This window comes from Perissodus microlepis, chromosome 18 (assembly GCF_051167445.1).
Source record: "Perissodus microlepis isolate ML-2025 ecotype Zambia chromosome 18, ASM5116744v1, whole genome shotgun sequence".
Classification (NCBI taxonomy): Eukaryota; Metazoa; Chordata; class Actinopteri; order Cichliformes; family Cichlidae; genus Perissodus; species Perissodus microlepis.
Window position 1 is genome coordinate 34,813,482 of NC_140478.1, and position 69,976 is coordinate 34,883,457.

The 69,976-nt window shown below is 41.1% G+C and overlaps 6 protein-coding genes across 6 annotated transcripts; 4 read left to right on the forward strand and 2 right to left on the reverse strand.

Annotated features, from left to right (window-relative positions):
• Window positions 1-5,311: 5,311 nt before the first annotated feature.
• On the forward strand, window positions 5,312-12,886 carry LOC146368777 (STARD3 N-terminal-like protein). Its single transcript, XM_084913170.1, has 8 exons — window positions 5,312-5,511; window positions 9,010-9,087; window positions 9,227-9,304; window positions 9,634-9,687; window positions 10,197-10,314; window positions 10,884-10,979; window positions 11,849-11,916; window positions 11,997-12,886. The coding sequence occupies exons 1-7, from the start codon at window positions 5,359-5,361 to the stop codon at window positions 11,911-11,913; spliced, it is 642 nt and encodes a 213-aa protein (XP_084769296.1). The 5' UTR covers window positions 5,312-5,358; the 3' UTR covers window positions 11,914-11,916; window positions 11,997-12,886.
• A 14,902-nt stretch (window positions 12,887-27,788) lies between these two features.
• On the forward strand, window positions 27,789-29,892 carry LOC146368778 (tripartite motif-containing protein 16-like). Its single transcript, XM_084911678.1, has one exon. The coding sequence runs from the start codon at window positions 27,813-27,815 to the stop codon at window positions 29,478-29,480; it is 1,668 nt and encodes a 555-aa protein (XP_084767804.1). The 5' UTR covers window positions 27,789-27,812; the 3' UTR covers window positions 29,481-29,892.
• Window positions 29,893-32,479: 2,587 nt separating this feature from the next.
• On the reverse strand, window positions 32,480-34,657 carry LOC146368779 (uncharacterized). Its single transcript, XM_084911686.1, has 4 exons — window positions 34,104-34,657; window positions 33,746-33,834; window positions 33,123-33,210; window positions 32,480-33,022 (listed from the first exon to the last, which is right to left on the reverse strand). Exons 1-4 carry the CDS (start codon window positions 34,567-34,569, stop codon window positions 32,892-32,894), a joined length of 774 nt encoding a protein of 257 aa, XP_084767812.1. The 5' UTR covers window positions 34,570-34,657; the 3' UTR covers window positions 32,480-32,891.
• LOC146368780 (serine/threonine-protein kinase pim-2-like) lies at window positions 34,594-40,005 on the forward strand. The gene is made up of 11 exons (XM_084911682.1): window positions 34,594-34,684; window positions 35,280-35,354; window positions 35,840-37,335; window positions 37,723-37,959; window positions 38,085-38,210; window positions 38,334-38,428; window positions 38,567-38,614; window positions 38,699-38,917; window positions 39,007-39,187; window positions 39,274-39,444; window positions 39,534-40,005. The coding sequence occupies exons 3-11, from the start codon at window positions 37,275-37,277 to the stop codon at window positions 39,623-39,625; spliced, it is 1,230 nt and encodes a 409-aa protein (XP_084767808.1). The 5' UTR covers window positions 34,594-34,684; window positions 35,280-35,354; window positions 35,840-37,274; the 3' UTR covers window positions 39,626-40,005.
• A 1,362-nt stretch (window positions 40,006-41,367) lies between these two features.
• On the reverse strand, window positions 41,368-44,851 carry LOC146368781 (uncharacterized). Its single transcript, XM_084911681.1, has 4 exons — window positions 44,593-44,851; window positions 44,272-44,470; window positions 44,082-44,172; window positions 41,368-41,887 (listed from the first exon to the last, which is right to left on the reverse strand). Exons 1-4 carry the CDS (start codon window positions 44,745-44,747, stop codon window positions 41,685-41,687), a joined length of 648 nt encoding a protein of 215 aa, XP_084767807.1. The 5' UTR covers window positions 44,748-44,851; the 3' UTR covers window positions 41,368-41,684.
• A 10,133-nt stretch (window positions 44,852-54,984) lies between these two features.
• Window positions 54,985-57,290, forward strand: LOC146368782 (tripartite motif-containing protein 16-like). Its single transcript, XM_084911669.1, has one exon. It carries the CDS (start codon window positions 55,206-55,208, stop codon window positions 56,874-56,876), a length of 1,671 nt encoding a protein of 556 aa, XP_084767795.1. The 5' UTR covers window positions 54,985-55,205; the 3' UTR covers window positions 56,877-57,290.
• The last annotated feature ends 12,686 nt before the right edge of the window (window positions 57,291-69,976 follow it).

Below are 69,976 nucleotides of genomic sequence, written 5' to 3' on the forward strand. Positions count from 1 at the left end.
GATCTGCTCTGCTGTCAAAGTGCGCACAACAGATGTGACAGAAAAACCGCCCAGGGCTCTCAGCGCATTCTTTATTTATACTCCAAGTGAGCTTTCAAGGAAGTAGGAGTGGTATGTTCAGTATACAAAAACGTTTCCATAATAGGAGAAACCTTTAGCTTGTCTGTTGAAATAGGAGATAGCTTGGTATGTATAGAAACTTAAACATTTCCTTAAAAGGAGAGTGAGAGAGGGGGGTGACCGTTAACTCAGGATGTAGTATGTATGTCACCGCATTCCTCTACACATCTGGTTCCACTTTCCTTTCCTGTGGTGGTTCCAACTCACAAGCTCTCCTATCTTAAATGAAGCTACAACTAAACAATAATCACAAAACTAAAAAATCTCTTATCAACTTCCCTTTTTTCTTTGCTTGGTGGAACTTGAAACTTTAAAGCTGCTTCCAGATTGTGAGTCTTGGATGTTGCCAAACACTGGATCTTATGCTACTTTCACCTGTTTTATTATGAAGGCAACCAGATCAGTGAACACTGCTCTGTGACCATTTTGTTCCTGCAGTTCATAGGCAACAACTCTCCATTTTTCCCTCAATTTCTATGGAAGTTTCATAACAATCATTCTCATATTTGAGGGCAAATCCAACTCCTTCATATAAACAACTTGCTGTGTTAGATTCGAACATCCTTGAAGAAAAAGAGAGAATGACTGTAGACCTTTCACATCCTCACTTTTAATAGGTGCCCAACTCACAATCCTCTCCATATATGCAGAGGCAATTTTATTTCCGTTCCCAAAATGTTCTTCAAGAAGATATTTGGCTGTGGAATAGCCCTGCTCAGGAGGTAAATGCTGACAACTATGCACCAAGTCTTTAGGCTGCCCCCTAGTGAACTGCTCTAAAAAATGCAAACAGTCGCTCCAGTTATCAGTTTTAGCTTCCACTCCATTTTCAAAGGCATTCATAAATGATCTGTACTGTAAAGGGTCTCCATCAAACATAGGGATGTTTCTAGCTGGAAGGACAGAAGATAAGTTTTGTTTTACAAGCAAAGTAGTGATGTCATTTTGTTTTTGCATAATATTGACAATCTCCTTCGTGCAATTCTCAGTCAAAGTAGGAGACTGAGGCTGTGTTTGCTGCGTCACTTGAGCTGAATCATCAACTTTTACCATCACCTCATCCACCTGATGTTGGTTTTGACTTTGTCTAGGTATGATTACTTGTGATTCAGATGCAGAATTTGTACCAGAGTAATCTCTTTCTGCCGGAACAAATGTATCAGCACAAGGATTTAAATTAGGCGCTTCTTGTACGTGCCCTCTTTCAAAATAAGAGTTCATTCCATCAGAACGCTCAGAGCTACAAACTCAGTTTATTTTTAAGACACGAAGTTTTGCCTTAGTTGCTGCCAACTCTGTTTCCAAGGATAATTTCTCCTTTTCTTTTCTCAGTTTTTCCTCTTGCGCTTCAATAGAATGTTTTTCTTTAATGCAGCGAGTCGCTCCATGAGCGCTGCCTTGTCAGCCGCAGCTTTAATGCGTGCTGAAGATGTTGATGAAATTCGACTTTGCTGTGACAATGTTTTCCAAGGTGGCTTTACACTTGAGATATTAGAGACACTGTCTTCAGGATTTATTTCATCCAAACTTTCAACAGCTTGATCATTAAGAGCAGTATTGCTTTGTTCAGTATACGGCTCGCCTGCTTGCTGCAACCAAACCTTTACTTTGTCCATAAAAACAGAGAATGCTGTCACCTTAGACTGAAAATGTGCGCTTTGCCTTTTCACTTCATCTTCTGGCAGTGGCAAACTTAAAAAGGATTCTTGCAAAGCGTTTGCATCTTGATAGCATTTAATAAACTTCCCAAATTCCGAAGACACTTCCTTAACCTTCTCATGTGAGGTCATTAAATTTTCGCCATGTACTTAGATGCTTGCTTACACATTGAACTCCGCTTTTCTTGGCATGTCTTTATATACAAATCCAAACCTTTTGGCGTAAATTTGATGCTTCTTTTCTCTGCTTGCATCTGAGTGTCATCCTCTTGTTTACTCTCTTGTTTACTCTTAATATCCGACATTTTTATTGTCCTCTTGGATTATTTCAAACATTATAAAGATGCACAGCACACTGAGAATCCATAGCATAAAGCGCAAACATGATTGCAGTGAACAAACATTTCCACAGAGGGCGTTGGCATGTTCCACTGTCCACTGTCCAAACTTTAAAGTTGCGTTTTTATGGTTTATTTTATCCAGTTTGGCAAGCAATAACAAGATCCATTTTTAGTTACTTCCTGCTGCTTCTCCTGCTCTAGTAAAAAACCATAGGCTCACCCCAGTGCATGCTGGTCCTACACCAGTCTCTTTATTTATAGAAACAAAATGGCCCTACAGCTTTTACTGACTAATTTAACAAGGTAACATCAAACAAACAAAACATTGAAAGAAATATTAACCTACAAATAAACTTGTAAATAAACCCCAAAATATAAGTAAACTAACAACAAACTTTAACTAATTTCAAAATAATAAAAAATAAGAACAAATAGCTCCAACAGAAGTTATTGCTGCAGACTGAAGGTTCTGTAAACTACTCAGTCATAGAATGATTACGATATTGAACTAAAACAAATGCCTGAATCCTAAATTATGGATATCCTATTGTGGTGATCTGAAATGTAACACTAAATGTGATTAAAACACTAAAACTCTGGACTCCGGGGCTGAACGACCGCGGGGATCACCAGCCCGAGGAAAACACAAAATACACATGACTCCGTGAGAAAGACAATTCATTCTTGAATGAAGACGTTGATCAGACACATTTAAAATGTAGCCAATTGTGTTTATTATTAAATTATTAAGGAAATAGAAAAGCGGGGGAATAGAAAAGGGGGGAGGGGTGGGGGGTAAAGAAGAGGGTAAAGGAAAGGGATAGAAAGGAGGAAAGAGATAGAGGAGAGAGAACCCCAACTATGCCCTCTGAGCAAGCACTGGGTGCGACAGTGGATAGGAACAACTCCCTTTAAAGGAAGAAACCTATGACAGAACCAGGCTCTAGAGGGGGCAGTCAACTGTCGGGACTGGTTGGGGGGTGAGGGTGAAAGAGAAAGGGGGGGTGGGGGGGGGATGGGACAGGTGTTAGGAGTTAAGGTGAAAATTACGATGCAACGGTGGAGGAGGAAGACGGGGTGACATCAGCAGAAGGAAAAGTAGAAAAAGTAGAAAAAGCAGGAGTGCTCTTTCTCCAGAAGAAGCGGAAGCGTTTTTTCTTCTTTTCCATCATCTTTTCCACGAGCACTTTTTTCTCTAGGATGAGGGTTCGTAACTCATCAATTGTTTGTGTATTTTCCTTCTCGAGTTTCCTGCATGTTGTCTCCACTTCTTCTAATTTGGCTTGTTTTTCTTCGAGCCTTTCTTTCAGTTCTTTACATTTGGCCTCCTGCATAAGCTTTGCCTCGTGCATCTCTGTATAACTGTGTTGTAATTTGTTGTGTGCGTCTTGTAGCTGCTGACTTCTCTCGAGTTCTTGAAGTGTACACTGCAGGTCTTTTCTTGTTTTCTCTAGTTGCTGCTTTAACATCTGCACCTCAGTGTTTTTGCACTTCAAGTTGTTGGAAAGTTTCTCCAGTTCTGTGTTTTTAATTATTCTTTTTGAATCATAATCAGGTTACCACAAATTGTTTTTTAATTTAGTAGAACTTGAAATGTTTGTCAGTGGGTAAACAATTCATAATGCAAAGTCAGAAACATCAAGTTATTCTTAGTACTGCATACTTGCAATACATAAGTTGTCCTAACAGTCATGTAGGGCATCCGTAGTTCAGGGGGTCGGGAAGCTCATCTTGTAACTGGATGTAATATTAGCAGACAGAGGGTTTGATGTTGCAGAATCTTTGGAGTTGTACCATGCTGAATTGAAGAGCCCAACTTTCACCAAAGGAAAGAACTAACTGGCCCCTAGATTGCCCAATCAAATCTCTTAATGCCACCAGCCCTCCCCTACCTTCACTGTGTGCTCAGCTTGTAGAAAAGAGTTGAGTGTGGAAGAAATGGCAAAAATGTGGAGCTGAAAAGCTAAGAGAGAAAAAGAAATTATATATAAACCAACGTGTCAAATTAATGGACATGTTAGTTATTGGAGTTCTGGCTGCATTTTATATATCTATATTGTGTCCTTTTTATAATAAATAATAAAAAACATTATTTATCCTCACTGTATGAACATTGTTGGAGTCCTTGAAGTCTCGTCATGTTGAAGTTACTCATGTGATGTGATGTTGTTATAATGATCCAGCTGGTGTGCAGCCATCATATTAGAGTTCTCTTTCTTCTTCTGATTTTATACAATTTTTCTGTGATGGTGTCACATTTACAGTGGTTGCAACAATTGCACCTACAGGACCCTGAAAAACTGGTGCACAGACTTCAGAGTCTAATAAGTGTCACCACTGTAACCACTGCATAATGCAAACCATGACACGAGTTTAGTCTTGGTGTGAAACTCATTTTGGTTCATAGACACCAATCTGACCTTAAGTGGAACAGACCCATAAAACTAATGCGTAATAAATCTGTTAATAAATAAATCCAAATTCTCCCATCATCATTCTTTGGTAGGAAGTCATAAATAGGAGTTAAATTCAGACTCGCACAGGCTCACCTCTGCACGACTGGCTTCTCCTGTAACCCTGCATGTTTCTAAGGTTTGTTTTCTTTCTTTTTTTGTTGTTGTTCTTGTGCTTTTTGTCCTCGGGTGAGGTTTGAAGTGTCTGTGTGGTGCAGCTGGTCTGGTCTGTCCAGGCTGCACCACACAGACACTTCCAATCACCACACATCAAAGTACAAAGCGTATGACGTCATCACATTCTGTGTTAGGAAGTCATATTTAGGAGTTAAATTCATTGTTCATCATACTCAAGAAATCTTTCTGTTATCTTGATTAACTTATCCCAACATTGTCAATCAGACTAAGTGATCACATGACGCTAGTTATCAACTCTATAAGGTAAACCAGGGTTTCCCATTTTAGCTACTAGCCTGTTTACATGAAAGGGGTGGCGTTGGGGGCATCTGACCAATCACATACAGAGCAGCAGAACAGCTGACTTTACAAAGAAAGATAAAACTATAAACATGAGCATCCAATCATGATCCAGGTGACAGTGAACCGCCATCGAGCTCATCCACTGATCAAAGCCTCTCCATTTCAGCTCAAAAGAACACAGAGCTCAGGCTGTACCCAAGACTCGGGTACAGAGGCTCTCTTTTTTTTTTTTTGCCCCCACCACCAAATAACAGGAATGCATATAAGAGCAGCGGTAGCTACTCACAGATCCCTGTCAGAACAGGCATGGGGTCTGTCAACTCCCCGGCCGTTTCTGTGAGATTGGAGGCGTACGACATCGGAGAGAAGAAATGCATCTCGGATGTGAGGAGGACTTTCTGCCTCTTTGTCACCTTTGACCTCTTGTTCATCACCATGCTCTGGATCATAGAACTCAATGTAAGTCTGTGTTTGTAGTGGCTGTGACAGCAGTTTTGTTTTTTTATTAGATATCTGTAGTAATAAAGTTTTTACAGCAATGTAAAACCACACGAGATTAAGATATATCACCAGACAGTGAGCCTTTTTGACTGAGTCAGCCTACTCGGGAGAAATTTATTGGATGCATCTGCTGTCTTCTATGTATTTTGCTCAAGAAAAAACTAAAACTGAAGATGATTTTATTATTTCCCAGAGATTAAAGGGTTATTTAAAAGTAAAGTTAAACAAAGTCAGGAAAGATAAAACGCTAGTATTGAAGTTTTTAAAAAACTCCAAAGTAAGTGAAGCCGTTAAAAGGCCAGGCTCAGAGCCTTTGGTTTTGCTTTTTTGTGGAAAAACATTTATTGTTCTTTTAGAGCATTTCGAGTTGTTTCTTTCAGCTTGTGGTGGACTTTCGGATTGACAGCATCATTCCTATCTGCTTTTACTTTTGTGCCTGATCGGTACGATTAACAGCAGTCAGCTTGACGCACAAGTTCAATTTCAAGTTGGCTTTTATTGTCACTTCAACCATATACATTTAGTTCACAGTGAAACGAAACAACGTTCCTCCAGGACCAGCCGATCGGCCACAATGCTGGTGGCTTTGCGAATACAGCGTGTAGTGTAGATGTCCTCAATAGAGGGGAGAGAGACCCCGATGATCTTCTCTGCTGTTCCCACTATCCGCTGTAGGGTCTTGCGGTCCGATATGGCACAGATGAACTGAATAACAAAAATAAACACACCGTAGATTTCTGATGCACTAAATCACTTTGGAGGAAAAATGAGTTTCCTCTGCTGACTGACAGTTATTGTTTGTTGAGCTCAGTTGTATGAAAGTTCAGAGGAACTCATGAGTAGCCACCGATTTGTACACAACTGATAGCAAAGTGTGGACTATGGCATTACATGTGAACAAAGGTTTAAAGCTGGTGAAGAATGCACGTTCCTTATCTGTACAGACTTTTTCTTAACTAAACTATCAAGTGGTTTAGTTGGTATCGTGGTTTACAGTGGTTCGCCTACCAGGTGAAAGATCCCAGAAGGAGACGCTTATCCCATTGGGTTTGGTTCAGGAAAGGCATCTACCTGCTGTGGTGACTTCTTGTGACAAGGGAGAAGTAATACCATTACTTCTTCCTGTTCACAATTTTTATCTTTGTAACAACAAATCATTGAGTAATAAAACCAGCTGCCTTTTCAGTGAGTATCTCATCCAGTGGTGGTTGAGCTCCAAATCCACCGTCTTACACATCAGTTTGCGGCAGCTATCCTCGTTCTGCTCTTGGTGAGCTTCATATAGAGGTACAGAAGCCAGTTCTTGACATGGTGCAGGTTCTGCAGATGGACTCTGTTGAGGGCTTCAGTCCAGTTAGGTGGAGTCAGACAGCTGGATGAGAGACTCTCTGGAGAAGCAACTACAGAACTCCCAGAATAGCATCATAACCAGAGAGCCGGCTGGTAGTGATGACAGAATAAAGGTAGAGCAGATAGACACTGAACTTTCAAAATAAGAGCCACAGGATTGTCCATAAGTAAATCAGTCGCAGATGGCAACGTCCTTTAAGATGGATTAAAAAGGTATACCCGTTGATATACCTGATTAGATCTGTGCGCTGTCATACAACGCAGCGGCCAGATTGCACCAGACTGTCCTCCTCCACAGTTATTTAAATGGATTATAAAAAATATGCAATAAGATTAATGCTACAGGTTATTTTAACCAAACCAAACTATTTGTGCTTTCTCAGCACTGCCCCACCACTAACATCTGGATGAGTGTTAGAAAGCTAACTAACTTTATCAAATTACATCCAGGCTTTGTTTTAAAAGGAAAGAATTTCTTGTCTTTAACAAACGGCAGTGTTGTTAACCCATCCAGATAAAAACAAAAGACATACATCTGTTTGTTTCTATTCTTTTACCATGGTGGCAGTTTAGGAGGAGCTCTTGCAGGAACTTTTCTGGTTTTTAGTTACTGAAATGCTGCAGTATGTGCAGGGTGCCGATCTTTGTTTTTTCTGCTTTGAACCGTGATCTCAGGGTCTGCTGATTTAAACTAATGGAGAATTTACAGGCTCGTGCTGCAGTATTGAAGTGTCCAGCATGTTGGAACAGTGTTTGTGTCCTCCAGGACTCTGAACTGTTTACAGTATTTGACTGAAAGTTTTAATTTATTCTGCACATGTTTATCTTCTTAGATGACAGCAATCATTAATTAAGCCGAGTGGACTCTGTCTCTCTCCTTTTTGAAGATGTTACTCAGCGTTGTTGCTTTTTCTGTAAATGTCACATCTGAAAAAAGCCGGAAGGAACATTTAGTAAAAAATGTTACTAAAATGCCATCACGATAAGAGATGGATAAAGTCAGCAGAATTATCAAACGTATTCCTGTAAGGGTGCATTTAGATACCACAAACAAACAGAGTTTATGAACTACAGAAAAAAAAAGTTTTTTAATCTTGTGCATACATTAATACGGTTCCTGCTCAGTTTGCCTGTTTACATGTTTTACTATTTTATCTTATTTGACTTGTTAAAAACAGGTCTGTTAACCATTAATCGGGAGGAAGCCGTTACATTATTGTCAGTCGTCCTCATCGTTTCAAATTGTACGCTATCGTTTGTTTCGTGGTTTCCAAAATAAGCTGTTTACGGCAACGTTTTTCCATCGGGGCGCAGAGAATACCAGCATGGCCAGTGAATATGAGGCAGAACCAGGTAGCTCCAAACAGAAGGACTAGTCGAAACAAAACGAGGACCTTATTCCTAATGAGGGCCGGCCCCTGTAGCATGGACATGATTTGGTTATGAAAAGTCTGACACGGACCAGAAAACTCTACTATGCAAATTATGCCACAAACCGGTTCCCACCACAGACTCAAACACGACAAACCTCTTCTACCACCTACGCAAGAATCACGTGAAAGGTTGTTGACAGAGTTTACAGATGAGAAGCAAAAAAGAGCCGTCAGGTGCTCAAAATAAACCTTAGACTCAAACGTTAGAACAGGCTTTTCCTCGCAGCACGCCGTGTAATAAATACAAAGAACATGGTGGCCGTTACATATAGTTTCATGCACCGGTCAAAACACTCGGCTCCAGGTACACGACACCCAGCTGAAAACACTTCACACAAGTCGGGTTGCCCAAGATTCATAGAGTTTACATAAAAAGCCCTTTTTTGTCATATACATCGTTATCAGGATGAGAAATGTCTTACATGAGGATATGAGATTTTGGTCATCGCACAGCCCTAACCCCAAATGTTTACTTGAATCCTACAACTTCTCATGTTTTTTGTGTTGTATTAAAACTTATGATTATTATTTTAGATGGAATAAACTTACAAAAAATATTCCTCTAGTAACAAAAAATATAACTGCCTCACTCAGGTCATTTTAGCCTCAGTTGTGTCAGGGTTAACTTTAACATTCAGAGTATTTGTCATGATGAGCTGTTTGTGTTTGTCAGGTGAACGGCGGCATTCAGAATCGGCTGGAACAAGAAGTCCTGCACTACGACTACCACGCCTCCTTCTTCGACATCTTTGTAAGGTTCTTTCTTTTGCTTTAAATTATCAACTTTATATCATTTATTTTATGTGGGGTTTTTTTTTTCACTATTTTTTTCCTTCCTTTTTGTTTCTCTCCTCCTTCTGTGCCACCTTCACCTTCCTCCCCTCCCTCAGCTGCTGGCAGTTTTCAGGTTTGCCGTCCTCATCCTGGCCTACGCTGTCTGCAAGCTTCGTCACTGGTGGGCCATCGCGGTAGGTTTTAAGGCTGTACGCCACAACAGTGTTTCTGTAATTGCGCCAGCAGAGGGCGCTGCCCAGCAAGAGCTCACATTGTTGGGTGCACAGTGAAGTGTCTGGCAGGAGGATGCACTAATTCTTGTTTCTGTGCATTAAATATGTCTTCAGGGGGCATCAGTGTTTGTTACAGGGTGATTCTGTGATTTTTCCATTTCACTTCATTATATTCAGTATATTTAGAGAGTTAAAGACCATTAACATGAGGATGTTTTCAGGTAAAAGGGGTTCTGTTTAAAATATTAGCAAAAATAAGAGCATTTCTGATGTTTTCTGTCTTTGTGCAGATCACCACTGCAGTCAGCTGTGCTTTCCTGATTGCTAAAGTCATTTTGTCGAAGGTAAGAAAAAGCTTTACAATTCCTAACTGTCTGCACTCCTGGGTGCACTCCTACACACACACACACACACACACACACACCTTAACAGCACCTCAGAAAACAGGGTGGTACTTAAAGCTTTGATCTAAGAAACCTGACAACATCTAATATTTTCATTATTTGTAACAAAAATGTTGCACTGACTTTAGTTTTTTACTTCTAATAATATCTTTATTTATTTTAGTATTGGTGTCAATGTCCACACACAAAAACCTCTTAGAGGACAGTTTGTTGTTGGAGTTAATTTTCCTCTGCAGTCTTTGCTCCATATTCCCCGATGGCGATGCATACATGAGGATTTAAGGAAGTGAAGCAAACTATCTCCTTCCTGTACAGGAAAACCTGTAATTGCTGCTGCTTAACAATAATAAATATTTGTTTTTGCACCTTCTAAATTTTAAATGGTCAGATTTTGTATGCTTTGTGTAGAATTACGTATTCATATTGGGACGTGTGTGTTTCTTGTGTAGCTGCTGAGTCAGGGGGCCTTTGGGTACCTGCTGCCCATCATCTCCTTCGTTCTGGCCTGGATAGAAACGTGGCTGCTCGACTTCAAGGTCCTGCCTCAGGAGATCGAAGACGAAAACAGTGAGTCTCAATTGAGCTAATAATAAAAAAGGCACCTTCATTACTGTTGCAGTACTGCTGCTGTCGCTGCTGTGATCTCTGTCAACAGATCGTTTACCTTACAGGTTCCTTTTAAAACCTTCCTTTAAGTTAGCAAAAGAATGTGAAAAAACAAGTACTATGACTCAAGAGCCTCTGAGTGGAGAATGAAAAAGAAACAAGAAAACGATAAAGAGCAGCAGCAGACGCTCTGGTGAAACACTGCCACCTGTTGGTGAACATTCAAAGCTACATACTGAGTAATTTTATTCAGTTGTTTTATTTCAAATAAAAGATCATGGGATAAGAAGTTAATATTATAATTATTTATTATAATGTTAGAGTAAAAAGTGTAATGCATCAGCTTCCTGTTGCTATTTCACAGGTAGTTTACCTGTAATTATTAATAATTATATGCCATGAACAACATCTGCAAATGTGTTTACTCACCTGATAAATGAAAGTTATTTCACCACTGTTATGTTATTTTAACCTCATTGATGTCCTGCTGATGCAGTTATTCCTGCTTCCTTCATCCTTCTGTGTTTCAGAACATCGGTCCATCATAGATACAAGTAGGGCTCCTCTCCTGGGTCCAGGTCCTTTATCTGATGGGCAGTTCTACTCTCCGCCAGAGTCTTTGGCAGGTCTGTTTCCTCCCACTGACATCAGACAAACCCAAACACACCCGACACACTCGCTTCAGCTGTCGCTCCTTCAGACTGCTCAGTCTGATGATTCTGACTCTTCATTCCCATTTAAATGAGCGTACAGACACAAAATATGAAGATATACAGTTCATTTTATTGTCATTATTATTATTAGAGTTTTTAGATTTCCAGCTTTGCACTTCACACCCAGAAATGAGTGGTGTAGCTCCTTCAGTATTTGTTTCACTGCACAGTGAAAGGAGCTTTTTCATCTGCAGACATCTTATTGCCTAGAAAATAATTCAATTACTCAGCTGCCTCTGCAGTGAGCCTTCCATACAATGGGTGGGCCCATCCTTTGCAGACACAGACACTCTCCAGAGCAGAAGCAGAGCTGCAGTCGATAACACAAAATACAAAAATAATTCCCGTTTCTGTAAAATGTGAAGAATTAAAAGTGAAGGTTTATTCTCACACCAGACTCCTGCAGCTGCTTTGAACCTGCAGCCTCCTGCAGACGGATTAAGACAAGCGCGCCTCAGATGTTTCACACAGGTCAATAAACAAGAAAATTTAAAAATGATGAAACCTGACAAGACAGGAATTGTCAGGCTGGTTATCAGTGGCTGAATTTTCAAAATAAGAGCGAAGGGCATCATCTGCCATTAAGCAGTTGTAGATGCCATTAATGTCTTTAAGGATAATAAATTTAGTTGGCATGAATACCTGAGCCGTCCGGGTTCAGAGGGGTCGTCTTCTAATCTGAAGGTTGGCAGTTAAAATCCTGGCTCCACCGTTCTTTTATCATCCTAAATTTTCTGTGGTGTTTCTATAAAAACGCTGACCGATTTCCCTTTCGTGCTCAGACTCTGACGAGGAGCTGGATGATAAACACGAACCTGAAAAAGGGCTCATTACACAAGTGACTTAACAGGTAAGAATACGTAATGACAGACGTCAGTCAGGATTCGTATCCACAGTATTAGTCTGATGTGCTGTTTTATTTCTCCACAGGATCGCCGATCCTGAACATGGAGGGATTTTTGGGTCCTCCAGCGTTGTGCTACTGAGGGGAAAACTTCTGCCTTACACCTTCAGCCATTTTAGTTTGTATTTGTTCATATCCACAAATGCAGCTCACGTTCTGATATCAGCCTTCTGCACGTACACCGCGACCGGGAAAGTGCCACTTAAAAGTTTCAGTGTCATGAACTCTGGTTACTGTATGAGTTTTGTTTCTCCACCTTTAAGGAACTCGAGACCTTACAAGAGATTTATCAGAAATAAATCATTACATCCTTATCAGTATCCATCCATAATTCAAAACATTACATTCATTTTAAAACTTAAAAAAATATATATACACTTTCAATTAAAAAACAGAGTGTTAATGTCTTATTTCCAGCATAATGTTTACTTATAATTCTGTGATCATTTTCTTATGCTTCGGTTGTGTCACTGCAAAGGAAAATAAGCTCATGGATGCCACAGAAAGGATTGTTCAGCCAGTATTGAGCCTGCAGACCAGACTGTAGCAGAAAGAGAAAGTCAAACTCTTAGAGATGTTTATGATTACTTCAATGTCTTAAAAATGTGCATGAAAGAATATTAAGGTAACATATAGAGATGTGAACGATACTGTTTGTTTTGAAACGAGTGAAGGATTGTGTGTTAAAGAAAACGAGCCATAAACGTGCAGCATGTACACTCGGAGATTTGGGTTTAGTGCACTGAACAGAAGGGACGCTGCTCTCGAAAGCTGCTGTGACGGGCGGGGAAACGTTCTAATGGAAATGTACATATCTTCATGCATGCTTTGCAAGCTCAGTGGATGTTTATTCTTTTTTTTCTTTTTTAAAGAAAAGCCCGTCTGTATAACAGAATCATTAAAATGTTAAAGGTTATGTGGTTTTGTTTAATTGTTTATGTCAAACGTCGACCTTAAAGAGATCAACAGAATAAGAACTTAGACATAAATTAGCCTTGTGAATAAATAAAATGTGAAAATATCAGTTTGTTTCAGGTAATGTCAGCTGTTTATTAAAAAAAATATTCCTTTAAAAAAACTTTTTCATCTCTATTTTTCTTAAGCCAAATTACTAGTCTTAATTAAGGTGAACAGACTCTGAATGGGGGACTTTTATTTTAATTGTGTGTAATATATTAATTACATTTATTGAATTAAATAAAGATTAACCCTTATTTTTTAAAGAAGACATGCTACTGAATACATGGACTGTAGATAAAAGATGGAGGTGACCTTTTACTAGAGTTATTAGTTTCGAATTTTCTAGTTTTTATTTTTCATTCCATTTTGACTTTTTAAGGTCAGTTTAGTGTCAGTTAGTCTCCAGAGTGAATTTTCTTCTTTCAGTTTAGTTTTTAGTAGTTTCAGTTTCTTTTAGGCTTTTAAATTATTATTGTTATATGGAGGCCAAATGTCAGAGGGAACATTTATGAAAATCAGTAGAGAGATCACTAAAAATAAAGATTTACCCCCTATTTTTAGTTTAGTTTTCCAAGTTCAATGTCTTGAAATGTTTTATTTTTATCTCAGTTTGGGTTTAGATTAGATTAAATTTTTGGGGGTTTTGTTTGTTTGTTTTTTGCTAAGCAAGCATTGTCAACATGCTCCATCCATAAAATACAGCTCAACCTTTGTTTAATTTAATGCATTTTTTATTCATTAAATAAGATCAAACTAATTTTTGGGGGGACTTTTTATTTAGTAATTTTTGTGGCAATAACCAAAAAAACAAGCAACATATTAACATTCTCTGATATAAGACCATTTAAGAGAGAGGGAAAAAAACAGACCATGATTAATATAATGACATGTCGTAGGGGAGATTTATAGCTTTATATTACAATGTTCCAAAGTTCGTGTTCATTCACCCAAGTATCTGGCCACACATCCATCTCTGGTGGAAGATCTCCACCTTCAGTTGCAGGCTTGCTGTCATTCTTTCCATTGTATGAACTCTTTTCAGTCTCTGTTTCCATTGAGTTATGGATGGTGAGTTTGTTTGTTTTCCTTTTCTTAGCTATCAGTAAGAGTATCTGCAGAATATATTTTTCATCTATGGTATACCTCTCTCTAGGTATAACTCCCAAGAGAAATATGGTGGGGTTCAGTGCAGTATTTACTTGTAGGATTTTCTCTGTTTCTTCTTTGATTCTTATCCAGAAACCTTGAATTATTGGACAGTCCCAAAAGATATGTGAATCGTCTCCTATTCCCCCACATTTTCTCCAACATAGTTCTGCATTGGGTTCCTTACAATATGAGGAGATAACAAGAGGTGTATTAAAAAAAAATCTAATTTTAAATTTCCAGTCAAACTCTCCATAATTGACTACTTATTCCCTTGTGACAAGTTTGACACATCTCTTCCCATACATTATCAGTGATAATAATATTTAGTTCTAGTTTCCATTTCTCTGTAATATGGCCTGTATTTTAAGATCAAACTAATTTTAATATTAGATAAGAATAACCCAAGTAAGTAAAAAAGTGTTTTATAAATGATGATTTCGTTAGAAATCCAGAAATCACTCAAACAGAACCTGTCTGTCAAAGTGAAGCAGGCTAAAAGCTCAGAAAAACAAACATCACACCACGATTTAAAGACGCTCAAGAAAACTTGTGAGAAAAATTACAAACAAAGTTATTGGCATCTATTAGTCTGCAAATGTTTGTAAGGCTTTGGGGCTCCAGTGAACAACAGAGAGGTGAACTTTCCAAGAAGCTACCAGTGACTCATCCAGGTCACATAAGAACCCAGAATAACATCTAAAGAACTGCAAACCACAGAAATCTAATATATAAAAAATGTATAAAACCACATGTGCTCAATGGGTTGTTTTTAATTGTTATTCTTCTGTTTCAATTCCTGTTAAGATAAACCAGCTGGAGGGAACGTGGCAGATAAACGACTGCAGACAGAAGAAGAAACACAAAGCAGCAGTTTCTGTAATTCTCTTTTATTAATTTTTTTCTTCACATTTTTATTGACAGAAGTCAAGTAACCAAGGCATCTGTAAACAGTGCATCCACAAATCTACATGTTGCCTCTCATCAGTGCGATCGTTCAGTCATTCAAAAACACTGTTTGGAAATAAATACAATACTGATTGGTTTTTTTTTCTTTAAAAAAAAGAAGAAGAAGAAGAAGGTAAAACCTACATCTGCCTGAAGGAGCTCGTAAAGATTCAGTCTTTGTCTGTAGTCACAGTCTGGAAATGATGCCACATATGAAGCAACACACGGAGGTAAACGACTCAATGTGGTAAAATCCTGAAGCCGGAGGATGAAATACTGACACCACCTGCACGGCTGGTTATGTGAGGTTTGAGTTTTCAGAGGGAAAAACAAACACAGATGTGTAACGAGCTGTAAACAGAGAGCCAAGAGGAAAGAAGCTCCGACACTGATCTAAATTTATATTTCTGTTCCTAAAGCTCAGAAATGCCCTCACCGTTTCTAGACTGAGGAGAAAAGTTTTGGCCTGCAGCCACAGTGGAAGCAAATCCTCATCAAACTGTTTATATACAAAACACAAACATGGCTTACATGGTGGTACAGGTTCAAAAATATTTCCTTTGTAAATGTAATCTCTGGATTTAAAAGAATCCAAAAAATTTGGAGCAAAATTATTTTCGCGATCAAAAAAAGAAGTTTGTCCCATCACTGTGCGCACTGACAGTGTCCGACAAATGTTATTAATTTACTTTTACTAATACTATTCATTTATTGATTTATTGCAAAACTATTAAAACATTTTAGGAATTAAACTTGTTACTTTTTGAGCTTTCATCACTGTTAAGTAGCACTTCAGTTCCACAGTTTGTTTAGTGTAAAGTAGAATTAAAAACATAAAAGTCATGGTGTTTATTTGCTTCCACTGGGCTGCTAAATCAAAAATTTAACTACTTTAACCACTAACTAATTTTAAAACAAGCTTTAAATATGGCTTAATTGTTACCTTTAAAATCAAAACAAACAAGAAAAAAAAAGGTCTAAATTTTCTGTTATTGGGTTGTGTTTTCTTCAGATTGGTCATTTTTACTTATTTTTGTTGAGACTTCTTGTTGAAAACTTTCCAAATACGGGGACTGCTTGCTTTTCAGTGCATTTAGTAGCAGTTGTGCAACTTTCCCTTCACAGAACACGATCAGAACACGTCTACCAAAAAACGACTCTGCTTCTTCTTTGTGTAAGAGCTCAGTGAATACTCTCCTTTTGAGTTTAATATTATATTTTTTAAATGTCATAATAAATGGAGCAAAATTTATTCTGACCTTTAACGACTAAATCTGTTACACCAAACTGCCAAAAGAAAAAACAACGTCTGAGGTTCAAACTGGTGCTTCACGTCTTTTAAAGTCGAGCTGTTATCCTTACTTGCCGTTAAATGTCTGCTGTTTTAATGGTGAATATTTAAGTGAGTGAGCTGGGAAGTCCCTACTATTGTCATCTCAGGCAACACCACTCTGGGTGTGAGACCAAAGCCCCACCCCCTCCTGCTCAAACCTACTGTTTGTGAGGGGCAGCCAACCAGAAGAAAGCAGGTTTAAAGTGGTACTTTTTTTCCTATGCTCTTGCATTGACTCTAGATCAAGACCCTACGTTTGTTGTTAGTAATTGATAAAAGATGGTTTAGTGACGGGCAGTGGCGGTCCTAGCCTGTCACTAAACACTCCCTATGCCCCCCCCCCCCCCCCCCCCCCACCTACACACACACACACACACACATTATGGATTGTACATTAACATAAAACTTGTTGGAACCATACTGAATTTCACCAGAGAAACACACACATACATGAAGAGAGAGAGAGTATGCATACTATGCAAACGGCTACCAAACAGCCATCGTAGTTCGCCATACAATGAGAACAGGACAAATAAAGAATTGACAATGACTAATTAATATTGTGCTGAACACACGCTCTTTTCTGGAATATTCTCACTAATTTTCTTGATATTTATTTATAATCACCTCTGTTAATCCTTGATATTTATAACTGAGTGATCTGTATATATTAGTGCTATTTCTTAAATGTGTAAAATCTGTCACATAAGGTATTGTTTGGAGTTTAGTCTGTTACTGTTACTATTTTTACCATTTCTTCTTGGAGCAACTGTAACCCACATAATTTCCTTAGGGATTAATAAAGTATTCTGATTCTGATTGTTTCAGGATGACCTGCCATTATCCAATGACACATCTGCTTACCTGTATCTTTTGCTCGTTTCTCCTCCTCTTGTTTTCTCTTTTTTCTAAACTGAGGACCTGATGGCTTTTTTTCTTGTCCATCTTGGTTTTAATTTTGCGCTCCAGTATGAACACCCATCCCCCAACCCGAGGATCACCACAACATGATCTAACAGACCTACTCCTTAGTTCACAGATTCACTTTGTCTAAGGTTTATTTCTGGGATTTTGTACAACCCAGGGTTCAAATCATGAATACATAATGGGCTTGGATTTACAACATTATGAATGAAATCTGCTCTGTTTGGAAGCAGCAGGGCCCACCGCCCCTTTCGACGGGTTGTGTGTGAGATTTTAAATCATCAAACTGTAAATTTTAATAACAATAACAGTTGTTATTGATCCCTATACCCCGAGTCCTAAAGTGTATATTTATTTTCTTACTCTTCTTATATATATTGTTTGTTTACTTGCACTGCTGTAACTGGAGCCTCGTCTCTCTATATACTGGACTGTACGTAGCGGAGATAACAATAAAGTTTACTTTGACTTCAGCAGCGAGCAGGCGCACCGAGGGGTTTCGCGCTCACTTTTCGTGTATAGAATTTTGAAAGAACATCGGTGCAAATGATAAGTCTGTATCATAATGTCTGGTGTTTTCATGTTTGTTGGTTTGTTTTAATTTTGTTTTATTTTGCGAGTTGGTTATTAGATGCTGCTCCAGCCAGCCAGAGAATCACCCGCCGCCCCGCCCTCTCCTCCCTGTGCCGCAAGCAGCAGGCCCCAGCAAACCCAATCGGTGCCTACGACATTCCCGATATGCGCTGGCATGATGTCGGGGCAGCATGAGTACGAGTAGTTTTTTTTTTTTGCCTGTTGAGATATTCATTGTGTGTACTCATGTTGTACAGTGTTTTGGTTGTCACCACGGGGAGGCGCTGTTTCATTGTGGGAGCGCGGATGCTGCGTCATCACGCCCCTGGGAAGAAGAAAGGTGTACCACAACGAAAATGGCACCCGTGAGGAAAGTTTTGCCATGTGTAATAAAGTTCCCAAAATATTAAGAACATTTTTGCCTCCGTCGTCATTTTTCCTTCGAGTTGATCGCTGTCGATGCTGCAATACTCAACAGGTTATGGGCCCAGGGCCGACTCGAAGAAGAGTTTTTTCCTCATGAAGATCCGGAGCCGCAACGGATAGCGGGCTAACGGCTAAATAGCAACATGGATCAACGAGGAGCAAGCAGGCTGCCTCGACTCACGTTTGACGGAGATGAGACCAGGTATGAACTTTGGGAAACTAAGGTGCTAGGATATTTGCACTTGTTGGGATTAAAAGACACTGTTCTGAAGGAACCGAACAGTGAGGCTGAAGTAGCAGCAGACGGTAAGAAGAACGCTGACGCTTACGCCGAGTTAATCCAATTTTTGGACGATAAAAGCCTCTCACTGATTATGAGAGATGCCCCTGATAATGGGAGAAGAGCATTAGAAATATTGAGGGACTACTACGCTGGAAAGGGGAAGCCCCGAATCATCAACCTGTACACCACGCTGACATCGCTTCAGAAAAAGAGGGAAGAGACTGTCACAGACTATGTGATCAGAGCAGAGGCCGCCATTACAGCACTGCGGGTGAGACTTTAGGTGATGGATTATTGATTGCTATGGTTTTAAAAGGACTACCTGAAAGTTTTAAGCCATTTGCAATACACGTTACCCACGATAAAGACGATATGACATTTGCTGAGTTCAAAACAAAGCTACGGAGTTTCGAAGACACTGAAAAGTCAAGCGCATTGGAGTGTAGAGACAACGTAATGAAAACAGGAGGAAGAACCGGGCGTGAGCACACGAGATCCAGCGCACAATGCAGACACAAGAGCGATGTGGACATTGTGTGTTTCAAGTGTGGACTAAAAGGCCACCGAGCAAAAGTGTGCAGACGGAGGACGTGGGGCAGTCATTGCAAAAGCAGCACACACAGTGATACCACATGTAGACATAAAGACAAACAAGATGGCGCGCGGAAGGTCGCAGATGAGAGCGGCAACGGATCCAAAGCAGAAACGCCGGATTATGCCTTCAGGATTAAGGGCGTAGACATCAAAGTCCAGCAGTCAGCATACAGCATTGAGGAGAAAGGCCTGTTGGTGGACACTGGGGCTACCTCACACATCATTAACAGCATCGCCAAGTTCAAGAGCTTCGACAACGCGTTCAGACCGGAGTCACACAGCGTAGAACTGGCAGACGGTACCCAGTGCAGAGGCGTCGCCCAACAGAGGGGGGACGCAGAGGTGTTCCTGATTGACAATACAGGCCAGCAACGCAAAGCAACGCTGAAAGATGCGCTGTTTATTCCATCATACCCCCAGAACATATTCTCTGTAAAGTCAGCCACTGCATTAGGAGCAACAGTCACCTTTAAACAAGGGCAGGACATGTTGACCCACAAAGACGGTACTAACTTTAACATTCATGTGTATGGCAAGTTGTACTATTTGCAGACTGAAGTTGAGGGTAATGATAAGTGTAACACCTGTCATGACATACAGGCATGGCATGAGATATTAGGTCATTGCAACTATGAAGATGTAGTAAGATTGCAAGGTGTGGTTAACAGTATGCAGATTAAGGGGAGAACCGATAGACCTGACCAGGAATGTGAAGTGTGTATCCAGGGAAAGTTTGCACAAACCCGAAACAGAGATCCTGATACAAGAGCAAAGGCTCCTTTACAAATGGTACACACAGATTTAGCAGGTCCGATAGCCACTGAATCTATTGATGGGTACAAATATGTGCAGTCATTCACTGATGATTATTCAAACTCAGTGTTTCTATATTTCCTGAAGACGAAAACTGATACAGTGCAGGCAACAGAGAAATTTCTAGCGGATGTTGCACCATATGGCAATGTAAAATGCATTAGATCAGACAATGGGACAGAGTTCACATGCAGAGATTTCCAAACCCTGTTAAGAAAAAATGGCATTAAGCATGAGACATCAGCCCCGTACTCACCCCATCAGAACGGTACAGCCGAGAGGGGGTGGCGTACTCTTTTCGAGATGGGCAAGTGCATGCTAATTGAGAGTCAGCTACCGAAATGCCTATGGAACTATGCCATTCAAACTGCTGCTGTAACACGGAACAGATGCTTTAATAAGCGAACAGGGAGAAAACCCTACCAAATGCTGACAGGTAAAAAGCCAGACTTGTCAAAGATGCAGAAATTTGGGTCTGTGTGCTATGCATACAAACAGGACAAGGGGAAACTTGATTCAAAATGTGTCCAAGGTTTCTTTGTAGGTTATGATAAGAACAGTCCCGCCTACTTAGTTTACCACCCCGAAACTGAGAAAGTTCAGAAACATAGACTTGTTAAGTTTGTGAGCAAAGTAAATGTAGAAAGACAAACACAGACAGATGAGGGAGAACTAAATGATGACTGTAGCAGAGTAAGACAGCCTATGGCTAACAGACCTTCAGAGAAAGGTGACAAGGACAATGAGGAGGTTCCAGAACCTATTGTGACAGACAAAAGTCCACAAAGTGGTATACCTGATGAGCGTGAACGAAAAGGGACAAGTGTGACAAGTGATGGATTTGTCAACAAAAGGTATCCTATTAGGGAGAGAAGAAAACCAGGACATTTAAATGACTTTGTAGCTGCCAACAGTGGCAGCGATGAGATCCACACTACCATAGACTACTGCTACAGGGCAGTGTGTGGTGTCCCAAACACATTTAAGGAAGCCATAGAATCAGCTAACTCAAAGAACTGGATCAAAGCCATGGATGAAGAAATTCACTCGTTACGGGAAAATGACACTTTCACCCTAACCACTTTGCCAAAGAGAAAGAAAACAGTGGGGGGGAAGTGGGTTTATTCCGTTAAGAGTGACATTGAGGGAAACGACAGATACAAGGCAAGGTTCGTAGCCAAGGGTTACAGCCAACAGTTGGGGATAGATTATGGAGAGACATTCTCACCAACAGCCAATTTAACCAGCATAAGAGTTTTGTTACAGAAAGCAGCACAGGAGAACCTGTTACTCCATCAAATGGATGTGAAGACAGCGTATTTACACGCTCCCATTGATTATGAAATCTACATTGATCAGCCAGACGGTTATGAAGAGGGAGAAGGGCTAGTCTGTAGATTACAAAAATCCTTGTATGGGTTAAAGCAATCTGGTCGTAACTGGAATAGGATCTTGCATGAATACCTAACAGCGAACAGTTTCAGGCAAAACCCAGCAGACCACTGTGTTTATACCAAAGAGACAAAAAATGGCATGGTGATTATGATCATCTGGGTGGACGACCTGATAATTGCTGCTGGCAATGAAAAGGTAATGAAGGATGTGAAAGAAATGCTTTCAGTCAAATTTAAGATGAAAGACTTGGGCAGACTTAAGCATTTTCTGGGTATTGATTTCACTCAGTCTGATGGATGTGTAACAATGTCACAAGAAACATATGTCAACAAGATACTGATGAGGTTTAACATGCAGAACTGTAAACCCAGAGAAACTCCCTGTGATCAGAAGTTGTGTTACACAGAAGGTGCTACTAAGATAAGAGATGTGAGGATGTATAGAGAGGCTGTAGGCAGTCTTATATACCTCGCATCAGGTACCCGTCCTGACCTGAGTTTTGTGGTAAGCAAGTTATCGCAACATTTCCATGAGCCTACGGAAGAACAGTGGGGAACTGTGAAACATGTGTTGAGATATCTCAAAGGGTCCAAAGATAAGAAGTTGTGTTTTAGAAGAAACACAGATGAAAATTTGGGTCTAGTGGCCTACAGTGATGCTGACTGGGCAGGTGACACTGCCGACAGACGCAGCACTACTGGTTACTGTGTACATCTATGTAACAACAGTTCTTTAGTTTCATGGAAGACCAAGAAACAGCCCACTGTGGCGCTCTCTACCTGTGAAGCAGAGTATATGGCTCTGGCTTCCACAATGCAAGAGTGTATATATTTAGAACAGCTTTTGAAAGGTATAGATGACTACAGATACACTCAAACAATAGTGTACGAGGACAACCAGGGAACAATTGCCCTGGCTAAAAACCCTGTGAGCCGACAGAGGTGCAAACATGTGGACATTAAATATCATTTTGTAAGGTCCATTGTAAATGAAGGGAAAATGTGTCTGTTATATTGCACCACTGAAGAAATGGTTGCAGATGTTATGACCAAACCTGTTTCTAAGCTAAAACTTGCTAAGTTTGCTGACATTATGTTTGGTGCTTAAAAAGAAGAAGAAAAAAAAAAGAGAGAAAAAGAAAAAAGGAAGTGTGGTAGAGATTGTACAACTGTTTATCGTTTATTGTACAACTTTTCTTGGATTCCAGCAACCTGAGTACAAGAGGGGGTGTTGAGATATTCATTGTGTGTACTCATGTTGTACAGTGTTTTGGTTGTCACCACGGGGAGGCGCTGTTTCATTGTGGGAGCGCGGATGCTGCGTCATCACGCCCCTGGGAAGAAGAAAGGTGTACCACAACGAAAATGGCACCCGTGAGGAAAGTTTTGCCATGTGTAATAAAGTTCCCAAAATATTAAGAACATTTTTGCCTCCGTCGTCATTTTTCCTTCGAGTTGATCGCTGTCGATGCTGCAATACTCAACATTGCCGATGCCCGTGAATCTGCCCCCCACCACGATGCCGCCCCGGGCAACCGCCCGTGTCGCCCGTATCAAAAACCGCTACTATATAGCAGTGGAACAGAAGCTGTTGTGGTCTTCTTGTCCTGAGACATGAATGTTTGTAAACAACTTTATTTTTTTGAATGTGTTCATATTTCGACAGTGCACATCTGTATGCTGAAACTGTAATGAGGAACCTGAGGTGATGGACAACAGAAGTAAATATATATAAATATGAAAACATATTGAAGTAATGTCTTTACCCTGTGCAGCGTGTGGACGCTGTGCACACAATCACCTTATTCACTGTAGTAAACGTGCACCGCTACCTCACGTGACTGACTCTGTCTCCATGGTTACATGTATATTATTAGCTGTGTAAACAGCTTCCAAAGATACCGCCATAGCTCTCTGCAGCCGTAACACCTTCACACTTTGCAAATCATTTCACGTTTTTGATAGTTATGAAGACAGAATGTGTTTTTAAGCTCATGCTAGGTGGTTGCTATGGTGGTTGCCGTGGACTAGGGTGGACCGCGCGTCCGATTCCTGTTATTAGCTGTCCGCCGTAGGAAGGCTGCGTTCCATTTAGAAGTAGCGACAGTCTCGTAACTTGAACTCAAACCCCGTTTTGTTCTTGTGGGTGGGCGGGTATTAACATCTTCGCTGGGACCAAAACTTGGTAGTTTACTATACTCGTGGGGACAAACAGGCCTCACAGGGACCAAGATCCCAGTCCCCACGTGTTTGAAGGCATTTTTGAGACTCAAAATTTGGTTTTAGTGTCAGGGTTACAATTAGGTTATGGATAGGTTTAGGGTAAGGGTCAGGGTTAGGCATTCATTTTTGATGGTTAGGGTAAGCAGCTAGCTTGTGTGTGTGCCTTTCCTGCCTTTACTCCATGTGCACCTAGAAGCAGTTGAGTCTTCCAGCCAAGTGGTTCACAAAACGTTCATTTCTCAAGGCTTCACACAGCGTGTGTGTGTGTGTGTGTGTGTGTGTGTGTGTGTGTGTGTGTGTGTGAGGGTATAATGAAGGTCGCCTTCATTACTTAACCATATAAACACACATGGGTGATTTTAATATTGATATTTAACTCAAACAAAAGTTTGTTATGTTTTATTGAATGTTTGTTTATAATCCTCAGATTTACCCGTTCTTATATTTTGCTTGTTCTTATGTTATTATATTGTATTTTTCTTGCAGACAAGAATTTTGGATACGATTGTCTTACCTGTGATTTCTCTTGATTGTGTGTGAAATGTGTGTGTAGCCTCGTTCAGTATGTAACCCCAGATAGTGGTTTGGCTTCAGGGTAAATTAGCAGCAGTCTATAAAGGGCTGCCAGTTAACATCAGACGGCCTCTGATGTCCAAATGAAGCTTTCTGAAGCTTGGATTGAAAAACGGTTCATTACTCGAAGCTTTTCAACACAGTCCTGTTTGGTGACATCTGGTGGACAAAACTATGAAGCGCAGTTGAATCTACAGCTTATAATGAACTGCTTCATTATGATTGCCCACTCTGCAGAGATGAACTGACAGCTTCTCTTTAATGTCACGTGACAGTTGTGTCTGATATCGGGCTGATATGGTGCTTTGAACATGTATTTGTTTTACGTGAAAAAAATTCTGTTACGTCGATTTTAATAATAAATAATTTAGATGAATAAAACGTTCTTGTGTAAACATGTGCCATGGTGTGTTCTCCTGTTGCTTGTGACTTCTTGTAGTTTGTTAGTAATAAAAAATACACTATATATATCAATGTAAAGCACAATATTATAATAGGTTGTGAGTATGCTTGTGCTGTGAGGTCACTGCCTCCACCTGATTATGTAATTAACCAGCAGACTGGTACATTTATATATAATATACTATAAGTTATATCATTATAATTATGTGTACATCATATTTCTTATGTACATTTTAGACCTGGGAGCAGAATTGCTGATGAACTGGTTTTTATTCAGGAACAGGCAGAGCGTCCTCTCTTCCTGGCTCCATGTCTATAATTATGTCACACACTGATTCGCTCCCACAAAATCACCAAAACACAGCACAAATCCCACCAATGATTCAATTCCTTATAAATCATTGAATCAGGTACTGAAGCAGTGACGTGCTGAATGAAGCTTCAGGCGTCATTGATCACGTGACTCTGTTCAGACAAACCAAGCCTCAGCACAGCGTTTCTGAAGCAGTGTGTTGATTTTTTGACACATGTGCCGGAGCTTCAGCTTCAAACGGGCCGTCACCATCAGAGTTGCTGGAACAATGTCCCACTACTGGCTACTCTGTTTTATTCTGTGTTAAGTTTCTGAATGTGAATTTTCTGTGTTAAGAATAACAAAGAAAATGTAATGAAGTGATTTTAAAGTTTAAACTTTGTGTTAAATCTTGTAAATCAGACAGAGAGAGAGTTGAGGTGTGGGTGGATTTCAGATGATCAAATGTCAACAACCTGATTGGTGTGAAGATGTGATGTCCAGTGAGGGAAGGGGGGAGAAAGGGTGAGCAGGTATAAAAGTGAGGTGAAGAAGAGATTCGGGGTTCTTCCCTTTTGTCCTCTGTGAGATGAGCAGTTCAGAAGTTTGGATCTAAGAGGTTCACAGTTCAAATTCCAGCAGAGACGCTAAAAGGAGAACCACAGTCCAACCTGTGAATGTTTTTAACCCTTTGTGAAACAACAAAGGCATAAATATGATCATATAAATATTATCTACTGGGTCAGACTCATAGGATCAGGGATTAGAACTCCTTTTATCAGAGAGATGAAATCTACTTCCTGTACAGGGTTTTTTTGTGGGCCTACCGATCGACAGAAACTAGAGTCAATAAAAAAACTGGACATTGGCTCAATGTGTGTGTGGCACAGGGAAACAAGGACTGAGCGCTGTGTAGTCCCACATAAAGTCAGACACCTGGTCACCCTAGGTGGACCATGGCATGGTCTATATGGAGGATACAGACACTGCTGAAAACATGACTCTGTCTGGTTTAGATGATAAAATGTCTTTACTTTAGGAGGCTGTGGCTCAGAGTACATTCACATAATGCCTTTGAATAAATGTAAAAAGCTTGTTTTGCTCCTGCTTTGATTTCTTTGTCCAGGTAGAAATTCTGCTTTTTGCCTCTAAAATCTGAAACAGTTTGAAACAAAGTTTGGCGCTCTAATCCTCTCTGTGTTTGTCCTTTGGTCAGATGGTGATATTGAATGAAATATTCCAGTATTCAGTAGCTCAGCAGCTTTGTAACATGTGGTTTTGCACACTGTTCAAACCTCAGATGTTTGTGTAAACAAGTGTGGAGGACACAAACTCACGGGGGGAGGAACGACATTTACTGTTGATGTGTCTGACATTTAGTCTCCATGAGTTCTCATAAGACTGAAGAACTCTGTGATCTCTAACATGCAGCTGTATGTTTTGAAATTATGTGTCTCATTCTCTGGACTTTACTAGACAACGAGTGAAGAACATGTAACGAATATCATCTTTAAAGTGATGAATAATAACTCTGCCTCTGTGTCTTCATAAAAAGATCGTACTTCTGAAAGGTCAGAGGGCAGCATCCACTCTGGGTTTACACAGTTTTGCAGGTTTAGCTCTTCTGAAGTTCAGCACCTACTTTTTCAACCAATCAGAAGCCAGTATTGTAGAGAGTTCATATTTCTTTTCATGCAATTGAATAATTTTGAATGTTTAGGTGAATTTTTATATTTAGAGTATTTTCTCGATCAGTGTCTTCAGTCCTGACCCTGAGTGCGTACATTTAAAAATAAAGTGATATAACTTCTTTTACATTACTGTGAACTTCTTGTACAGTTTGACAGCTGATTGTTGTCGTGTTTGTTGTCATATGAAGATCGTTTCCTAAAGAGGACTGAACAGTCATTCAGCCTCTGGCTCCATCCATGAATCTGATGTTTGCTGTATAATCTGTGCTGTTAATAGTGTAATGGAACATATAATTTGTACATATAATTTCATATGTAATTATGATGATCTTTACCCATTAAGATTTTAAATGAACGATAAACAAAGGCCAAGAAAACTGAGTTAAACTCCTGAGTCTACTATATATTTGCACCATGAAGAAATGAGTTGTTTGCACCAGTAATAAATAATCAAATACATCAAATTATCATCAAAATACAATTGAATGAATTACTGACATGGACACTTTGTGAAAAATTACTAAACAGTTCAGGCAAAATTTTACTAAAACCTTTAATTAAACTTGAAAGTTTGCATTTCAAGCACATCTTGATGTTTTCATTGAAAATCCACAGTGACTGTGTACACAGGAAAGACTACAAAATAATGTTTGTTTGTTTGTTTGTTTGTTTTTTTAAACACTGTGGACCGATCTGCATTTGTTATTGCTAAATTTAAATATTTGTTACTATTTAATGATCATAATCTCATTTGAACATAGGTTTGATTTAGTGGAGTCAGTTGTTCCCATGCATCATTCTGTAAGTGTGAGAATGAACTAAGATTAGAAAATGTCAAAATATAAAGTGTCATTTATTTTTATTCATCACAGCATCCTAAACTTTGGCGAACTTTCTAAAATATAAAATGAACTCGCTGAGTGTTGACTGTCACATTTCAAAGGACCAAGAAAAGATAAACTATTAAACTTTAACTGGGTCAGACTTGTTACTGCATGTTGTAACCAAACATACCACACCCTGCATCATGTGATTGGCTCTTGGTCGCTCTGTAAGAATATTTCTTTAGTGCCTCCCTTCACAGATGTGTCTGTATCAGGATGGGTCTAAACAACATGGTGTAAATGCAGTTGCTGGTGAGCCTCATTTCCTGTAGGAGGTGAACAAGAGCAGAGATCTGTTTCCCTTCAGAGCACAGAGGTTGTTTCTGTTCAGAGGAAGTGAAACTGTCTGACAGTCACTGAGAGACGGTGAAACGGCACAGCACATGAATCAAATGGATCAAACAAAATTCTGCTGTTCAGTCTGTTTGGATCTACTGAAGGATCCGGTGACTATTCCCTGTGGACACAGCTACTGCATGAACTGTATTAAAAGCTTCTGGGATGAAGAGGAAAAGAAGAAAATCTACAGCTGCCCTCAGTGCAGACAGACTTTCACAGCGAGGCCTGTCCTGGTGAAAAACATATTAGTGGAAGATTTAGTGGAGGAGCTGAAGAAGACTGGACTCCAAGCTGCTCCTGCTGATCACTGCTATGCTGGACCTGAAGATGTGGCCTGTGATGTCTGCACTGGGAGAAAAATGAAAGCCTTCAAGTCCTGTTTAGTCTGTCTGGCATCTTACTGTGAGAAACACCTTCAGACTCATTATGATTCACCTACATTCAAGAAACACAAGCTGGTTAAACCCTCCAAGAAGCTCCAGGAGAACATCTGCTCTCGTCATGATGAGGTGATGAAGATGTTCTGCCGTACTGATCAGCAGAGTATCTGTTATCTCTGCTCTGTGGATGAACATAAAGGCCACGACACAGTCTCAGCTGCAGCAGAAAGGACTGAGAGGCAGAGAGAGCTGGAGGTGAGTCGACAAAACATCCAGCAGAGAATCCAGGACAGAGAGAAAGATGTGAAGCTGCTTCAACAGGAGGTGGAGGCCATCAATCAGTCTGCTGATCAAACAGTGGAGCACAGTGAGAAGATCTTCACTGAGCTGATCCATCTCATCCAGAAAAGAAGCTCTGATGTGAAGCAGCAGATCAGATCCCAGCAGGAAACTGAAGTGAGTCGAGTCAAAGAGCTTCAGGAGAAGCTGGAGCAGGAGATCACTGAGCTGAAGAGGAAAGATGCTGAGCTGAAGCAGCTCTCACACACAGAGGATCACATCCAGTTTCTACACAACTACCCCTCACTGTCAGCACTCAGTGAGTCTACAGACTCATCCAGCATCAATATCCGTCCTCTGAGCTACTTTGAGGATGTGACAGCAGCTGTGTCAGAGGTGAGAGATAAATTACAGGACATTCTGAGAGAGGAATGGACAAACATCTCACTGACAGTCACTGAAGTGGATGTTTTACTGTCAGATCCACAAGCAGAGCCAAAGACCAGAGCTGGATTCTTAAAATATTCATGTGAAATCACACTGGATCCAAACACAGCACAAAAAAAGCTGTTATTATCAGAGGGGAACAGAAAAGCAACATTAATGAATCAACAACAGTCTTATTCTGATCATCCAGACAGATTCACTGACTGGTTTCAGGTCCTGAGTAGAGAGAGTCTGACTGGACGTTGCTACTGGGAGGTGGAGTGGAGAGGGGGAGGAGTTTATGTAGCAGTCGCATACAAGAATATCAGCAGAAAAGGAGGGGGTAATGAATGTGGATTTGGACATAATGACAAATCTTGGTCATTAGATTGTGACAACAACATTTATACATTTTGGTACAACAACATTAAAACTCCTGTCTCAGGTCCTCGTTCCTCCAGAGTAGGAGTGTACCTGGATCACAGAGCAGGTATTTTGTCCTTCTACAGCGTCTCTGAAACCATGACTCTCCTCCACAGAGTCCAGACCACATTCACTCAGCCGCTCTATGCTGGACTGAGGATTTACAAATATGGAGCCACTGCTGAGTTGATTAAGCTCAAATAGTCTGAAGTCTTTCATATTGTGGGTTTAAATCTGTATTTTAGTTTCATTTTATTTTCTCTCCATCATTTCTGCACAGAGATCAGCTGTCAGTCAAACATTATGGGTGGTACCTCCACATCTTCTAGTTGTTCTCTTGATGTTTCTGAGTTTTTAAAGGAGATCTTTCCTGTGACTGTTTATGGAGGCTATCACTGCTCATCATCATTTTGATTTACTAAAATATTTCTCCACATGAAAATGTAAACTTCTCTATCCTCTAAATGTTTCTGGAATATTTGTATTGAAAAATGTCGACATTTCTCTTTATGAGTATGGCAGACCATGTGTGTGTGTTTGTGTTTGTTTTTGTCAAAATCATCAAACAAATGAGGAAAAACTGTGATTTTAATGAATGAGTTCATATATTGTGTTGATGTTTTATTGTGTGAATAAACTGGAAGGTTTGACTATAAATCAAACTTTGAACAAAGTCTTTTCTTCTGTCTTCATTCCAGGATCTCACTCAAATCTGATGCAGAAAATATGAAACGAATCTGAGAGAATAACTGAAGCAGTTTTCCTCCTGAAGCATCACAAAGTTCAGAGTTCATGTTTAGAGCAGAAGATTCAGCAGTCGCTCTGTGACCTTTCAACTTTCTTCACTAAAACAGCTTCATTACAGAGAAACAAGTCACATTTTCTTCATGTTCTTAAGTCCTTTAAAATGTTTTTAATGGTCCTTGAATGCAGCATCAGTGTGGCAGGTTTAAAAGGTCACTTTCTGTTGTGTTCAAAGATTTCCTTCAGATATGGTCTTTAATCAGTAAAGCCAGTGATACAGCAGTGTCATTAGCTGTGTTATTGGCACCAGGCTGTGTTTATGTATGTGTTTAATTCTGTCTGAGGATGTCTTCAGCATGAAATGATCATTTGCTCAGCTGCTGTGTCTCATCTCTTATCAGACATTGGTTGGAACAGAGTTTTGTTGCTGACCATCTGACAAGAGGGTGAAGAAAAGCTTCAGGCTTCATTTGGACACTACGTTGGACAGAAGTCTCCACAAAAATGACTCAGAAACACAAATATTATTAATGAAAGTCCAAATGTCAAAAAGGGGTCATACATGATCCTGAGAAATGTCCTTGAACATTTGAACATGAGTCAGAGGGTTGTCAGGTTTCTACACTGCATCGTGGCATCAAGCCTGAGATGTCTGTGTAAACAAGTATGGAGGACACAAATGCACAGACGCAGTCGAGCTGTTTACTGCTGATGAGGAAGGAAAATAGTCTGTTGGATATTAAAGCAGCATTTATTAGAGTAAGAACAGATACTTGTGTCCTTCATTTGATCCCCGTCAATTTACAGAAGACTTAAGGACCCTTTGACTTCTAACATACAGCTGCATGTTTACAATTTTATTATTTATTTATTGATTTCTAGCAAAGCGAGACTTTACTGATTAAAGACATATAATCAGACATATTACTGTTACTCTCTGAAAAAGACTCACATAAAGCAGATTTATCGCAAGCAAACATCAAGACACATCCTTCATGGCTTAAAGTTGCAGTGGGACTCTTTCGCCATCTGGTGGTTGTAACAGTTATGACAACTGTTCCTGCATATATGTCCCTCCTCAGTGTGAAGAAGACTGGACTCCAAGCTGCTCCTGCTGATCACTGCATGTTCCTCCTGTGTCTAAAATCTATTTCCATTATGAATCAGGAAACTGTTTGCACCAATCATAAAGGCAATAAAATACGTCACACACTAAGAAATAACAAAAAGGAATTGTGGATTTCAAGGAGATTTTTCCCTCGTTTTTTGAAATCATAAGAATACAAACTAATGCAAGACTGTCATGTTTTCATAAGTTTGTAGAGACACTGTTCTGTTGTATTCTAGGACATCAGTCACTTTTTAAATGCATGCTCCTCCTCATCATCATCATCATCATCATCAGCACCCATGACCTCCTTTTAGTCTTTGTTTTGTTATTTTTCAGAGTTCAGGAGACGTTCTTATGGGATTTCCACAGTGTACAAGTACTGTTTAGACCCTTTACCTAAAAGAAAAGAGTAAAGTACAAAGTAGATTTACTCACTGCAGGAAAATAATGCCTCACTCTGATATATTGTCTTATATGACAAACTGAAAGTGATGCATCAAAGTGTAAGCAGCATTTTCCTGTTACAGCTGGTCTAGATGGAACTGATCTGATCTCCTTTATGTACAGGTAGATATCCAGTGGGTTTGCTAAGGGTCACAGATGAGGGGCTGTGTGAGATGTTTAATGGGAAAGGAAATAAAACCATTGTTCCAGACCTGCAGCTAAGATACTCGAGTATCTTCAAATATGAAGCTGAGTATTACTTCCATACTTTCCTCCACTGCTGATGACCTTGTTACCTGCTGCTCCCTGTTAATGATCAGCCTCAGTTCTGATAGTAAACTGTTGGCTCTCGTTCTGTCAGGTTGTTGCTCAGTGACGTCTTGTTTTCATTTTCCTTCTTCTTCAAATGTGTCTTCCTTTAACTCTTTGCTTTTGTTTCTGCTTCAAACACCAAATGATACACGTGCTGCACCTCTGATGGTTTGTCAGAGAGCAGAACAATTTACATTACAGAGAATATTTTACAGTTGAACATAAACTTTCACTTTTTTCCTCTAAAGTGTGCTCACTGGTTTTTCCAGCTGCTGTGAGATGTTTATGCCTGACTGTAAAGATGGAAATAAACACAGATGGAAACACTGAGTCAGAGTGTTGCTGCTGGTTAGTCAGTATATAGGGAGTGCAGAATTATTAGGCAAGTTGTATTTTTGAGGAATAATTTTATTATTGAACAACAACCATGTTCTCAATGAACCCAAAAAACTCATTAATATCAAAGCTGAATGTTTTTGGAAGTAGTTTTTAGTTTGTTTTTAGTTTTAGCTATTTTAGGGGGATATCTGTGTGTGCAGGTGACTATTACTGTGCATAATTACTGTGCAACTTAACAAAAAACAAATATATACCCATTTCAATGATTTATTTTTACCAGTGAAACCAATATAACATCTCCACATTCACAAATATACATTTCTGACATTCAAAAACAAAAACAAATCAGCGACCAATATAGCCACCTTTCTTTGCAAGGACACTCAAAAGCCTGCCATCCATGGATTCTGTCAGTGTTTTGATCTGTTCACCATCAACATTGCGTGCAGCAGCAACCACAGCCTCCCAGACACTGTTCAGAGAGGTGTACTGTTTTCCCTCCTTGTAAATCTCACATTTGATGATGGACCACAGGTTCTCAGTGGGGTTCAGATCAGGTGAACAAGGAGGCCATGTCATTAGTTTTTCTTCTTTTATACCCTTTCTTGCCAGCCACGCTGTGGAGTACTTGGACGCGTGTGATGGAGCATTGTCCTGCATGAAAATCATGTTTTTCTTGAAGGATGCAGACTTCTTCCTGTACCACTGCTTGAAGAAGGTGTCTTCCAGAAACTGGCAGTAGGACTGGGAGTTGAGTCCAGTCCCAGTAGGACTGGGAGTTGAGCTGCATTTACTCCTTATGCAGCATAAGGAGTAAATACAGAATATTAACCAAAGTTGTGATTAAAACACCTTTTACAAATGCACAAAAAAACCCAAAAAAGAAATCTTTCTACCTTCTGCAAAGTTCATCGCCCCAGAAAAGACAAGAGCAGCAAATTCTCCGACACTGAAACCTGCAGCAGCGACACACATCTCAATGGCCTGTGTACAGCAGGAAACAAGTCAAAAAAAATAAAAATAAAAATGTAACAGCCTCCCGATTATGACCGATATATCATTTATGTCACTGATACATCCGTAACTGAAATTAACTCAGAACAATTTGTTTATTTTTTTAAATGGTCATTCAGAATCAGAAGATTATTTACGGTGATGTTTTTGGTGGGAGTGAAACAACAATCTACTGATAAAAACAATAAAAACAAGATGTGATAATAAGAAATAACCACTGTTGGAAGCCTTATTTACTCTATCGCCTTAATCAGGTGCAGTAATTAAAGTTGAAATGAGAAACTTTGCATTTGAAAGATGCTCTTCTACTGGGCGCTCAAAATGCTTTCTTACAACAAGCATCATTCATCCACACCTTCATACATAATGTGCGCACATTTTAAATATAAATTAATATTACTGTAGCAGTATTTTTTTTTTTTTATTAAAAAGATAAAATGGCCACATTTAACAAGGCAGGACCTGCAGTTATTGTCCTTTTTCCAGACATTTATCTGGCACTTACTTTGGGGTTTTCTTGGTTGAGTCTCTCCACAGCAGCCAGGGAGGTGACAAACACCGCCGGCTGACAGTGAACCGTTTTCTGCAGCTCAAATTCAAATTCAAATTTTATTTGTCACGTACACAGTCACACACAGTACGACATGCAGTGAAATGCTTAGACAACTGCTCGTGACCTAAAGAAAAAAAGAAAAGGCTATGAATAAGATAGGAAATAAATATGAAAATTAAAAAGGGGTAAATTTAACTGGGAAAGAATAAGATAAAATATATAAATTAAAGTTAAAAAAATAAAATAACTGTACAACAAAATACACAATACACAGTATAGAAATATATAAGAATGTATGAAGAAAGCTCGTCCTCGGGGCCCTCCAGACACAGAGACAGCAGGTCGTAACCCAGGATCTTCTGGGCTACGGTGAACATTTCTTTAACGTTGGGGTATTTCAAAAGTCCTCTGCCCATGCCCACAAACTGGCTGCCCTGACCGGGGAAGAGGAGCACGGAGCAGCCGCTGGGGTCTTTTTTGGGTCTCCGCTGAGGCGCCGCGGCTGGCTCGCTGTTCGGGGGAGAAGCGGGGGCTTCAGCCGGAGGAGGGTAATCTCCAGCCGTGGAACCGGGCTTGTTGGTGGACAGCGTCCTGCTCAGAGAGACCAGCGACCTGACCTTCCCTCTGGAAGATGCTGCCATCCTGACTGCCACTGATGCCAACATGAGCTGTTCCTCATCCAGCGACGTGTCTGCGGATGAAATAAGACGCACAGCCCGCCCGGACAAACTGTAATCACCGAAAGAGTCAACTTTGCTTGAACTCAACTCTGACATCTGCTCGGCATGACACCTCACAGGGAGACGCCATGTTGTTTATACGGAGTTTATTCTCGTCTTCTTCCGGTTGACGTTCAGGCTCTTTCACGCTGCAGCGCCACCTCAGGTCAAAGTATGTCATGCTCTAATGTATCGTGTTTTTCTTTTCTGTGCTTTAATTTGTCTACAAAGTGAAAATAACTATAAGAGCTTTTAAGTATACACAGACATGCGCTTCTTAAATTTAGCTTAATTGGCTCCAGAGGTAGGAAGTAAAAAAGTAAAAAAAAACTTCCTTGCTGTACTTAATTTTTACTCCCTACATTTTTAAACAAATATCTGTAGTTTCCTCTCCGTATATTTTCAAAACAAACTCGTTACTTTGGGTTTAACGCATTTGGGGGAAGTTAATATTTCACGTCACTGCAGGCCTTCAAACAATGAGATTTGAGCCTAAACAGTGACACATGAAAGGCAGTCGCGTTTTAATCAGTAGAGATGAAAGAGCAAACCATGTACTGTAGTTTTGATTGATTTATTTTTAGCACAACACCAGAACAACCCCACGTGCCCATAATTTGCGGTACTTCAGAAAAAAAGGAGTGAACATAAAAGGGAGTAAAATGTTGTGTCAGGTAATTTCAAATGCAGCATTTCTATCACCTCAACAAACACTAACTGTGTCACAGTGTGTTGCTAGCTAAAACTCCACTTGCTGTATTTCACAGGAAGAGAAAAGAATGAGAGCTAACTTCACTCAGAGATATAGAAAGAAAGAGAAAGAAACCAGGCTGTATTTAAAGGTAAGGACTGCTTAGTGATATTTGATAAAATGTAATTGTATTTTAACAGGGACATAAAGTGCTTGTCTTACTCCCTTCTTCTAGCTCGAAATTACTTGCCAAGTGGTAAGGACCGTTCATGGTCACACGGTGAGAACATTGGTGTTGACTATGAAGAGATATGGTCAGACAGGGGAGGGGCCAGTCAGATTTATCAACTCAACCTCCTTAAAGCATGGAGAGAGGCTGAAACCAATCTCTGGTGAGCCCGGTTAAGGAAAGAGATGAGTTGGTGCCTGAGATGCCAAATTCCAACATCCTCATTCCCGCCATTGAGATAACACTCTCACACAGGCCCAGAGAGCAGATGTTGCTGCATTGCAGATGTGTTATACCCCCTGCCCAGCCGAATGACTCTCAAAAAGAAAATTTTGCAGAAAATCAATGTGATCGCTTGGATCACTGGAATTATCATCTCGATATCTCTTGTCCTTCTTTCATTTCAGACGTCTTGAAAACAAGTTTTAACAAAGTCCTGGAGAAGTGCCCAATGCTGGAGGACCTCCTGCTTTACCCCTGGCTCAGATAAACTCCTCTCTGACACAAACACACACGCATACTGAATTCACATCTTGCCATACAAATGTGATACAGTAACCAACTTTCTTTCTTTCAGAAAAAAAGAAAATTGGAAGATTCAAAATTTTCCTCACAGTAATGTTTGCATCAGTCTATCAGATGAATCCCCTCCAAGTCCAATATTTACATCAGTTACAGTGATAATGCTTGGTGTCTACTTTCAGCCACCGCAGTAGAATGCCAGGAATGAATCTCATTGAAATTGTAGTTGCATTTGCTATTTAATTTAATTGTCATGGATGATACACAGACAACCCAACAGCAAACAGAGGAAAACAATGGGCTTAAATACACAGAGGGATAAATGAGGGAATAAGACACTGGATGAGAGCACAGCTGCGAGAAATCACAAACAACAAGACCATGGGGAAGGAAAACTGAAAACACTAACATAGTCTAAGGAGCTTAGAAAGAAAACGTCTGGACTTCTTTAAGTTGCTTGAAGACGTTCAAGCAAAGTTTAAGTTCTTTTCTTCCAAGAAGGTGAAACATCTTCAAGCAACTTCAAGTCCAGACGCTTTCTTTCCAAACTCCTTAGACTACGATGACCTAGATGACTGAGAACCTTCACAGACATGAAAACACTAACATAGCACACAAGACTATCAAAGTAAAACAGCAAACAAGAGACTTTTACAAAGACACAGAGTTGACACAGAGACATGACTGACTGGGGAGAAATTGGGGAACATGGAAACAAGAGTGACTAGACATGACACGTGGGACACAGGGGCAAGGCAAAGTAACAGAAACCTAAAGCCTAAGAATATAACACAAGAAGAAAACAATAAAGAGAACCAAAAACATACATAAGAATAATCAATGAATATAAATGAACAAACACAAAACACTGGGTCACAGACTCAGTACCATGACAGTTAAATGTACATAATAAATACTTTAAATCAGATGACAATGTAGCTGACACTGTGTTTATTAGTGTGTGGTCAACCACAAATCTTCATACTGTCATCCATACATGAGGTCTTTATACAAACGATGAAAGATAATGAAAGAAACTGTTTAATTGATATGAAATGATTGAATTATATGAAATATTATGGCTTTGTCTGCCAGTGTTTTTCTGTAAACTACTTTGAACTACTGGCAGTCAGTGAAGTCACTGAAAGGCAAGATTCTATGTTGTGTTGCCGTAGTTTCCAGAGTTTACTTATAAAGCTCACTAACAGAATTCAGTTAGAAAAGTCAAGCATTTGAAGGGCGCACATTTGAAGGAATATTAACTCAATATTAACTCATTACGGTTTACATTTCCGAGTTTAAAAGTTCTCCGAAATTACAATGAAAAAGGAAACAAGAAAAATTACCACTCCAGCCGATAAGAAAGATTCAGGAGATCAAGGTAAGTAAAATAATAAAATAAAATCCTGGTAAAATCCAAATCCTAGAAATGTTGACACTGTGTGAATCATTTTTGGAGCAATTGAATCATATGTTTGATTGAAAATAGCTTTAATACAAGATGTCTAATCAAAGAAAGGTTACCGGTCTTTTGGTAAAATAATGTAATAAGTTTATTCTTGGACTCAACAGTAAAAACAGACCAACAAGTGTTGGTCCAAGATCTAAGACTTAGTAAACCTAGTATCAATTCGCACTGGTCAGTTTTTTTATCCCAAGAATAAACTTGTGATAATTTAAGCAAAAGCAATTTCAAATTCTTTGCCAAACTGCTTCCAGTCCTGATGTCGGGGACTCTTTTTCACCACTGTGTTGTTGTCGTTTATAGATTGTAAGAGGAGGACTGCTAAAAGAAAGGCCAGTCCTGAAAAGAAGACCCCAATAAAAAGGAGGAGGGTCGCTGAGCAGGCTGGTCCTTCCACCAGCTCAGATGTGGTCAGAGGAGTGAAGCGCAAGGTTGTGCAAGATGAAGAGGGCACAACAAAGAAAGCAAAGAAGGCTAAACTTCTCGACCATATGAGCGGTGACAAGGAGCAAGCATCCTCCTCGTTGGACTCTGGTAAAGGTAGGCTAATTAGTTGAATAAGGGGGTAGATTAAGTGTGGTTGCTAGGTTTAAGATATTAGTGTTTAGTGTTTGTGTCTATCATCCAGTGAGCTGATGTGCTTTTGGTGTTTTCCACATCTCCAGACTTGAACAACAAACAGGTGTGCGCAAAAAATGGCAAAAGAAAGGCCGCGGGAGACAACAGAGAGTCACCCAAGAAAAAAAAAAGGAATGTGGACCAGGACAAAAAATCAGTGGCAGACCAAAAACGTAAGTAGCAAGCAGCTTGGGTTTTATATTCAGGGGAAGGGCAAAAGGAACATTTAGGCTACAGAGGAGAGTAATTTGTGTCACAGCTGTAATAAAACAAGATTTGTTGTTTTGTCTGTTCAGGTGAATTCCAAGCCAGATATGTGGAGGAGCACCAGCTCGGAGAAGGAGGCTGCGGAGCAGTGTTTGCTGGCTACCGGATAGAAGATCGTTTTCCAGTAAGTGTTCAGATGATGGTAGTAAGACAGGCAGTAACGCAGATAATGGATAATATCGTAAACTGAGACGTCTGCTGTGTTTCCACCTTTCATTATGTCATACTGAGGAAATGCTCACCAATGCTCTGTGTCTTCTAGGTTGCCATCAAACACATTCCCAAAAATAAAGTCTACTGCAAAGTGGCGGTAAGCGTCCAACACTTGAATTAGTTTTACATTACTGGATTGAATGCGGCGTTCCTCATCATCCACTTTGTTGTAATATTTCAGGATGAAAGCGGGAAGAAGCTCTCAGTGGAAGTGGCCATTATGGTTAAACTTGCAGGTGAAGCAGAAGGGTCAGTGGGAATATCAGCACCTGTGTCCTTGCTGGAGTGGTTCGACCTTGGCAAAGAGCTGATCCTGGTGCTGGAGAGACCTGTCCCCGCTGTGGACCTGCAAAAATACAAAGAAGAAAATGGAAGAACTTTACCAGAGGACAAGGCCAAGGTAGGTTGACTGGGAGAGCCTTAGACTGTACAGCATTCAATCAAGGCAGAAAAGCATTAACTCATTATTGTGTTTTTCATCTTTTCCAGGTCATTCTGAAGCAACTAGTTGATGCTGTAAAGGAACTTGAGGATAAACACATCTTTCATCGGGACATCAAGGGACAAAACATTCTGATTGAGACCGGCTCAGATGTGCCTCGAGTTCGCATCATTGACTTTGGACTGAGCTGCTTTGTTAAACAGCGATCTCTGTATCGCATCTTCTATGGTAACATATTCTGCTCCTGCTTTTCACAGATGTAACAATTTGTGTCTTTTGTTTTAGAAGAAATTGCAATTGTGTCTGTTTGTTAGGCACTCCTCTTCACATCCCTCCCGAGTGGTACATTAGGAGCTGCTACAGGTGTGGACCCACCACGGTGTGGCAAATGGGAGTGGTGTTGTATGAAGCGCTTCATGCACGATACTTTAGTACCGCGAGGTTCCTCACAAAGAAACTGAGCATCAAGAAGCGTCTGTCCACAGGTAAGAAAACTTCACACTTCCAGATTCACTGATGCCTTGGATCACTAGAACTATCATCTTCATCTTTTTGATCTTTTCTTTCTTTCAAGAATGCCGGAATTTCTTGGACGCATGTTTAGCTATAGTCCCGGAGAAGCGCCCAACACTGGAGGAGCTCCAGCTTCACCCCTGGCTAAGATAACACACACAAACACACAATTCACACCTTATCATATAAGTAAGATACATTGTAGTAACTTCCTTTCTTTTTTCTGTTGGACAGGAATAGATAGAATGGGTCAATCTTAAAAAATAAATAAATAAATAAAAATTTAGCTTTTTTGGAGTTCCTGTAACCCCCCCAGCCATCCCAGGAAAGGGGATCTCTCTTTGAATGGGCTTTCCCGAGGTTTCTTCCCATCGATCTGGCCCCCTGGGGAGTTTTTCCTCGTCTTCATAGAGAGCTTGGGCTGGGTCAGGAGCTCCATCAAAACTGTCTTTATTTGATGACATTAAAGTCATCAAATAAAGATGTGTTTTACTTAAAGTAAAATTTGATCAAAATAAAACTTGTTTAATTCATCTTTGCTGAGGATTCTCCTTCATTACTATTTTGTTTTGTTTTTTTTTACCCATGGTGCATTTTGACAAATAAGAAAACTGAATCAGGTTAAAGTGTGCACAAAGACAGTCACACTGCAAATGATCTGAAGACTTGCATCTGTTGCTCTAACCCCCAACTAGTTTAGACAGATTTCCTGGTTCTACCAGAGGTTTTTTCCTTCAAGAAGGGAGTTTTTCCTTCCCACTGTTGCTGAGTGTTTGCTCATAGTGGGTTGTAAAAGCATAAAAGTTAATAAGAGTTATCACAGCGGGAACTATATAGCTTAAGTGTACAATTTCTACAGGACGAATTATAACTTCATTATGTATAAAAGCTCCTGTGGATAATTACTCCTATTTGTAACTTTACACAAGAGAAAGTTTGCTGTCACACTATTTATAACAGGTTGGATTTTGTCCTCTGAGTTGAGCCTTTGGTTGCAGTTTATTGAAGAATTTCCTCTAAAGTAGCTGTTGATAAAGATTTAAAGTCCTGTTTATATACAGAAATATGCTTTAGTTCATGTTTTTTTACATGTCTGCCTCAGTGGATCAGTAGAAGATCTGGCACAGGAAACTAGATGATGAAAAAAGGGTACGAATACACATATATATCTATATCTATATAGATACAGATATATATACACACACACACACACACACAGGTTGCAATGTAGTATTTTCATTTTTTCTTAGCATTTCTTTAACGTCTTGGTGCAAAAGAATACCTGCATTTGTGTGTAAAGAAATGTTACATATATACTAAAAACAGTTGGAAAAAAGAACTACAAATTTGGAAAGGAATTTATTCATGTTCTTACTCATAGATGGAGTACATGGTTTAAAAAACACTGAGGAAACAGATATGAGGCGGCTGTATCAACATAAAAACATTAATACAGTTAAAAATGAATAAAAAGTTGCACGCTTAAACTTATTTCTCTACAGTTTGTACAATTAATCCATGTAACAATAGGTTCTCTCTTAATATAGTAGTTAATTAAAATATCTTTACATAAAAATAAATTTTTAAGTACTCTCCGGTGGAAGTCTGTTGTGGCTTATGTTTCTAAATGACACAACCATAAAGCAGCCCACAGAATATACAAATATGTCTTTGATAAGTGAATGTTGGCTCCCACAATGGCCTGTTAAGTTATTGCAAAAATAATTTACTGCATAATATGTCAGATTAGAACATGTTATAAGCACAAAACTGAAGGGGAAACAATAAAAACAAAAATTAAAAAACAAATACTAAATTAAGTTAAAGGATATTTCTTACTATACTATATAATTGTATAATGTTGCGTTTGATTGCAAAAGAAAACCCACCAAGAAAAAAAGAAAGAAAGAAAAAGAGAGAATAGAGTTTGATTTATTCAAAACACATTCTTTTCTTTTATTTAAGCTGTAGCGAGATTCAAATGGACAAAAGAGAAAGAAAAATATTACAGATTTGTTTTATTAATCATGAATAAACTTTATTATACACAACTCTAAATTTCAGTTGGTCTTAGTCAGATGTGTTTTTAATTAAATCCTGCAACACTGTGCTCGCTGCCATCACTTTATATCTTAGTGTGCAATTCAAATATATACTTATTACAATATTTTTCCCCCTTAACTCTCAACTCGCGTTTTTAAAATGTCTGTGATCATATTTGTCCGTTGACTTCTGTCTGGGCCTCGAACGATTCATCAGACAGGTTGGCAGCCTCCAGCTGATGCTCCAGACTTTCATCATCGCCTCTATTCTGATCAACTCTTATCTTAAACTTAGTGATGAACTCATTACTGGCCAGCGCGCCCTCCTTTTTAGGGCATGTGGGCTTTGATAACAGCCGGCTTTCCAGTCGCTCTGCAAAGAAAATTCACAAAACATTTCTTATTTGGTAAACTTGTTAACAAATTTTAGTTCAGTTTTGCTGAAAGTTATAGCATGCATCAGGTAAGAAGTAATTGGTTTTTAAAAAGCATATACATTCCCCAAAACATTTTTATTATGTGCATTTTGGAGAATAAAAGATTGTACACAATTTCCCTTTTTAAAGTAAAAAGATTATTAAGTCTAATTCTTACTTATTCAGTAGATTAAAGTATTGAAACATCATTATTCATAAAATATGCACATTACAAAATTAAAGTTATTCAAAAATTACTCAAGTACTTACTCCAATAGTCACATTATTCAAGTACATTTAATTTTTGCCAATGTAATGTCACATAAAATCTTAATCTGAATAAGGGATTTGAACCCCACTGTCACGGCCAGGGGATCAGCAGGCCGCTGACTAGTAGTGTTCTCTCTCTTGCTCTCTCTGTCTCTTGCTCTCTCTCTCGCTCTCTCGCCAGGGCGGAACTCATGGTGGGTTCACGCCCTCGGCCCACGCCCCTCTGAAGAGGAAACACCTGGGCCTCATCAGTGCAGCCAGCATTTAAGCCAGGGAGTGGCTTCTACTCATCGCTGGATCGTTGTGTGTGACTCGCGTCAGTGCAGCCCGGCTCTGAGCAAGTTCTCTTTTGCTTCCCTGTGCAAAACCTCTAACGTGTGTTTCCTTCTGTACATAGATCCCCTGGACCCGACTCTGCATTCCCCGAGCGGATTCCCTTTTTGTGTGAGTGTTTGGAGAGAGAGTCAGAAGAGGAGCAAGTGTCTTTTCCCTACCTGGATTTCCCCGGAGCCTTTTCCCTGTCACCGCTTTGTATATAGCACTATCCCCTGCACTGTTTGTATATACACCTGGTGGAACTGTAATAAATACTGACTGTGCCTCTGAGTCCTGCGTGTGAGTCCTCAAGCGAACCGTGACACCCACACAGATGAGAGCTTAGCAGTGAAGCTCTCTCTTAAAATTTGAGTTATAAAGTCAGAAGTTATCACTGACAGAGATCCATGTTCTTTTAACATAAGAAAGAATATTTGCTGAAATTGACATTAATCCAAGCCCTTAAAACGCCATTTTGGATTAAGCATTTCCTTTTAGAAAAGTCTTCAATGAGCAGGAAGCTCCAGTACTGAAAAAGAAGCCAACATCAACTGCTAAACGTGCTAAAAGTAAGTAAGTCCCCGTAGACTCCTATGATCAAAACACATACAGTATAAAAGTTATAGGTTACAGATCTGAAAAGTAAAACAAATGTCAAAGTGCAAAAAGACTTATGGTCCCATAGAAGTCTATTCCATTTGCCTGGAATTAGGTGAACACCTTTGTGACAAATTTAATGGCTCAGTCATTTGTTTCATGTCATATTTAATAAAAGACTGACATGGTGGCATGTTGAATTGTCCATTTTGCACATATTTGGTCATTCTAAGCGTCAGAAGGGGAAAGATCATTCTGGGAATGCCTACTGGCGAAGGATGTGTGACTGACAAGTCCAGTGTGTGAAGTTTAACTACAGTCTAAGGAGCTTGGAAAGAAAAGCATCTGGACTTCTTTAAGTTTCTTGAAGATGTTTCACCTCTCATCTGAGAAGCTTCTTCAGTTCAGAATTTCTTCAGAGAACTGAAGAAGCTTCTTGAATGAGAGGTGAAACATCTTCAAGAAACTTAAAGAAGTCCAGATGCTTTTCTTTCCAAGCTCCTTAGACTACGATGACCTGAACAACTGAGAACCTTAACAGACAGTTCTTCCCTTCATTCATCATGCCTGATTTCAAAACACCAAGATGGCAGTTGTGAAAACACTCATCTTGAGTCTTCATGGGACTACGGTGAGATCAGTTATGCCTCTTATGATGCTGTCCCAGACTTCAAAGCAGTATAAAACATGTTTGCAGCCTGTAACAACTGTGCATGCGGTTATTTTTCGTTTTAAGATTTCCGTGTTTAAATCATAATAAGATTTAGTTTTAATTTTAATTAACTTGAGGTGAGTCAGATTCTTTCATTCAAGTCACTGAATGAATCTCTTGACATGTTTGGGGGTTGGTGCCTTTTGTAGCATTTTAATGCAATTATCTGACAGATTATATGGTCTACACTGTTATTAACTATACTAACACTCTGTTCCAGAAGTCTGTGCTGCAAAGAGGCAAAGTGAATACGGCACCTGCAGGAGTAATGGGGGTCATCAGTCGGTTCAGCTGGATGTTCCAGTGCCGTACATGTTGACTGGCATTCCTCAGCCTCTCCTGAACCTCCTGGAAACAAAAATCATGCAGGCATCCTCATCAGTGTTGTTTTAGAAGAGCACTAAATAAGATGCTGCTCACAAAGCCAGTCAAAACAAACTTGTTCACCTCCAGACGCTGGTGGCTTCTTTGGCGAGATGCCTGCAGATCCTGGAGCTCCTGAGAGGCAGAGTTGAGGGCTGAGGGGGTGTCCTCATCGGGACTGCCATCTGACAGCTCCTGTATGGGGCTGAGGTTTTGCATTGTACGTTGCTGCTCCTGGAGGAGCTGGAAATGTTTCTTCTTTTCATCTTCAGCCTGCAGCAACCTGAAGGAGGGGAAAAAGGGAAGAAGCAACTGAAAATGTTAATACTTCTCATGGATATATCAGATCTCCATCACAAATAAAATAATAAAGGGCCATAATAAGAGTTAGAAATCCATTGTTACCGCTCAAGCTCCAGTCTGGCCCTCTCCTCCTCCAGCCGAGCCTGGATCTCCATATTAAGGGCAACTTCCAGCTGCTGCTGTGTCAGCTCCAGCTCCCTGATCCTCTTCTTCTGTTGTTCAGCCTCCTTTTCCTTCACCTGCATCTCAGCCTGCATGCTGTCTTTTATCTATGCACACACACAGCTACATAAACAGATGCACCAACAGAGCGGTATGAACTGACCTATTCCTGAATCACCTTTTCCTGGACTGTCATAACCATTTTTCCAAATCATTAAAGACTAGGTTGAAGCCGTTGTTATGTTTTATTGATTATTTGGCTTTAGGTTTTCCAGTTTTCCAGCTGCTGCAGTTTAATGTTTGCCTGGGAAAAGAAATTTCAGTTAGTGTGGGAAGTTTGGTTAAGCTGGTGGAAAACAATACTGTTACTGACCTTTTGGATAAGATTGTCTTACCTGTGGTTTCTCTGATGTGCACGACAAAACAGTCTCCAGGCAGCTTGAGTGCCCATTTAAAGGTTCCTGGTGGTACCAAGTGATTGAAGAGAGGATTGAAAAGCCATATTAGTTTATTGTAGATTGTAGTCAGTTGGCCAAGCTTGTAATGAAAAACGGTTCATTACTCGAAGCTTTCATCACAGTCCTCTTTGGTGACATCTGGTGGACAAATATATGAAGAGCAGCTTGAGTCTGCAGCTTATAATGAACTGCTTCATTATGATTGCCCACTCTGCAGAGCTGACAGCTTGTGTTTGATGTCATGTGACAGTTCTGTGTGATATCGGGCTGATATGTTGCTTTGAACATGAATTTTTGGGGGGTGAAAAAATTATGTTATCATCAATCAATCATGTGGTCAGAAGAATCTGTGCTTACCTTGCAGGAATGTTTTAAATTTACAGATTGGGAAGTTTTTATTCAGTCTTGATGCTTTGGTGGATGTTAGCTCGTATGCAGTTTTTTGTAAAGACATGATTATACCCCTTAAGAGTGCTAAAGTGTACCCTAACAATAAGCCATGGGTCACCAAATGCATCAAATCCTGTTTAAGGAAAAAGAGACAGGCTTTTAAAGAGGGGGCTGTTACTGACTTTCAGGCAGTCACCAAAGACTTGAAAATCGAGCTCTTGAAAGCAAAACAGATCTACAAAAACCTTCTTGAAAGCAAATTTGCTGCAAAAAATTTTGGGTCTGCCTGGACTTGTATGAAAACCATATCAGGGTTTCAAAATCCCCAGAGCAGCAGTCAGATCATTGTAGACGGTTTTAAGTCAGACAGAGATTTGAATATGCTTTATGCTCGTTTTAGTTCTTCTGAACTGAAACAGAAACTGAAAGATACTCAACACTTCATCACTGAACTCAGCGATGTCCAAAAGGCCTTTCATACAGTTAATGTGAACAAGAGCCAGGGCCCTGATAACATTAGTGCCGCCTAATTAAATCTTGTGCTAAAGAACTCAGTCCTAAATTTCAGGTTATTTTTAATAAATCCTTTCAAATACAAAATGTGCCCTCGCTTTGGAAGGAAGCTGTCGTCGTTCATGTCCCTAAATCTAGTCGTCCAAACGTCCTGAATGACTTCAGGCCTGTTGCCTCACCTGAGTTTTCATGAAAGTCTTTGAAAAAATCATCAGAAATGTGATTATGGAAGAGATTGAATATCAGCTGGATCCAATGCAATTTGCGTACAGGCCCAACAGAGGAGTGCAGGACGCGCTTTTGACTCTAAATCTGATTCTTAAACATGTAGAGAGTAAAGGGACTTTTGCAAGACTTCTTTTCATTGATTTTTCTTCAGCTTTTAATACAACACAGCCCCATATTTTAATTAAAAGACTTTTAGAAGAGTTTGAAATCAGGAAAAACCTGGTTTGCTGGATTTTAGATCTTTTAACTGACAGGTCACAAAGAGTGAGAATAAATGGGGTTCTGTCTGACCCAGTGTTCTCCTCCACAGGTTCTCCTCCAGGGTGTCTCTTATCGCCCTTATTATTCATTCTCTTTACAAACATGTGTCAGAGCAGATATGAAAACAGGGCCATCATTAAATTTACAGATGACTTTGTTATTGTCAGCTTACTGAAAGAGGGTGAAACTCACCACGGTCCAATCATTGATGACTTTGTTCAGTGGTGGGAGGAGTCTTATCTCCAATTGAACATATCTAAAACAAAAGATATGGTTATTGATTTTAGGAAACAACAAAATGGGCACAGAGTCACTTTAATTAAAGGTCAGAAAATAGAGCAAGTGCAATCATAGAAATATCTTGGGACCATAATCAATGAAAAACTGAACTTTTATTGCAAATCGGTCTGTAAAAAGGGTCACCAGTGCCTTTACTGCCTCAGGAAACTTGCTCATTTCCACATTGAGCGAAAGATTTTAACTTTGTTTTCTTGTTCTTTTATTGAGTCTGTTTTATCTTTTTGTTTGGTGGCATGGTTCAGTCAGACCTCTGTCACAGAGAAAAATTGACTGAATTAGTTAGTGAGATGGTCCAGTCGTCTGATAGATGAGTCACAGGCCTGTTTAGACTCCCTGTACTCTAAACAGGTACCACAGATGGCTTAATCAAACCTTAAAAATGGTTCCCATCCTCTACGGGGTGGATTTAGCTTCTTTCTTCAGGACGGAGGTTTCTAGTTCCAAGATGCAGGACAAAGCATTATAAAAACAGCTTTGTCCCTGCTGCTGTCACTGAACTCAATAAGAATTGTTTTTGATTTGATTCACTTTGTTTAATTACTAAATATGTGTTTTGTCAGGTTTCATTAGGTGTGTGTGTTTGTGAAGGGAGGCCAAATGCTATCATTGTTCTGTAAAGCAAATTTACCTGTGGGTATAAATAAAGTAACCTTAACTTAAAGCTTATAGGAGGTTGTGAGGTCACTGCCTCCACCTGATTATGTAATTAACGAGCAGACTGGTACGTTTATATATAATATACTATAAGTTATATCATTATAATTATGTGTATATCATATTTCTTATGTACATTTTAGACCTGGGAGCAGAATTGCTGATGAACTGGTTTTTATTCAGGAACAGGCAGAGCGTCCTCTCTTCCTGGCTCCATGTCTATAATTATGTCACACACTGATTCGCTCTCACAAAATCACCAAAACACAGCACAAATCCCACCAATGATTCAATTCCTTATAAATCATTGAATCAGGTACTGAAGCAGTGACGTGCTGAATGAAGCTTCAGTCGTCATTGATCACGTGACTCTGTTCAGACAAACCAAGCCTCAGCACAGCGTTTCTGAAGCAGTGTGTTGATTTTTTGACACACGTGCCAGAGCTTCAGCTTCAAACGGGCCGTCACCATCAGAGTTGCTGGAACCATGTCCCACTACTGGCTACTCTGTTTTATTCTGTGTTAAGTTTTTGAATGTGAATTTTCTGTGTTAAGAATAACAAAGAAAATGTAATGAAGTGATTTTAAAGTTTAAACTTTGTGTTAAATCTTGTAAATCAGAGAGAGAGAGAGAGAGATGAGGTGTGGGTGGACATCAGATGATCAAATGTCAACAACCTGATTGGCCCAAGTGTGCAGATGTGACGTCCAGTGAGGGAAGGGGGGAGAAAGGGTGAGCAGGTATAAAAGTGAGGTGAAGAAGAGATTCGGGGTTCTTCCCTTTTGTCCTCTGTGAGATGAGCAGTTCAGAAGTTTGGATCTAAGAGGTTCACAGTTCAAATTCCAGCAGAGACGCTAAAAGGAGAACCACAGTCCAACCTGTGAATGTTTTTAACCCTTTGTGAAACAACAAAGGCATAAATATGATCATATAAATATTATCTACTGGGTCAGACTCATAGGATCAGGGATTAGAACTCCTTTTATCAGAGAGATGAAATCTACTTCCTGTACAGGGTTTTTTTGTGGGCCTACCGATCGACAGAAACTAGAGTCAATAAAAAAACTGGACATTGGCTCAATGTGTGTGTGGCACAGGGAAACAAGGACTGAGCGCTGTGTAGTCCCACATAAAGTCAGACACCTGGTCACCCTAGGTGGACCATGGCATGGTCTATATGGAGGATACAGACACTGCTGATGTCATGATCCTGGGTCCTTTTGACCCAGCGTTTGGTGTTTTCTGTTCTTCCTCTGTTTAGAATAGAATAGAATAGAATAGCCTTTATTGTCATTGTACAGAGTACAACGAAATTGGAGTGCCACTCCCTTGGTGCAAGTTTCAATAATAAATACAAATGTAAAATATAAAAAGTACAAAAAAAACCCAATCGTATTACTCAAACAATAGTATGTACAATATATATAGGATAGCAGCATTAATATAATGACAGTATGAGTAGCAGCATAATATAATGACAGTGACGGTATGGAATAGGTTCAATTGTTTTTGTGCTTATTTACTACGGTGATAGCTCTGGGAAAGAAGCTATCCCTGAATCTGTTTGTCCTGGTTTTATGTGACCTGTACCGTCGGCCTGACGGTAATAGTTCAAACAGTTGATTGCTGGGGTGAGAGTAGTCCTTGATGATATTGCCAGCTCTGCTGAGGTACCAAGAGTTTGCAGTGACCTCCAGGCTGGGCAGAGAGCAGCCAGTGATCTTCTGGGCTGTGTTGATGACCCTCTGCAGTACTTTCCTGTCCGCAGCTGAGCACCCTGCATACCATGATGTTATGCCGTACGTTAGGATGCTCTCTATGGTGGCTCTGTAAAATGTCACCAGCAGCCTCTCCTCCAGGTTGTTCCTCCTGAGCACTCTCAGAAAGTGGAGACGCTGCTGGGCCTTTTTAACCACCGCCGTGGTATTTGCAGTCCAGGAGAGGTCATCAGAGATGTGCACGCCCAGAAACCTCATGGAGTGTACCCTCTCCACACAGTTCCCGTGGATGTAGAGTGGGGCCGGGTCTGCTCTGCCCTTCCTGAAGTCCAAGATAAGTTCTTTAGTTTTCGTGGTGTTCAGTTGGAGGTTGTTAACTGAACACCACTCAGTCAGTCTGTTGACCTCATCTCTGTAGTCCGACTCATCCCCCCTTGAGATGAGTCCAACCACTGTGGTGTCATCCGCGAACTTTATGATGGTGTTTGAGAGATGGGTAGGGGAGCAGTCGGATGTGTAGAGCGTAAACAGGAGGGGACTCAAAACACATCCTTGTGGAGACCCGGTGCTGAGTGTGATGGTGCTGGACAGGTGGGGGCCGAGTCTGACAGACTGTGGTCTATTTGTCAGGAAGTCCTTGATCCAGAGGCAGATGGGGGTGGAGAGTCCCAGGTGAGACAGTTTCTGGACCAGGATCTCCGGGATGATATGATTGAATGCTGAGCTAAAGTCCAGGAAGAGCATTCTCACATAGCTTCCTCGGTGCTCCAGGTGACTCAGCGCAGTGTGGAGCGCTATGGTGATAGCGTCCTCGGTGGATCGATTTGTCCTGTAGGCAAATTGGTGGGGGTCCAGAGTGGGAGGCAGACCGGCCCTGATGTGCTGACAGACCAGTCTCTCAAAGCACTTCATCACTACAGGCGTAAGTGCAACAGGCCTGTAGTCATTTGGGCTGACCACAGCTGTCTTCTTGGCGATGGGGATGATGGTGGAGGTTTTGAGGCAGGGCGGGACGGTGTTTGATGACAAGGAAAGGTTGAAGATTTTAGTGAAGACTCCGGTCAGTTCGTCAGCACATGCTCTGAGAACCTTTCCATGTATTCCATCAGGACCTGCCGCCTTCCTGGGATTCACTGACCTTAGAACACACCTCACTTGATGCTCCCTGAGTGTTAGTGTGCCAGTGCTGGGGGCGGGTAGAAGTGGTGTGGCAGCTGGGGGCCTGGTCGTCTCAAAGCGGGCGAAGAAACGGTTTAGATCCTCAGCCAGCGAGGCATCAGTCCTAGATGTCGCCTGGTTATTGCTTCTGTAGTTGGTAATGTGATTGATCCCCTGCCACATTTTTCTGGGGTCGTTGTCAGCAAAGTGATCTTCAATCCTTCTCCTATAGTCCGTTTTAGCTTTCCTGATGCCTCTACTCAGGTCTGCCCTGGCCGCCCTATACGCAGCCCTGTCCCCTGACTTGAAGGCAGTGTTGCGGCTTTTTAGGAGGGATTGTACTTCGCTATTCATCCAGGGTTTTTGATTTGGAAACACCCTGACCCTTTTGTTGACGGTGACATTGTCAACACAGTTCCTGATGTACGAGAGTACAGTGTTTAGTCTGTTCTGCCGTGTGTTGTATTTTGTCCGCATTTCTTAGTTTGTGTCCTTTTATGCGTAGTTCCTGTTTTATTGTGAAGGTCTGCGTCTTATGTGAGTGTTTTCAGTTTGCCTCCCTAGTCTCGTCACGTTAATCACTCCCAGCTGTGTTCCCCACCTGTGTGAATTCCCTGTGTTCTCTGAGTGTATTTAAGTTGTGTCTTCTGTCTTAATAGTTGCTGGTTCGTCTGTGTGGTTTCCCCTCGGTCTCCCTGCATCTCTCCATATGTATTTTCCCGGACCTCCCTGCATCTTCGTTTTTGGTTTGTTTTGTTAGTTTTACCCAGTTTAGGTTTCAGTTTCATGTTCCCAGTGCCTTTGTTGTTTGTTTTTCCCTTCGTTAATAAATACTCACCTGCACCAGAGCTGCCGCGTCCTGGTCCTAAATATTCCACACGGCTTGCCCCGGCAAACCGTGACAGTACGAACCAGCCACCATGGACCCAGCGGCAGTAAATCCGTCCGAGGAGCTCCAGGATGATATCAGCTACAATGTGGAGATCCTCCTCGGGCTGTGGCTGGAGAATCCTCCGTACGAGCTTCGCCGCACCGTTGAAAACCGGCTACAACGGCTCTTTTCCGGCCTGCCATGGCTTTTGAAATCGCTTCCTCCGACCATGCAGGCTTTTCTCCAGCACACACCGCACCTTCTCTCAGCCACTCCTGCCTCGCTGCCCGACTCGCCGGATGTGATCTTGCCCGGCCCGTCGGAGCCGTCTGCAGGGAGGAAACGCCGATCGCGCCGCCGGCGCGCCACCCCACAGCCGGACGTTCGGGCTTCTAATTCGCCGGCTGTGGTGAGTGAGGACTCTTTTCCGTTTTCGGACTATGTGACTGTTCATTCAGGGGCTGTGTTCTGTGCGGCGGATGCTTATGTGAACAACGTATTCCCTGCTCAGCAGCCACGCTCTGCTCGGTCAGCTGCCCCGCAGCCACGCTCTGCTCGGTCACCAGTGTCTCCCTCTTTTCAGTGTCCAGTGCCACTTTCAGTTCAGTCTCCAGCGCCTCCAGAGTCACCTGTAGCTCAGGCCCCCGTAGCTCCAGTGCCCCCCGTAGCTCCAGTGCCCCCCGTAGCTCCAGTGCCCCCGCTACCCGTAGCTCTGGCTCCAGTGCCCCCGCTACCCGTAGCTCTGGCTCCAGTGTCACCGGTCTCACACACTCATTCTATGCAGGGAGAAAGTTTAAGTTCCAGTCAGGGAATTTCTCGCGCTTTAGCTGCTTCAGGCACCGTTCAGCACTCCAGGGCTTCCCCAGAGGCTAGGTCTCAGTCCCCAGCTGATTCTGGACCCCTGAAGTTTAAGCAGCCACCTGAGAACTGCACCATGTCAGCATTGCCTGGGCAGAGCCCGTGCTCAGTGCATTGCCAGTCGCCTTTGTGTCAGCTAGTGGCCTCCATGACTGCTGGCTTAGTGATGACTTCGTCTCCTGTCTCCGCTGGAGGGTCCGAGGGGCCCGTCCAGTCTGCAGCGCCTCCGGCTTCCACGCCGTCAGCCTCGTCTGGTCCGGCTGCAGAGCCTCCGTCTCCGGCTTCCACGCCGGCTGCAGCCTCGTCTGGTCCGGCTGCAGAGCCTCCGTCTCCGGCTTCCACGCCGGCTGCAGCCTCGTCTGGTCCGGCTGCAGAGCCTCCGTCTCCGGCTTCCACGCCGGCTGCAGAGCCTCGTCTGGTCCGGCTGCAGAGCCTCGTCTGGTCCGGCTGCAGAGCCTCGTCTGGTCCGGCTGCAGAGCCTCGTCTGGTCCGGCTGCAGAGCCTCCGTCTCCGGCTTCCACGCCGGCTGCAGCCTCGTCTGGTCCGGCTGCAGAGCCTCCGTCTCCGGCTTCCACGCCGGCTGCAGCCTCGTCTGGTCCGGCTGCAGAGCCTCCGTCTCCGGCTTCCACGCCGGCTGCAGAGCCTCGTCTGGTCCGGCTGCAGAGCCTCGTCTGGCCCGGCCTCCACACCGGCTGCAGCCTCGTCTGGCCCTGCCTCCACGCCGGCTGCAGCTAAACGGCCGCTTTCTAGGCCGCTGGCCAGGCCACTGGCCAAGCGCCATCGCCGTCATGGCCGGCCCCCGGACCCTCTTTGCCTGAGTGGCCGCCGTTGCCTTCCGCACGGTCGGCCCCCTGAACTGTTTGGACTCCTGTGCTGGCCGGCCCCTTGATCTCTTCTGTTTTGGACTCTGTTTTCCTGTGCTCTGGTGTGCTTTTTTTGTGTGTGGTTTTTTTTTTTTTTTTTTTTTTTTTTTTTTTTTTTTTTGACTCGTGTTTTTCTTGTTGTCTTTTGGCCTTCTAGTGCTCCTGTTTTGTTTTGCCTCGAGCCCTCCGTCCTGGATCCCCCCACCGCCCGCCCTGGTCGGGTTTGTTTTTGGTTGGTTTTGGTTTTCTTGTGTTGGGCTGTCTGGGGCCAGCCCTTGACGGGGGTACTGTCATGATCCTGGGTCCTTTTGACCCAGCGTTTGGTGTTTTCTGTTCTTCCTCTGTTTAGTGTTTACTCTGTTCTGCCGTGTGTTCTTGTATTTAGTCCGCATTTCTTAGTTTGTGTCCTTTTATGCGTAGTTCCTGTTTTATTGTGAAGGTCTGCGTCTTATGTGAGTGTTTTCAGTTTGCCTCCCTAGTCTCGTCACGTTAATCACTCCCAGCTGTGTTCCCCACCTGTGTAAATTCCCTGTGTTCTCTGAGTGTATTTAAGTTGTCTTCTGTCTTAATAGTTGCTGGTTCGTCTGTGTGGTTTCCCCTCGGTCTCCCTGCATCTCTCCATGTGTATTTCCCCGGACCTCCCTGCATCTTCGTTTTTGGTTTCTTTTGTTAGTTTTACCCAGTTTAGGTTTCAGTTTCATGTTCCCAGTGCCTTTGTTGTTTGTTTTTTTCCCTTCGTTAATAAATACTCACCTGCACCAGAGCTGCCGCGTCCTGGTCCTAAATATTCCACACAGCTTGCCCCGGCAAACCGTGACAGCTGAAAACATGACTCTGTCTGGTTTAGATGATAAAATGTCTTTACTTTAGGAGGCTGTGGCTCAGAGTACATTCACATAATGCCTTTGAATAAATGTAAAAAGCTTGTTTTTCTCCTGCTTTGATTTCTTTGTCCAGGTAGAAATTCTGCTTTTTGCCTCTAAAATCTGAAACAGTTTGAAACAAAGTTTGGCGCTCTAATCCTCTCTGTGTTTGTCCTTTGGTCAGATGGTGATATTGAATGAAATATTCCAGTATTCAGTAGCTCAGCAGCTTTGTAACATGTGGTTTTGCACACTGTTCAAACCTCAGATGTTTGTGTAAACAAGTGTGGAGGACACAAACTCACGGGGGGAGGAACGACATTTACTGTTGATGTGTCTGACATTTAGTCTCCATGAGTTCTCATAAGACTGAAGAACTCTGATCTCTAACATGCAGCTGTATGTTTTGAAATTATGTGTCTCATTCTCTGGACTTTACTAGACAACGAGTGAAGAACATGTAACGAATATCATCTTTAAAGTGATGAATAATAACTCTGCCTCTGTGTCTTCATAAAAAGATCGTACTTCTGAAAGGTCAGAGGGCAGCATCCACTCTGGTTTTACACAGTTTTGCAGGTTTAGCTCTTCTGAAATTCAGCACCTGCTTTTTCAACCAATCAGAAGCCAGTATTGTAGAGAGTTCATATTTCTTTTCATGCAATTGAATAATTTTGAATGTTTAGGTGAATATTTATATTTAGAGTATTTTCTCGATCAGTGTCTTCAGTCCTGACCCTGAGTGCGTACATTTAAAAATAAAGTGATATAACTTCTTTTACATTACTGTGAACTTCTTGTACAGTTTGACAGCTGATTATTGCTAAATGTAAATATTTGTTACTATTTAATGATCATAATCTCATTTGAACATAGGTTTGATTTAGTGGAGTCAGTTGTTCCCATGCATCATTCTGTAAGTGTGAGAATGAACTAAGATTAGAAAATGTCAAAATATAAAGTGTCATTTATTTTTATTCATCACAGCATCCTAAACTTTGCTGAACTTTTTCAAATATAAAATGAACTCGCTGAGTGTTGACTGTCATAACTCAAGAAAAGTTAAACTGGGCTGACCCAGTTGAAACTAATTTTAACAGTTTAAACCAGTTACACCAGTTTAACTGTGTCAGATTTGTTACTGCATGCTGTAACCAAACATACCACACCCTGCATCATGTGAATGGCTCTTGGTCGCTCTGTAAGAATATTTCTTTAGTGCCTCCCTTCACAGATGTGTCTGTATCAGGATGGGTCTAAACAACATGGTGTAAATGCAGTTGCTGGTGAGCCTCATTTCCTGTAGGAGGTGAACAAGAGCAGAGATCTGTTTCCCTTCAGAGCACAGAGGTTGTTTCTGTTCAGAGGAAGTGAAACTGTCTGACAGTCACTGAGAGACGGTGAAACGGCACAGCACATGAATCAAATGGACCAAACAAAATTCTGCTGTTCAGTCTGTTTGGATCTACTGAAGGATCCGGTGACTATTCCCTGTGGACACAGCTACTGCATGAACTGTATTAAAAGCTTCTGGGATGAAGAGGAAAAGAAGAAAATCTACAGCTGCCCTCAGTGCAGACAGACTTTCACAGCGAGGCCTGTCCTGGTAAAAAACAAATTAGTGGCAGATTTAGTGGAGGAGCTGAAGAAGACTGGACTCCAAGCTGCTCCTGCTGATCACTGCTATGCTGGACCTGAAGATGTGGCCTGTGATGTCTGCACTGGAAGAAAAATGAAAGCCTTCAAGTCCTGTTTAGTCTGTCTGGCATCTTACTGTGAGAAACACCTTCAGACTCATAATATTGTTGCAGCTTCATTCAAGAAACACAAGCTGGTGGAGCCCTCCAAGAAGCTCCAGGAGAACATCTGCTCTCGTCATGATGAGGTGATGAAGATGTTCTGCCGTACTGATCAGCAGATTATCTGTTATCTCTGCTCTGTGGATGAACATAAAGGCCACGACACAGTCTCAGTTGCAGCAGAAAGGACTGAGAGGCAGAGAGAGCTGGAGGTGAGTCGACAAAACATCCAGCAGAGAATCCAGGACAGAGAGAAAGATGTGAAGCTGCTTCAACAGGAGGTGGAGGCCATCAATCAGTCTGCTGATCAAACAGTGGAGCACAGTGAGAAGATCTTCACTGAGCTGATCCATCTCATCCAGAAAAGAAGCTCTGATGTGAAGCAGCAGATCAGATCCCAGCAGGAAACTGAAGTGAGTCGAGTCAAAGAGCTTCAGGAGAAGCTGGAGCAGGAGATCACTGAGCTGAAGAGGAAAGATGCTGAGCTGAAGCAGCTCTCACACACAGAGGATCACATCCAGTTTCTACACAACTACCCCTCACTGTCAGCACTCAGTGAGTCTACAGACTCATCCAGCATCAATATCCGTCCTCTGAGCTACTTTGAGGATGTGACAGCAGCTGTGTCAGAGGTCAGAGATAAACTACAGGACATTCTGAGAGAGGAATGGACAAACATCTCACTGACAGTCACTGAAGTGGATGTTTTACTGTCAGATCCACCAGCAGAGCCAAAGACCAGAGCTGGATTCTTAAAATATTCACGTGAAATCACACTGGATCCAAACACAGCACACGAAGAGCTGTTATTATCAGAGGGGAACAGAAAAGCAACATTAATGAAACAACAACAGTCTTATTCTGATCATCCAGACAGATTCACTGACTGGTTTCAGGTCCTGAGTAGAGAGAGTCTGACTGGACGTTGTTACTGGGAGGTGGAGTGGAGAGGGGGAGGAGTTTATGTAGCAGTTGCATACAAGAATATCAGCAGAAAAGGAGGGGGTAATGAATGTGAATTTGGACTTAATGACAAATCTTGGTCATTATATTGTGACAACAACAGTTATACATTTTGGTACAACAACATCCAAACTCCTGTCTCAGGTCCTCGTTCCTCCAGAGTAGGAGTGTACCTGGATCACAGAGCAGGTATTTTGTCCTTCTACAGCGTCTCTGAAACCATGACTCTCCTCCACAGAGTCCAGACCACATTCACTCAGCCGCTCTATGCTGGACTGTTGCCTTATAATTATGGAGACACAGCTGAGTTGATTAAGTTCAAATAGACTGAAGTCTTTCATATTGTGTGTTTAAATCTGTATTTTAGTTTCATTTTATTTTCTCTCCATCATTTCTGCACAGAGATCAGCTGTCAGTCAAACATTATGGGTGGTACCTCCACATCTTCTAGTTGTTCACTTGATGTTTCTGAGTTTTTAAAGGAGATCTTTCCTGTGACTGTTTATGGAGGCTATCACTGCTCATCATCATTTTGATTTACTAAAATATTTCTCCACATGAAAATGTAAACTTCTCTATCCTCTAAATGTTTCTGGAATATTTGTATTGAAAAATGTCGACATTTCTCTTTATGAGTATGGCAGACCATGTGTGTGTGTTTGTGTTTGTTTTTGTCAAAATCATCAAACAAATGAGGAAAAACTGTGATTTTAATGAATGAATTCATATATTGTGTTGATGTTTTATTGTGTGAATAAACTGGAAGGTTTGACTATAAATCAAACTTTGAACAAAGTCTTTTCTTCTGTCTTCATTCCAGGATCTCACTCAAATCTGATGCAGAAAATATGAAACTAATCTGAGAGAATAACTGAAGCAGTTTTCCTCCTGAAGCATCACAAAGTTCAGAGTTCATGTTTAGAGCAGAAGATTCAGCAGTCGCTCTGTGACCTTTCAACTTTCTTCACTAAAACAGCTTCATTACAGAGAAACAAGTCACATTTTCTTGATGTTCTTAAGTCCTTTCAGATGTTTTTAATGGTCCTTGAATGCAGCATCAGTGTCGCAGGTTTAAAAGGTCACTTTCTGTTGTGTTCAAAGATTTCCTTCAGATATGGTCTTTAATCAGTAAAGCCAGTGATACAGCAGTGTCATTAGCTGTGTTATTGGCACCAGGCTGTGTTTATGTATGTGTTTAATTCTGTCTGAGGATGTCTTCAGCATGAAATGATCATTTGCTCAGCTGCTGTGTCTCAAACGACTCCTACAGTCTTTGCTTATGTGACCAACTTTTAAACAACCAAAACAAATTCCCCTCTCCTTGATAAAAGTCAACTTATCCCGATGCATTTTAGCTTTAAACTGCTTACAATTCTCTAGTAAATGACTGCTGTGTGAACAAAACAAACAACTATGCAGAACAGTGGAATTTGTTCTGCTTCCAGTTGATTGAGTTTCGACTCCTGGAACCGTACTGACATTAGTGGCAAAACTACTTCCCTTTTTTCTTTGCTTGGTGGAACTTGAAACTTTAAAGCTGCTTCCAGATTGTGAGTCTTGGATGTTGCCAAACACTGGATCTTATGCTACTTTCACCTGTTTTATTATGAAGGCAACCAGATCAGTGAACACTGCTCTGTGACCATTTTGTTCCTGCAGTTCATAGGCAACAACTCTCCATTTTTCCCTCAATTTGTATGGAAGTTTCATAACAATCATTCTCATATTTGAGGGCAAATCCAACTCCTTCATATAAACAACTTGCTGTGTTAGATTCGAACATCCTTGAAGAAAAAGAGAGAATGACTGTAGACCTTTCACATCCTCACTTTTAATAGGTGCCCAACTCACAATCCTCTCCATCTATGCAGAGGCAATTTTATTTCCGTTCCCAAAATGTTCTTCAAGAAGATATTTGGCTGTGGAATAGCCCTGCTCAGGAGGTAAATGCTGACAACTATGCACCAAGTCTTTAGGCTGCCCCCTAGTGAACTGCTCTAAAAAATGCAAACAGTCGCTCCAGTTATCAGTTTTAGCTTCCACTCCATTTTCAAAGGCATTCATAAATGATCTGTACTGTAAAGGGTCTCCATCAAACATAGGGATGTTTCTAGCTGGAAGGACAGAAGATGTAGCCGTCGCATTGAAATGTAATTATTATGTGATTGCAATGTTCAAAATTTGGTGTTTAATCTGGATTCATGTTGTGTTGTCGCCACCTACTGGTGGGCCTGAGTGTGGCGCTCTGTGGTGCGCATGCTTTGGGGTGATGCTCAATTAAGCGCACATGTCACCAGAGACTGAAGGCTCGAGCCAGAAAGAGAATGCTGGCTTGTGTAAAAGGTGGAAATATAGAAGATATGGACTACAATTGCTCATGAATGTTCAGTAGAAAGGCGCACACGGTATGTTGGTGCATTTACTTTGTGTGTATGTTTTATTTGAGTTGTAATTTTTCTTCTGCTGATGTAATATCCGTATTTTCATTGATCATTTCACCATAGTTTTTCACGGTGTTTGCTGGTGAAAAGAAGATTAAAATACTGGCTGAACATCAGTTGGAGCATGGCCCTTTATTCTACTTCGAACATGAAAAACCTTCAGGAGCAGTTACAGTGAAAAACGTGGCCTGTTTTGGAGCGAGCAGCCAGAGCCCTGCACGCCATTCTTCCAAGACGGCAGCCCACGTGGAAGAGTAGACTGTGAGTTCTTACATCAGCGAAACGTTTGAACTGCATAAAGAGATATAAGAAAAAGCCAAAAAGAAAATTGTATGGTGTAGATATTGTACATTTGTTCATTTATTGAAAGTTTATTACTGTGCTGTTTGATATTTAAGGTAGTGTACTCTGGGTAAGTTTCCTTTTATTGTTCTAAGTTGTTGGTTCAAAACATTGTAATGGAGCAGAGTACACAAGAAACTCATATCCTTGAGCAAATACTTATAGCCTTAGAAGATGAAAAGGCACAGTTAGAAAAGAAATTAGAAACTGAACTTAAAGATGCAGAAAGAGAAGAAGTTGAAGCACGCATAGGAGAAATTCATGGAGACCTTGAAATACACAAAATAGGGCTGCCTCAGCCATCATCTAAACCTGATGCAGAGGTGAGACGGACAGACCGTCAAAGGCAACTAACAGAAAAAATGCGTGAGTTTAAACAGACAGAGATAACAAGAAAAGAAAGAAAGTTTATGTCAACATATTTAAACTTTAAGGCAGAAATTCAGCTCACTAGGTCCAAACTTAAAGAAGAATGTTCTAAAGCAGAATTAGCTGAAATGATCAAGTCAGTAGAAAAATGTGAGTTAGGCCTACAGCAAGATTATGTGGCTTTACGTGCACTGACTACACCATCTCAAGATATGAGAAGAAAGATGGATAGCTGTACTTCAGTTTCTGCTGAGATGATGATACTTCTGAAAAGACGTTACGCAGATGTTGACAAAGAGTTTGATGCAGGAGCTGTAAAAGAATCACTCCTTCAGTTACTCCAAAGAGAAGGTGCAGAATCAATTTATGGCTCAACTGTGTCTAGAGCTGGAAGAAATAGCCAGCACAGCCATAGTCAGCAAGGAAGTCATGTATCTGCAAGGAAAGCAGAGGCAGCAGCACGACTGGCATCGAAGCAAGCTGAAATAAACAGAGAAATGGAAATATCTGCCCGGAGAAAGGAGATATTAGCTCAACAAGAGCAATTGAAAATGTTGGAAAATCAAAGAGATCTTGAGGTCATTCAGGCAGAATACAATGTATATGCTGAAGAGGAATCAAAAATGAATGCTGAAATAAGAAATTGTGAAGTAAGGAGTACTTTGTCTTTCAGTCAGCTTCCTAAACCACTTAGCAGTCCCCCAGGCACCCAAGTTCCTCAGAGCACTGCACCTCCTCACTCTGAAGGTAAATTCATACGGACCTCACAAAGTGTTCACGCCCCTCACTATGATACTCAAGTGGTGCCAAAAGAAAGTGAGCTCTCTCTGGTGCAGGCATTAAAAGAGTCCTTAGTAATGTCTAGACTTCCAGTACCAGAGCCGTTTACATTTACAGGAGACCCACTGAAATTTGTTGAGTGGAGCACTTGCTTTAAGGCGCTTATCGAGACTAGCTGCGCAGATTCAGCGCATAAGCTGTTCTACTTGAAGAAGTACATTGGTGGAGAAGCTCTCTGTGTTTTAGAAGGGACATTTTATCGAAGTGACGAGGAAGCTTACAAGCAAGCTTGGGATGCTCTGAACAAACGCTATGGACACCCATTTGTAGTTCAAAGAGCCTTTAGGGGAAAACTAAGCAGTTGGCCAAAGATTGGTCCAAAGGAGTCACTTAAATTAAGAGAGTTTAGTGATTTCCTCATTTCTTGTAAGAATGCAATGCCCCACGTCCAAGGCCTCAAGGTTTTAGATGATTGTGAAGAAAATCAAAAAATATTGCTGAAACTTCCTGACTGGGCCACAACCCGCTGGAATCGTTTTGTCACAAAATTACTGGATGAAGAAAGGGCATATCCAGGGTTTGCAGAATTTGCAGACTTTGTGGCTGAAGAGGCGCGTATAGCATGTAATCCAGTTTCTTCTCTGTTTGCCTTAAAAAACACATTTGAAAAACCTGAGAAAGAACAAAAACGTCTGAAGGCCAGTGTCCTGGTGACATCAGCAAATGGGTCTAAAGATGTGAAGAACACAACTACAGTTCAGAGCAACAGAAAATCAAAACCCAACCCTTCCTCAAATCAGAACAAACGGCAACTTCAATGTATCTGCTGCAAGCAAAATCATTTTATCTATAAATGTGCAAAGTTTACAGCAATGCCGCTTGAAGAAAAGAAACAGTTTATTAGGGACAACAATATGTGCTTTGCTTGTCTGCGAGTCGGCCACATTTCCAAAAACTGTCGACAGAGAGCAACATGTAATGTCTGCAGACGAAGCCATCCTTCTCCTCTCCATGAAGATCCTCCACTGGGAGACGAACCTGAACCACCATCAGAAGAGGAGAATGCAGCCACCGTATCGTGCAGTGTGAGAGTAGGCAACAATGATTGCACTTCAATGATCGTTCCAGTGTGGCTTTCTTCATCAGCGAAGAATCAAGAGACATTGGTTTATGCTCTGCTAGACACCCAAAGCAGCAACACATTTATTGACCAAGATATTTGTGAAAAGATACAGGCAAGCAGGGAACCAGTGAAGCTAAAGCTGACAACAATGACTGACAGGTGTTCGATTGTACCTAGTCAAAGAGTGGATGGACTGAGGGTAAGAGGGTACAACTCAGAAAAGTACATTGACTTGCCACCAACTTACACTCAAGAGTACATTCCATTGGAGAAACACAGTATTCCAACTCGAGAGACAGCAAAAAAGTGGCCCCATCTACTCAGCATTGCAAATGAAATGCCAGATCTCTTGGACTGTCCTATAGCTCTTCTCATTGGTTACGACTGTGCAAGAGCTTTAAAACCAAGGGAAGTCATACCAGGAAACGATTATGATCCCTATGCAATAAAAACAGATTTAGGGTGGAGTATCGTGGGAGCCATTAAGCCATGGAAAAGTTCGATGGAAGCTGCAGGGATCTGTCATCGTGTCACAGTAAAGGAGCTGCCATCTGTCACACCTGCTTCTGTGATTAAAGCACTTGAAAATGACTTTCTGGACACAAACCATAAAGAAGGGAGTGTATCTCAAGAGGACATTCAGTTTCTAGAGATGCTGAATGAGAACATTCACTACAATGAGGAAGGCCATTTAGAAATGCCTCTGCCTTTTAGAGAACGCCCACAGCTTCCAAATAACAAGCAGCTTGCAATGTTTCGCTTGAAACGTTTAAAAGGAAAAATGGATAAGAACCCAAAGTACAAGGAAGACTACATCAAGTTCATGATTAATGTCTTTAAAGATGGTGATGCAGAGGAAGCAGATGGCACATCAGGTAGTAACACATGGTACATTCCGCACCATGGCGTGTATCATCCCAGGAAGCCAGAGAAAATTCGAGTTGTTTTCGACTGCTCTGCTAAACACGAAGGCATCTCTTTAAATGACCACCTACTCACAGGCCCAGACTTGATTAATGCTCTGGCAGGGGTTTTGTGCAGATTTCGAGAGCATCAAATAGCAATTATGTGTGATGTGGAAAAAATGTTTCATCGCTTCCATGTCAACCCAGAGGATCGAGACTTCTTAAGGTTTCTGTGGTGGAAGGACGGGAATACAGATACTGAGCCTAAGGAGTATCGCATGCGAGTGCACATTTTTGGAGCGGCATCATCACCGGGATGTGCTAACTATGGCATGAAGTATCTCGCCAGGGAACAAGAAAAGGACTACCCACTGGCAGCCAGATTCATTCACAAAAACTTTTATGTGGATGACGGGCTAATCAGCATTGATTCAGTCAGGGAAGCCAAGCAGCTGGTCTGTGAAGCACAAGAGGTCTGTGCAAAAGGGAAACTGCGCTTGCACAAATTTGCATGCAACAACAAGGAGGTCATGAGCATTATCCCAGAAACAGAACGAGCCAGCAATACCAAAGATGTAAACCTGAACTACTCTGTAATTCAAATGCAAAGTGTGCTGGGAGTAAAGTGGAACATAGAGGCTGACGTGTTCTCATTCAGTGTAGCCCTCAAAGAAAGGCCAGCCACACGCCGAGGAATTCTAGCAACAGTTGCTAGTGTGTATGATCCGTTAGGATTTCTCTCACCCTACATTTTGACAGGAAAACAAGTACTCCAGGAAATGTGCAAACGCGGAGTGGGATGGGATGAACCTATTCCCCCGGCACTAGAGACCAAATGGAAAGCATGGCTCAGTGACTTGGAGAATCTAAAAATGATTGAAATACCAAGATGCCTTGTTCCTGAGAACTTCGGCAAGGTCAAGAAAATTGAGCTGCATCATTTTTCGGATGCCAGCAGCAGTGGCTATGGACAATGCTCATACATCAGGATTGTTGCTGATAAGAACGTACATTGTGCACTGGTCATGGGTAAAGCCAGAGTGGCACCCACAAGAATAATCACTATCCCACGCCTTGAGCTCACTGCAGCTGCAGTTTCTGCAGCTGTAAGTAACTTCCTCAGGTCAGAGCTCGAGCAGAAAATTGACGAGGAGTTTTTCTGGACAGATTCTAAAGTGACGCTTGGATACATAAAAAATGATGCTCGTCGCTTTCATGTCTTTGTGGCAAATAGAGTTCAGAAAATAAGAGACTCTACTGATCCGAAGCAATGGTTTTACATTGAATCTGATCAAAATCCAGCTGATCACGCGTCTAGGGGCCTCAAGGTGGCAGATCTGCTAAGCTCGAATTGGCTCACTGGACCTAAATTCCTATGGGAAAGGGAAATTGTCACAAACCAACATTCCCCTGATCTTCTTGTTGGGGACCCAGAAGTAAAGGTCCTGAAGACAAATGCCCTTGAAGAAAACAGGTTTCTTGAGAGGTTCTCAAGATTTTCCAATTGGGATACAGCTCTTAACGTTGTGGCAAGAATTAAAAGACTTGCAAGGAGAGATAACTCAGGACCCATTAGTGTAGAAGAAAGACAAATGGCTGCTTTTGTACTCTTCCAGGCAGCACAGAGGGAAGCCTTTAAAGAAGAGCTCAAATGGTTCAGTCAAAACTCAGCTGGACTACCAAAAACTCATAAAATGTATCAGCTTGATCCTATTTTGGTAGACAACTTGCTTAGGGTTGGAGGAAGGTTGAGAAAGTCCTCAGCATCATTTGCATTGAATCATCCAGTAATCCTTCCAAAGGAAGGCATTGTCACACAACTCATTCTTGACCACTGTCACAAGAAAACGCAACACCAAGGCCGAGGCCAAACTCTAAACAAACTCAGGGAAAGTGGCTATTGGATCATAGGTGGCAGTAGGGTAGTGGCCAAATACATTAAAGGGTGTGTCAATTGTAGAAAAGTGCGTGGGCCAGCTGAAGAACAACGCATGGCTGACTTGCCATTTGACAGAGTGGATCCTTCGCCCCCATTCACCTACACTGGAGTTGATGTTTTCGGCCCCTTCTATACGAAACAAGGTCGAAAGGAATGGAAGAGGTATGGCCTATTGTTTACGTGTTTAAGCTCGAGAGCCGCGCACATTGAGATGTTGGAGGATCTCTCCACTGACGCATTTATAAACGCTTTAAGATGCTTCATAGCAATCAGAGGCACAGTCAGACAGATTCGTTCTGACCAAGGGACAAATTTTGTCGGAGCTAAGAACGAGTTCAAGAAGGGTCTATTGGAATTAGACAAGGAGATGATTTCTACTTACCTAGCTAAAAACCAGTGTGACTTTCAAATGAATGTTCCTGAAGCTAGTCACAGAGGAGGCATTTGGGAACGACAGATCCGCACTGTTAGGAATGTCATGAGTTCTGTCCTAGCCCAAGCCACAGGGAGGTTAGATGACACCTCATTGAGAACTTTCTTCTACGAGGCCATGTCAATTTTGAACCATCGTCCACTCACTACTGATACAATCAACGACCCCAACAGTGCTGAGCCTTTGACGCCTAATCATTTGCTTACAATGAAAGAGTCTGTGCCACTTCCGCCTCCTGGTAGATTTGTAAGAGAAGATTTGTACGCCAGGAAGAGGTGGCGGAGGGTGCAATATTTAACAGAGTTGTTCTGGAGCAGGTGGCGCAAGGAATACCTAACCAGCATTAGTTTAAGACAACGATGGCATACTCCTAAACAAAATGTACAGGTTGGAGATGTAGTGATTTTAAAGGAGGACAATATTCCAAGAAATGAGTGGAAATTGGCAAGGGTGGTTGAAGCCAATGAAGATGATGATGGTTTAGTGCGGAAGGTTAAGATCCAAATAGGGCAAAAGGATCTGGGAAAGAAAGGTGAACGTTTGAAACAAGTCTCTTTTCTTGAGAGACCAGTTCAGAAACTAGTGGTACTAGTTAAAGGGTCTAAACTACAGTGAAGTAGTACAAGGATTAAGAACACAAACATAATATGTGATCTATAAGTTTATTTAAGAAGTGTTTTTTTTGTAACATAAGTTGATGTTTGATTGTCAATTTATTAAAAATTACAGGATTTAATTTTGTTTAACACATGTAAATAGAAATCCTTTGTAATTTTGGTGGCAGTGTAGCCGTCGCATTGAAATGTAATTATTATGTGATTGCAATGTTCAAAATTTGGTGTTTAATCTGGATTCATGTTGTGTTGTCGCCACCTACTGGTGGGCCTGAGTGTGGCGCTCTGTGGTGCGCATGCTTTGGGGTGATGCTCAATTAAGCGCACATGTCACCAGAGACTGAAGGCTCGAGCCAGAAAGAGAATGCTGGCTTGTGTAAAAGGTGGAAATATAGAAGATATGGACTACAATTGCTCATGAATGTTCAGTAGAAAGGCGCACACGGTATGTTGGTGCATTTACTTTGTGTGTATGTTTTATTTGAGTTGTAATTTTTCTTCTGCTGATGTAATATCCGTATTTTCATTGATCATTTCACCATAGTTTTTCACGGTGTTTGCTGGTGAAAAGAAGATTAAAATACTGGCTGAACATCAGTTGGAGCATGGCCCTTTATTCTACTTCGAACATGAAAAACCTTCAGGAGCAGTTACAGAAGATAAGTTTTGTTTTACAAGCAAAGTAGTGATGTCATTTTGTTTTTGCATAATATTGACAATCTCCTTCGTGCAATTCTCAGTCAAAGTAGGAGACTGAGGCTGTGTTTGCTGCGTCACTTGAGCTGAATCATCAACTTTTACCATCACCTCATCCACCTGATGTTGGTTTTGACTTTGTCTAGGTGTGATTACTTGTGATTCAGATGCAGAATTTGTACCAGAGTAATCTCTTTCTGCCGGAACAAATGTATCAGCACAAGGATTTAAATTAGGCGCTTCTTGTACGTGCCCTCTTTCAAAATAAGAGTTCATTCCATCAGAACGCTCAGAGCTACAAACTGAGTTTATTTTTAAGACACGAAGCTTTGCCTTAGTTGCTGCCAACTCTGTTTCCAAGGATAATTTCTCCTTTTCTTTTCTCAGTTTTTCCTCTTGCGCTTCAATAGAATGTTTTTCTTTAATGCAGCGAGTCGCTCCATGAGCGCTGCCTTGTCAGCCGCAGCTTTAATGCGTGCGGAAGATGTTGATGAAATTCGACTTTGCTGTGACAATGTTTTCGAAGGTGGCTTTACACTTGAGATATTAGAGACACTGTCTTCAGGATTTATTTCATCCAAACTTTCAACAGCTTGATCATTAAGAGCAGTATTGCTTTGTTCAGTATACGGCTCGCCTGCTTGCTGCAACCAAACCTTTACTTTGTCCATAAAAACAGAGAATGCTGTCACCTTAGACTGAAAATGTGCGCTTTGCCTTTTCACTTCATCTTCTGGCAGTGGCAAACTTAAAAAGGATTCTTGCAAAGCGTTTGCATCTTGATAGCATTTAATAAACTTCCCAAATTCCGAAGACACTTCCTTAACCTTCTCATGTGAGGTCATTAAATTTTCGCCATGTACTTAGATGCTTGCTTACACATTGAACTCCGCTTTTCTTGGCATGTCTTTATATACAAATCCAAACCTTTTGGCGTAAATTTGATGCTTCTTTTCTGTGCTTGCATCTGAGTGTCATCCTCTTGTTTACTCTCTTGTTTACTCTTAATATCCGACATTTTTATTGTCCTCTTGGATTATTTCAAACATTATAAAGATGCACAGCACACTGAGAATCCATAGCATAAAGCGCAAACATGATTGCAGTGAACAAACATTTCCACAGAGGGCGTTGGCATGTTCCACTGTCCACTGTCCAAACTTTAAAGTTGCGTTTTTATGGTTTATTTTATCCAGTTTGGCAAGCAATAACAAGATCCATTTTTAGTTACTTCCTGCTGCTTCTCCTGCTCTAGTAAAAAACCATAGGCTCACCCCAGTGCATGCTGGTCCTATACCAGTCTCTTTATTTATAGAAACAAAATGGCCCTACAGCTTTTACTGACTAATTTAACAAGGTAACATCAAACAAACAAAACATTGAAAGAAATATTAACCTACAAATAAACTTGTAAATAAACCCCAAAATATAAGTAAACTAACAACAAACTTTAACTAATTTCAAAATAATAAAAAATAAGAACAAATAGCTCCAACAGAAGTTATTGCTGCAGACTGAAGGTTCTGTAAACTACTCAGTCATAGAATGATTACGATATTGAACTAAAACAAATGCCTGAATCCTAAATTATGGATATCCTATTGTGGTGATCTGAAATGTAACACTAAATGTGATTAAAACACTAAAACTCTGGACTCCGGGGCTGAACGACTGCGGGGATCACCAGCCCGAGGAAAACACAAAATACACATGACTCCGTGAGAAAGACAATTCATTCTTGAATGAAGACGTTGATCAGACACATTTAAAATGTAGCCAATTGTGTTTATTATTAAATTATTAAGGAAATAGAAAAGCGGGGGAATAGAAAAGGGGGGAGGGGTGGGGGGTAAAGAAGAGGGTAAAGGAAAGGGATAGAAAGGAGGAAAGAGATAGAGGAGAGAGAACCCCAACTATGCCCTCTGAGCAAGCACTGGGTGCGACAGTGGATAGGAACAACTCCCTTTAAAGGAAGAAACCTATGACAGAACCAGGCTCTAGAGGGGGCAGTCAACTGTCGGGACTGGTTGGGGGGTGAGGGTGAAAGAGAAAGGGGGGGGGGGGGGGGAGATGGGACAGGTGTTAGGAGTTAAGGTGAAAATTACGATGCAACGGTGGAGGAGGAAGACGGGGTGACATCAGCAGAAGGAAAAGTAGAAAAAGCAGAAAAAGCAGGAGTGCTCTTTCTCCAGAAGAAGCGGAAGCGTTTTTTCTTCTTTTCCATCATCTTTTCCACGAGCACTTTTTTCTCTAGGATGAGGGTTCGTAACTCATCAATTGTTTGTGTATTTTCCTTCTCGAGTTTCCTGCATGTTGTCTCCACTTCTTCTAATTTGGCTTGTTTTTCTTCGAGCCTTTCTTTCAGTTCTTTACATTTGGCCTCCTGCATAAGCTTTGCCTCGTGCATCTCTGTATAACTGTGTTGTAATTTGTTGTGTGCGTCTTGTAGCTGCTGACTTCTCTCGAGTTCTTGAAGTGTACACTGCAGGTCTTTGTTTGTTTTCTCTAGTTGCTGCTTTAACATCTGCACCTCAGTGTTTTTGCACTTCAAGTTGTTGGAAAGTTTCTCCAGTTCTGTGTTGTTAATTATTCTTTTTGAATCATAATCAGGTTACCACAAATTGTTTTTTAATTTAGTAGAACTTGAAATGTTTGTCAGTGGGTAAACAATTCATAATGCAAAGTCAGAAACATCAAGTTATTCTTAGTACTGCATACTTGCAATACATAAGTTGTCCTAACAGTCATGTAGGGCATCCGTAGTTCAGGGGGTCGGGAAGCTCATCTTGTAACTGGATGTAATATTAGCAGACAGAGGGTTTGATGTTGCAGAATCTTTGGAGTTGTACCATGCTGAATTGAAGAGCCCAACTTTCACCAAAGGAAAGAACTAACTGGCCCCTAGATTGCCCAATCAAATCTCTTAATGCCACCAGCCCTCCCCTACCTTCACTGTGTGCTCAGCTTGTAGAAAAGAGTTGAGTGTGGAAGAAATGGCAAAAATGTGGAGCTGAAAAGCTAAGAGAGAAAAAGAAATTATATATAAACCAACGTGTCAAATTAATGGACATGTTAGTTATTGGAGTTCTGGCTGCATTTTATATATCTATATTGTGTCCTTTTTATAATAAATAATAAAAAACATTATTTATCCTCACTGTATGAACATTGTTGGAGTCCTTGAAGTCTCGTCATGTTGAAGTTACTCATGTGATGTGATGTTGTTATAATGATCCAGCTGGTGTGCAGCCATCATATTAGAGTTCTCTTTCTTCTTCTGATTTTATACAATTTTTCTGTGATGGTGTCACATTTACAGTGGTCGCAACAATTGCACCTACAGGACCCTGAAAAACTGGTGCACAGACTTCAGAGTCTAATAAGTGTCACCACTGTAACCACTGCATAATGCAAACCATGACACGAGTTTAGTCTTGGTGTGAAACTCATTTTGGTTCATAGACACCAATCTGACCTTAAGTGGAACAGACCCATAAAACTAATGCGTAATAAATCTGTTAATAAATAAATCCAAATTCTCCCATCATCATTCTTTGGTAGGAAGTCATAAATAGGAGTTAAATTCAGACTCACGCAGGCTCACCTCTGCACGACTGGCTTCTCCTGTAACCCTGCATGTTTCTAAGGTTTGTTTTCTTTCTTTTTTTGTTGTTGTTCTTGTGCTTTTTGTCCTCGGGTGAGGTTTGAAGTGTCTGTGTGGTGCAGCTGGTCTGGTCTGTCCAGGCTGCACCACACAGACACTTCCAATCACCACACATCAAAG

Excerpts from the sequence above, each read along its gene's own strand:
- LOC146368777 (XM_084913170.1), top strand. The coding sequence starts at position 5,359 with ATGGGGTCTGTCAACTCCCCGGCCGTTTCTGTGAGATTGGAGGCGTAC. Across the intron at positions 9,688-10,196 it reads CTAAAGTCATTTTGTCGAAG|CTGCTGAGTCAGGGGGCCTT; the intron begins GTAAGAAAAAGC and ends TTTCTTGTGTAG. Across the intron at positions 10,980-11,848 it reads TCCGCCAGAGTCTTTGGCAG|ACTCTGACGAGGAGCTGGAT; the intron begins GTCTGTTTCCTC and ends TTTCGTGCTCAG.
- LOC146368778 (XM_084911678.1), top strand. The coding sequence starts at position 27,813 with ATGAATCAAATGGATCAAACAAAATTCTGCTGTTCAGTCTGTTTGGAT.
- LOC146368779 (XM_084911686.1), bottom strand. The coding sequence starts at position 34,569 with ATGTCAGAGTTGAGTTCAAGCAAAGTTGACTCTTTCGGTGATTACAGT. Across the intron at positions 33,211-33,745 it reads TCAACCAAGAAAACCCCAAA|GCCATTGAGATGTGTGTCGC; the intron begins GTAAGTGCCAGA and ends TGCTGTACACAG. Across the intron at positions 33,023-33,122 it reads GGCGATGAACTTTGCAGAAG|GAGTAAATGCAGCTCAACTC; the intron begins GTAGAAAGATTT and ends ATGCTGCATAAG.
- LOC146368780 (XM_084911682.1), top strand. The coding sequence starts at position 37,275 with ATGAAAAAGGAAACAAGAAAAATTACCACTCCAGCCGATAAGAAAGAT. Across the intron at positions 39,188-39,273 it reads TCTGTATCGCATCTTCTATG|GCACTCCTCTTCACATCCCT; the intron begins GTAACATATTCT and ends TCTGTTTGTTAG. Across the intron at positions 39,445-39,533 it reads CAAGAAGCGTCTGTCCACAG|AATGCCGGAATTTCTTGGAC; the intron begins GTAAGAAAACTT and ends CTTTCTTTCAAG.
- LOC146368781 (XM_084911681.1), bottom strand. The coding sequence starts at position 44,747 with ATGCAGGCTGAGATGCAGGTGAAGGAAAAGGAGGCTGAACAACAGAAG. Across the intron at positions 44,173-44,271 it reads GAAGCCACCAGCGTCTGGAG|GAGGTTCAGGAGAGGCTGAG; the intron begins GTGAACAAGTTT and ends TTTTGTTTCCAG. Across the intron at positions 41,888-44,081 it reads GACCCCCATTACTCCTGCAG|AGCGACTGGAAAGCCGGCTG; the intron begins GTGCCGTATTCA and ends TTTTCTTTGCAG.
- LOC146368782 (XM_084911669.1), top strand. The coding sequence starts at position 55,206 with ATGAATCAAATGGACCAAACAAAATTCTGCTGTTCAGTCTGTTTGGAT.